Source organism: Thamnophis sirtalis, unplaced genomic scaffold (genome assembly GCF_051295495.1).
Source record: "Thamnophis sirtalis isolate CommonGarterSnake01/CBP01778 unplaced genomic scaffold, rThaSir2_p1.2 scaffold_2, whole genome shotgun sequence".
Taxonomy (NCBI): domain Eukaryota; kingdom Metazoa; phylum Chordata; class Lepidosauria; order Squamata; family Natricidae; genus Thamnophis; species Thamnophis sirtalis.
The window spans coordinates 174,623,243-174,695,331 of NW_028261382.1; the positions used below are offsets into that span (position 1 = coordinate 174,623,243).

At 40.8% G+C, this 72,089-nt stretch overlaps 1 long non-coding RNA gene across 1 annotated transcript; it reads right to left on the bottom strand.

Moving 5' to 3' along the window:
* Nucleotides 1–331: 331 nt before the first annotated feature.
* Nucleotides 332–33,206, bottom strand: LOC148049288 (uncharacterized). The gene is made up of 2 exons (XR_015695403.1): nt 33,074–33,206; nt 332–681 (listed from the first exon to the last, which is right to left on the bottom strand). It is a non-coding gene; the product is annotated as an uncharacterized LOC148049288 (long non-coding RNA).
* Between the last annotated feature and the right edge of the window lie 38,883 nt (nt 33,207–72,089).

Below are 72,089 nucleotides of genomic sequence, written 5' to 3' on the forward strand. Positions count from 1 at the left end.
TTCATTTATTGATTTTCTATGCAGCCCAATCCTGGAGGACTCCGGCGGCTTACAGAAATGAAAAAAAAATTAAAAAGAATTATTAAAAACAATGGGACACAACAAAGTTAAAAAGGGAAACACAACAGACACCCAATCAGAAGGGGCTGGACTTCAATCAAGGGGTCAACAGCCCCAAGCCTGCTGGAAAAGCCAGGTTTTAGACACTACTTGATTCTGATTCTGGGCAACAATTCAGTTGAATTCAATAAATAAATCAGTTTCCATTGATATTGGGATTCTGAACACATAATTAACCCTGAATACCAAGAATAATTTGCGAATAAGTCACCTTATTAAAGTTTCCTTTTAAATTTCCCTTAGTAGCTATTACTTTTGCACATGCAAATATTTCCGTGGCTATTAGTATGTTTCTTCATCCTCGTACATATAAGCGAAAGATTGCAGTCTAAAGCTCTCTATCACTGTGCTTGATATTTAATTAAATTTAAATTTGAATACAAAGTTGCCAAATACTTTCATGGAGTGTCTTCTTTTTTTTTAATTTAGTGATTGATTCCTGCTTCCTTCAAACGTAATTGCTCTTTTCATTGGAAAATATCTTTCCTCTTCCGTGCCTGGAAAACTCAATTGGATGGCAAATGGCTCCTTGTAGAAAAGCACAAATCCTTGTCCAGTTTTCTGGAAAAAAAACAGCTCACTTCAATTATTCCATCCTTTCCCAGATTCAAAATTCGACAATGCCTCGAACCAACCTCACTCAACAAAACAGGTCTTCCTTTTTAAAAAAAAAGATGGTAGGCACCACAGATGCTTTGGAGTGAGAGATCGGGGGCCACACCGTAAAACCTTACCGGTAGCCATGATAATTTAGAACAAGGAACAAAACATAATTTGGTTCAATCTATTGTACGTGCAGGTATTATCACAATTAAATTGATTAAACAGGATTAAGATCTTATCTTTCATATTTGCTCCAAGAGCTCAGAACCACACCCATGCTATTGCAAAGAGCAATCTCCTTTTTTCCCCCTCTTAGCATTCCCTAGTTCAACAGTCAGTATAAGGCCAATTTTCCAGCACTACTATTCCTGAGTAGGACAGAACACATCTGCAAGCAATGCGTCATTCCCAGAGGCCTTCCTGAAGCAAACATTGTCTGTCTTCAAGTTTAGAACGCATGCCTCCCCTTCTTAGAACAAGCAACCTCGTTCCAGACGGTTCAACTACCTTTATGACATCAGAGCATCTAAACCTGTCACCTTTGATTTAGTTCACAGAGCTCTGAGTATCTATTGCAGTGCGCAAACGGATCATTCATTGCAGCAAGATAATACTTAAATGCTATGGGCAGGGAGCCAAAATACCATGATCCGAAACAACACAGACCTATAATGTGTACTTACAATTTAATTAAATATGTCTACCAAACAGAGACTAGAAGATTTTCAGGCTTCAGACATCTTTTGGGGACTGGGGGAAGTTGAGAGGAAGAATGTTAACGATAGCTTATTATTTTGCTAGGTCATTTCAGGCGTTCACCCATCCCATGAACTGTGTTACCAAAAGCCTTTTAATTTTTTTCCAAAGCAGAAATGCTGCTTTTTCACTCTGGGTATTTAGTGGGAAATGGTCAGGAAGATCTGTTGACAAATAACAACACATTGGCCTTTGGAAAGGCTTGGAGTGTGTTGAAAGGAGAATGTAAAAAATCAAAGCGATTCAAACCCTTTGATCACGAATCTAACAGGAATGTTAATGAACTGTACATTTGAGGAGAAATGTCTCGCTGACGTGCTATTTTCAGGATGAAAAAGGGGGGCTTTTTAAATCACTGCCATTCTAAAAAATTTGGATCTCTTCTTTGTTCCTGGAGACCTTTTGTAACTTGACCAATATCTCCTTTAATAATTTGCAAAGGGATCTTGCTTTAATTTGCAAATTACTCCGCCGGAATGTCGGTATTTCCATTCATTTTGACGTTCTGTAATTTTTACTTTTATGGAGGCACTCTTGATGTTAGGTGGCTAAAAAGCCACATCTGGTCTGACGTAGGCTTCTCAAAAGCACAAAGTCGACTCCTCAATAAAACCCTTTTTATTTAGTTTAGAGTGAATTCCTCTCCAGCAAAGTCCCGGCCAACAGTCTTTCAAGAGATTTCACATCTACAGACCTTTATCTGGCTTGGAGAGCGGCCAGGCCAATATCTTCGAAACTCCATGCTGTAGCAGCGACTACTTGGCAAGAAGTCAGGAACAGATCTTCACCCTAATGAACTGAACTAATTGTCTCCTGCAAACTCCACTCCCCTTTCACTCCTCTTTATTCCCTATGGGAGGGGCCATTCACCATCCACCTGTGGCTTTATTCTCGTGTTGACCCTTGTTCCTTAGCTGTTCCCTTCTCCTGGCAGCTCTGCGCATGCACACACTGGGAACAGGCTCCAGCTGTTCTTCTGCCCCACTAATGTCTGACTCCGAAGGCAGCTGATAACTGTCAGATGGCCCCGGTCCCATTTCTGCTTCTGACACAGAGCCCTCATCAGAGCCTTCTCTAGACTCCAGGACTGGCCCATGTTCCTCCCCAACCTCCTCACTGTTCAAATCTGCTGCCAGATCTGCTGGCCTGCTAGTGGGTCACAATAACACCTCTCAACATCCTAGTGATGCATTTTGGAGGAGGGGGGGGGATCTGGATTATTTTCTCTCCTATGCAGCCCTCCATTTATGAAAGGGAAACAGCATCAAGCTAGCATTAAAAAGTCATATAGCAGTTTCTCTACTAGAAAGGCTCTTGGCTCAGTAAATAAATCTCATCAAGTATTTCAGTGGTGAGATTCAAATAATTTACCAACCCATTCTCTGCCCTAATGACCAGCTGGGTAGGCGGGGCTCGGTGGTCATGTGATCATGTGGGCATGGCCAAGTCAATGTCACCCAGTGGTCATTAGGGCAGAGAACTGGTTGGTAAATTATTTGAATGATGGGCACTTCGCCTTAGTTGTTACAATGGTAATAAAGGTAATAAAGATTATGTGGGCGTGGCCAAGTCAATGTCACTCAGGTCGATGGGCGCTTTGCCTTAGCTGTGACAATGTAATAAGGGTTAACTGGAGAGGCAGTTTCTGTAAGCAGGGCAATAAAGATTAGGCTAGAAACAACACCAGAATGTTTCCTTCCTGCCTTCCTTACAGGATTAGCCCTGTAAAGTGAGAAAAAACAAAAGGAGATTTATTCCAACAACCGGTTCTTCGAACTGCTTAGAAAGTTACCAACCGGTTCTCCCGAATAGGTGCGAACCGGCTGAATCCCACCACCGAAGTGTTTGCATTTATTCCTCATTCACCTCCATGCCCGAGAGATCAGGTGCAATGCTTCACTCCGAACCCTTCTTTATTTTTTCAAGTGTTTTTGAGATTGCCCGTGGAGGTCCCTAGCAACTTGCCAATTCTCAGATATTTCACTCGGTGTTAATTTGTTGTTCCTTTCAAGGAAAGCCGAGAAACCACTGGAGGGGAGGGCTTTGCTGTAGCAACACCTGGCCAGCATTGCTGGTGATGGCACAAGATGCGTGACTAGTCCTTCCTTCTGCCTTCCAAAGCCGTTGTCTCTTGGTGGCCCGACAGCAGCTCCCTCATTAATGCAGGATCAGGTTCCCCTGCATTGCTCACCAATTAACTTGTGTTTATACACACAAATTCCCACTCCTGTTTTATGTGGAACCTTACCCCAGATGGTAACAATCAGGAACATGACCCCTCCTTACTGCCTCGGTGCTTCTGTTTCTTTTTCCATCTACTTTTAGCCCTTCTAAAGATTACAAGCTTGGTCCAGCTATTTGTGGACGCCGTACAAAACTTACTCAACCCTCCTGCACGCAACAACAAACGGAGGGTATTTGAATTCATTTGTTCGTCCACCGTTCTTTGCTGAAGAAGAAGGAAGTTTCAGTACCAAAGCAGAGACGTTTAAAATGTACGAAGTCCTAAATGGTCACCAATGTAGATATAGGAATGACATAGCCTACCCAAAATCAAGTGTACACATGTATATACGGCAATAACTTTCAAGTTTCACTTGGGTTGGGTTTTTCCCCCCCCCCCCAAATCCTGTAACTGCGCAAGAGACTAATATGCATTTCAGCCAGCATGTATTTTCAGCGAAGGACCGGCCTAGAGAGACATAAATCAATGAAATCACACAGATGTGTGACTAATACCATTATATGAAATGTTATGTATGTTAACTTTTCATAATAAATATGTAGTGTCAGGATATAAAATTAATTACACGCTATCTCAATAATCAGTCACATTGCAAGGAGATGAATAAGTCTAGGACTTGTAGAACTGCTGACTTAATTGAAGGCATATCAGCTTAATTTAGCAATATAATTAATGTGTAATGCGGAGTACTCCATATTTAAGAAAATAGAACTAGGGCTTGCTTCTGAATATATATATATATATATATATATATATATATATATATATATATATATATATATATATATATATATAAAATAACTTTCAAAATATATATATTTAAATATGACACTAAATATATATATATATATTTAGTGTCACAACCCCTGGTAAGCCCCAATTATGGGAGGAAGCTAACTGCTTCCATCATCTATCAATCGGCTCGTCACAAGAGTCCATCACGACAGAAACCCAATATTTTTACTGTTGCCTTTGTTATATTTGTGTTTTATTTATTTATCAGCACAAATAAAACATACATACATACATACATACATACATACATACATACATACACACACACACATACACACACACACACATACATACATATATATATATATATACACACACACACACACATACCAGAGGTGGGTTCCTACCGGTTCACACTGGTTCGATAGAACCGGTTCGTCAAATCTACCGAACCGATTAGAAGAGGTTCCACCAGTGGACCTGGAAAGCAGGCCACACCTACAGAAGAGGTTCCGAAATTTTTTGAAACCCACCACTCACACACACTCACACACACACACACACACAAATTTGCATGCAAAAGATAAAAAGATAAAAACTCAGCTGAACTTTAAAAAGACAGTTGAAGAAAGATTTACCACCAATCCCTTTTGTGGGTAGTTCAAATCCCATACTGCAAAATGCAAAAGCCTATGGAATTGAAGACATGAACAGTGCAGGGACTTTCCAAAAAAGGATGACCCATTCATTTTTTTTTCCCAACTGAGGAAAAGGTACTAATAAGTTTAAAATTTAAGGAGTTTTTAAAATCTTGTTTTGAGGAAACATTACTAGAATTGACCACTAGAGGTCACAAAAGAACAACCAACCGTTGCAAACCAAGGTATTCCTCAAATTAATTGCTGTCTGCTGGTTCACTTAAATAATCCCATCTTTAGCATGACATCAGTCGTAGGTTCCGAGTGTCTATTTCATTGGGGGGAGTTGTGAGGCTTAATCAAGTGGGATAATTGACTGCTGGGGATATTTATATCTTCGTTTTTATTTATAAGGCTACCCTCCTCAAATCAAAACTGGCCCCTGCACGACGTAGAATCGCAACTGGTGCGACGCCTTTCAAAAGCAATCAAGATAAACAGGAAATGGACATTACGTAACATGGAAAACACTCAGATCGCACAGACTAGGCCTCCTCCGAATTCCATCCGCCGGCCAGTGTTGACCGGCGACTACCCGGAGGAGGGCCTTCTCTGTTGCTGCTCCGACCCTCTGGAACGAACTCCCCGTGGAGATTCGAACCCTCACCACCCTCCAGGCCTTCCGCAAAGCCCTTAAAACCTGGCTGTTATGACAGGCTTGGGACTAAAGAATCGTTGCCCCTATCTCGAATGGTATGATTGTTGCGTTTTTTTAATTATGTATTGTTTTGTGTTGTTGTCAATGGTCTGTATTCCCCCTTCCCTTGTTTGAGTTGTGAGCCGCCCTGAGTCCCCTTAGGGAAAAGGGCGGCATACAAATGAAATAAAACTCTAAACTCTAAACACACAGCACAGCCGAAACAAATCATTCTCCCGCTTGATTAAGACTCACAATTCCCCCTTATGAAATAGATGCTTGGAACTGACAACTGATGCTTCTGCGCATACGCGGAAGTATCCAGGCGAGTGGGCAGAACCTCCCACCGCCACTACTACGAGGTCACCTGATCCGGGCAGAACCAGGAGCAACCCACCTCTGGTCCTATTAGATGACACTCAATGGATGGTATTCAAGGTGTATTGGCTGTATCCAACTGTACAGAATGGGCAGAAACGATCAGAGATAGTCTCTAGATGGGTTCCACCACAAAACCGCGGTAGAATAAAGCGCCCTCGACGAAAGCGTGTACGTGACGTCATCACAGCGCGACGAAAACATCGTGCTGTGAGCAGTAAATTTAAAATTAAAGCGAAAACCTTACCCTAACCCCCCCAAACCTAACCCTAAACCTAACCCTAAACCTAACCCTTAACCTAACCCTAAACCTAACCCTAAACCTAACCCTTAACCTAACGCTAAACCTAACTCTAACCCTTAACCTAACCCTAAACCTAACCCTAACACTTAACGTAACCCTAACCCTTAACCTAACCCTAACCCTAACCCTAAACCTAACCCTTACCTTTATGTGAATCGGCTTGCTTTAATTTTATTTTAATTTTAATTTATTTTTAATTTTTTTCGTCGCGCTGCTGATGACGTCACGTACGCGCTTTAATCGGGCGCGCTTTAGTGGACCGCGGTTTTGACGGGTCACGCTCTAGATGGCCATAAAGGGTTTTACAGGTGGTAACTGAACTGCATCTGAAAGTTCATTGGTAGAGTTTAACATTCATGTAGCAGAAGTATTGCGGCAATATATCAAGGTTCACTCGTAACTGCTTACCCTGCTGCCTTGTGAGCCAGCTGTAGCTTCTGAATAGTCGTTTTTTTATTATAAATTTTTATTTTTACTACACAGACAACACATACATTAAAAAAAAAGCATCATCACATACAGCATGTCGTTTGGTTACAGGTGTTTTAGCATCCGTATTCTCGAATAACATTTACCATCACAGATTTTTCATCTAGTATAACTAAATACCTCCCTTTCATTGTACAGTATATGTTCAGTTACGATTAGTATTATTTTTTCCCCCCAATAAATCATAGTATTTATGTATACCTTTATATAATCCCCATGTGAAAGAAAAGATTTTTTTTTACCAACCATTTATATTTATGTGTAAATGTATAAATGTGTTTTTTATTTTCCATTTTCATTTTCGTACAGTCACATATATACTGTGCATAACCGGGGCCATATAACATTAAACAATAAACACAGCCATTTATATTTATATATCACTATTTTCCATTATGCATAATTCCACCAATCAACTATCAGGTATGCTTACGTTCATTGTTATCCTTGTACCTCATACCTTCAAACAGAAATCTTATTCCTTCATTTTTCAACAAAATATTCTAAATCGTCGCTGCATATATATATACCAATTTTCAATTGTTCCCTTATTAAAATTATTTATCAACAACAAGATATCATTGTAATATGTTCTTAACATTATATCACCAATCCTCTATCAAGTATACATAAAATCGTTGTTATCCTTATCCTTTTTAAAGCAAAAAATTCTAGAGTATTCAATTCATAGATATATCAGTTTTTCATGATATCGTTGTTAATCTGTTTCACAGCATGATTGTGTTATCATTTAACTCCTTCTGAACAGTCTTCAAGGACAGTCCTGTGTACCGCACTCGACACCACACCAACTGCAGTTGAGTTGACCAATGTGTATGGAACTGTGAGGAAGGACCCCTAGTGCTGAAAAGTGTGTAGTTGGGATACTAGAAAAAAATATGTGAAGGTTCTTCTCTGTGGTGGCTCCGGCCCTCTGGAACGAACTCCCCGCAGGGATTCGGACCCTCACCTCTCTCCAGGCCTTCCGAAAAGCCGTCAAAACCTGGCTTTGCCGGCAGGCCTGGGGGTGATGAGTTCCTTCCCCTCTCGACATGTATGGTTGTGCGACTGTTGCCTATTTTTATTATTTGTATTTCGTTTTTATGTTCCCCTTTCCCCCCGTTTGAATTGTTCGCCGCCCTGAGTCCTCCCGGAGAAGGGCGGCATACAAATAATAAAATTCTATTCTATTCTATTCTATTCTATTCTATTCTATTCTATTCTATTCTATTCTATTCTATTCTATTCTATTCTATTCTATTCTATTCTATTCTATTCTGACTAAAGCTGCCATCTGCTCGTTGTGAGTCCGGAAGGCCTCAAGTTGCATCCCAGCTTTGAATAGGGAACTGCAAACATATTCAGAGCCCAAAATGGACCCTCACTAGAATTAGAAGAACTGTGTAGATCAGTGTTTCTCAACCTTGGCCACTTGAAGATGTCCGGACTTCAACTCCCAGAATTCCCCAGCCAGCGAATGCTGGCTGGGGAATTCTGGGAGTTGAAGTCCAGACATCTTCAAGTTGACAAGGTTGAGAAACACTGGTGTAGATGATGTTTAGATCCCCCAGTCTTGTCAAGGTATTTTAATTTTCATGCAACAAAAAGAAAAAAAAATATTTCCACCTTTGCAAAGAACTGCGTTTTTTTTAGAATGCAAATGGGGTGATTCCTGAGAGCACCAATGATTCATGAATTTCAATTGGGTGTTTCTTTATGGGAAATTGCCAGTAAGAGTCTGACTAGTTTTGATAGAACTAGATAGGAGTTGCATCTAAATACAAGAGTTCCTCCTTGTGAATCAGTCAATGCCTTTCCTTGTTTATGTGTTTAAATAAACATGGGGCCTCCGCCATTGGTTTCTTCACCCTAGCAAATCAACGCAATCAGTTCAAGGGATTTTTCCTGATGCGACATCCTAGCTTCGAGTGCTGATTTGAATGTCTGCAGTATGCTCTTAGATTTCAAATCACACTTCTGAGGCAATCCTTCCCTCGGCCCATCTGATTCACCTCCTTTGCTGTTGGAATCACATTGTCACACGAAGAGGGATTTTGCTCTTGAAACGTCGCCGTCTAATCCAACTTGGTTCTGCACCTAATAACGGCAGCAAGACTGTTGGTGGCGCAATACTGGAAGAAGGAAGACTTGCCTACAACTCAAGAATGGACATTGAAAGTTACAAACCTAGCCAAGATGGCTAAAATATCGGCATATCTTAAAAGATCACTCAAATGAGAGATATAAACGAGACTGGAAAAAATGGATTGACTATACACAAAACAAATACGGGAGTAAGAAATTCCAGATAGCCTATGCTTAAGATTAGGAATAATTTAAACTGCTTAAAGTTTGTGCAACAGGAAGAAGCCGAGTTCAAGCAGAGATGTTATTGACTTTCTTTTTTTTTTAATTTCCTTTGTCTTCATATATTTTAAACTGTGTTTGTTAAAAAGTTACACCGTGTACGGGCTCTGGGAAGTCGGGGGGGGGGGAGAGAAGGGAGGTGGGGTCTTAGGGGGGAGGGGGGAGGGGGAATATATAGTATGTGCTAGATTTTAAAGTAACACGATTGCACTTGTATACTGTTGCTCTTTAATTCCAGTGTAAAAATAGGACAAGCTGAATATATTAACAGATAGTAGAAATACACCGAAGGGAGGAGCAGAGGGATAGAAGAAAGAGGGGTAGCAAGGGTGGGAGAGAGGACTGGAGGGAGGGGGAGAAGGAAGGGAGGGAGTGTACCGGGAGAGAGGAGTGGTAGAGGGGGAGGGGAAGTAGGATAGAGGGGAAGGATGGAGGGAAGATGGAAAGTTGGAGGGGGGCGAAAGAAAGGGTGTATGGAGGGTCGAAGAGGTACATTGGGTTTCTATTTTGGGGGGTATTGTTGAGAAGAGGAATGGCTGTGTTTATTGTTTAATGTTATATGGCCCCGGTTCTGTACAGTATATATGTGACTGTACGAAAATGAAAATGGAAAATAAAAAAATAGAAGTCTAAAAAAAAAAAAAAAAAAGAAACATCGCCGTCTTTGGCAGCTAACTTGATTCCATACTGTAAATGTATTAATTGTATTGTAGAATTTTTGGATTCTTCATTAAGGCCAGCAGTGGAAAAGTTATCAGCACAGCACAGAACTATGTGGTGGGTGAAGGACAATGGTGCTTTCAAGATGCTGTCCTAAAATGGCCCTGAAACACGAGAAGACTATGAAATGACCTCAGGAAATAAACAGCTGTGAGACGAGGTAGCCAGAAAGCTTAGCCAAATTTTTAGCCAGATGTTATTCCTGGTCAAATCCACCCTATTTGGCAGCTGCACCTTATGATTATTAAGTTTAACTCCCCATAATAAAGTATTCCTCTGTTTTGTATATTATAAAGTCAGAAGGTGAGATCCGGGCAAGACAAGGATTCTTTTAAAGCAACTTCCCAATTCTTCACTCTGGCCTTTAAAGTGTACTTCAGAGATATCCATGGAAAACGTAAAATGTGCCTAAGATGCAGTGGTGGGTTTCAAAAAAATTTGGAACCTACTCTGTGGGTGTGGCCTCCTTGGTGGGAGTGGCTTGACAGCCATGTGACCTGGTGGGAGTGGCTTGCTGGCCATGTGTTCTCTCTCTATCTATATCTATATCTATATCTATATCTATATCTATATCTATATCTATATCTATATCTATATCTATATCTATATCTATATCTACATCTACATCTACATCTACATCTACATCTACATCTACATCTACATCTACATCTATATCATCTATATCTATATCTATATCTATATCATCTATAGCTATATCTTTATATATCTATATATCTCAATCTCAATCTCAGTCTCAATCTCTATCTATCTGTCTGTCTGTCTGTCTGTCTGTCTCTCTCTCTCTCTCTATCTCTATCATCTCTATCTCTATCTCTATCTCTATCTCTATCTCTATCTCTATCTCTATCTCTATCTCTATCTCTATCTCTATCTCTATCTCTATCTCTATCTCTATCTCTATCTCTATCTCTATCTCTATCTCTATCTCTATCTCTATCTCTCTCATCTCTATCTCTATCTCTATCTCTAATCTCTCTCTCTCTCTCTCTCTCTCTATCTATCTATCTATCTCTATCTCTATCTCTATCTCTATCTCTATCTCTATCTCTATCTCTATCTCTATCTCTATCTCTCTCTCTCTCATCTCTATCTCTATCTCTATCTCTATCTCTATCTCTATCTCTATCTCTATCTCTATCTCTATCTCTATCTCTATCTCTATCTCTATCTCTATCTCTATCTCTATCTATCTCTATCTCTATCTCTATCTCTATCTCTATCTCTAATCTATCTATCTATCTATCTATCTGTCTGTCTATCTATCTATCTATCTATCTATCTAGGGATATGGATATGGATATGGATATGGATATGGAGATAGATAGATAGATAGATAGATAGATAGATAGATAGATGAGAAATGAGAGAGAGGGAGGGAGGGAGGGAGGGAGGGAGAGAGAGAGAGAGAGAGAGAGAGAGAGAATCTGACCAAATGAACCTGACTTACATTAGCAATGAGACAAATTCTGAGTAAAATGTTGCTGTCATACAAATGTTACTCATTATATTGTGGCTTGCACATGGTTCAGAAACACGGCCATTCCAGATCTGGAAGGAATGATTTTAATTTATGATAAATCAGCAAGATGTTCATATATGGTTTCATCAGAGCCAGCATGAAAATGGAACACTTCCATACTGAGGCAGAAATTGATCCAGTGTTTTGGTAAGAATACCGGCTTCTCTCTAATCAGGTCGGAAATTGCATATAATTGTCTATCACATCTCCACCAGTTTTTTGTTACCAGTTTTAAAAAACTTCATAGGGTTGTCCTCAACCACAACTTCCTGGTTAGGGAGCCCTTCTTCCTCCCCTCTTGTTTTTGAAAACTCCAGTCTTCCTTGGGTAGCCTAGAGTACTAATCACAACATTCAAAATCAAGGCAACTTTAATAAAATCAGACGTCGGCTTTAAACAAATTTAAACACAATTACAACAAACCAAATAAAAGCAGCAGATATAATAAACAGAGGCTAATTCCTCACAAATTATTGTGCCTGTGTCTGAAGAGGCTGGGCTAGTGGTCTTGTTTAGGGTTACACCCTCTGGGAAAGGTTGTGGAAGAGGCCCTTGCAAGACTCTTCACAGCTAGAAGCTAACTAGGCAGGGTCTGGTGAGATGATCCAGCCATATCTTGGAAAGTTAGATGGACTTCTTTGGAACATGAAGCAATTGAAGAGTGGATGACATGAATTGGAACCATGCTCCACTTGGTACCTTTGGGCAGTTGAAGAAGATATGTCCAGGAAAGAGAGGAAGAGGGCGTTAGAACCTGAAGAACCACTCCTCAATCCAACCAGTTTGGATATCTTCCTCTCGATCTCCAAAACTTTCTTTTGAGGTAAAGATTTGGAGAAGGGGGAGTATATTTAGCCACAGAGGATCCAAGAAGATCGGCCTCTTTCAATGAAAAGTCAATCCTAGGCATGGTATGGAAAATATATTGGACGTATAACATATGGGCACCTAGATATGGACAGTACCCTCCTCCCGATTGGGCGGGAGCAGAGGTGGGTTCCTACCAGTTCGCACCTGTTCGGTAGAACCGGTTCATCAAATCTGCCGAACCGGTTAGAAGAGGTTCCACCAGTGGACCCGGAAAGCAGGCCACACCTACAGAAGAGCTTCCAAAATTTTTTGAAACCCACCACTGGTCCTTGGAAATGATTATTCTACACTATCATGCTCATATTTATAAAACTCAGTGCCTCTGTGAAAGCTAAAGATGACTACTGCGTTTGTGGTGCAATCAGAACATTGCGTGTGATAACTTCCCACACTATGATGGAAAATCTAGAAAGCAAGGGATCCCTTTCACCGGAGGAAAGCATATTCCAGAGGTTGTAATTGCTTTGTAAGACTCATTTCAATCGCTATTTTTCTAACACATTTTTTGTTTGTTTGGGTGAACAAATATCGGTTTGAATTCTGGCATGGAAATTGTTTGGAGAAGAAATGTTGTAACATTGCAGGACAAAACTCCCTGCGAATTCAAATAATCAAGTAATTAAATGCATTTTCCAGCTGATTTTTTTAAATTTGACACTGCTTGTTTTTATAGAAAGTATTTCCACAATGAGGTGAAATTGATTCAAAATGCTTGATGGGATGTGGAGCAGTTGGTATCTTAGGATATCTTAATCCTAGAATTGCTTATCAAACTAATTTTACTCCGCTCCAAAGTTTTATTTGTGTTATTAGTTCTGCATGAGACTAATTTTATGTATATAAAAATCTCTCATCGACTATACATTTCCTAATCAATTATTATACAGAGAGACAATTTTGGGGGAGGGCAAGAAAGAATATAAGTCTCTTTTTAAGACTTCAAAAAGAAAATCCTGTTAAAATTATTATTATTTCGGAGCTCAAAAATTAAGAAATGGATCCTACTGGCTTGGGAAATTGTGTAGTTTCTTTTTAAGTTGTTTTGCTGAACAGACCAACGGCTTTAAGTTGCCAGACAGCAATTTGGATGGGAAGCAATTAAGCAACGCTTTAGAATTTCTCAGCAAAGTAAACTTCCAGGCAGAATCCAGCTACATGTTAATCCATGGTGGGTACAATATACTTGCATAAGCTAAAGCCAGTTGATTATAATTAGATTTATACATCCAAGCCTTTGCTTTGTTTCTTTAGAATACCAGGATGTCAGAGTACACCGCACAAATTGTAGCAACACAGTTGATTGGCCATAAAGCATAAATCAACAAGAGGTCTCCATTTTCTCTGTAAAAAAAAACAATCCTGTTTGGAAGCTACGTGTTTAATTCATTTGCATCCTAGTCACCCTTCAGCAAGTCATTTTCCCTGAATATAAGGTGCATTGGGGAAAATCCTTTGGAAAGTTTGTTTTTTTAATACCGAGGAGAAGAACTTTTGATATAGATGCGCGTTTTTAATCTCTGCAATAGGCATGGCAGCCTTTTCTCCTAATAATAGAAAGATATGGAGACATGGTGTGTGTGTGTGTGTTTGTGTTTGTGTGTGTGTGTGTGTAAGGGAGGGAGGGAGGGAGAGAGAGAGAGAGAGAGAGAGAAAGAGAGAAAGAGAGAAAGAGAGAAAGAGAAAGAGAGAGAATTGTTTAGTTTAAGCTAAGACCAAATTGCATTTAATCTTCTTTTCTTAGAAGCCATTGTGAAAGCTTAGAACCGTGATGGCAAATCTTTGGTACATGTGTCCAAGGTTGCATGCAGAGCCATGTCTCCTGGCATGTATGACGTCACCTGTTCCTCTTCTGGGTTTCTGGCGCACATATGCACGCAACAATCAGCAGGACTTTGTGCGTGCTGCAGTACCAGAAACTGGAAGAGCTGGTTTTCTGTTTTCCGGCACACATGCGCGTGTTGGAAACCGGAAGTTCATTTTCCGGCAGGTGGATCCCCCCCTGGGAAGCTCCTCTTCCTGGTCGCGTCCCAGATGAGCATGTCCTGCTCCCTTTTTGGCGCTCAGTGCTGAAAAGGTTCGCCATCACCGGCTTTGAATAGCAATAGCAGTTAGACTTATATACCGCTTCATAGGGCTTTCAGCCCTCTCTAAGTGGTTTACAGAGTCAGCATATCGCCCCCACAGTCTGGGTCCTCATTTCACCCACCTCGGAAGGATGGAAGGCTGAGTCAACCCTGAGCCGGTGAGATTTGAACAGCCGAACTGCAAAACTGCAGTCAGCGGAAGTAGCCTGCAGTGCTGCATTTAACCACTGCGCCACCTCGGCTCAGTGAATTGTGATCAGCAAGACCGAATCAGCTTATTTCCTGCATGCTTATTCCAATGTGAGACTAATCCATTTTATTTCACAGCTTTTGTGAAAACTGATTGAAAACAAATGGATAAAATAAGGAATCGGCAACACATTTGTGGCAGTGCTGATGTCGATCCGTATTTATAAGGTCAGTATGAATTTCAATCACTCTCAATCTGTACAGATAGTCCTCAATTTACAACAGTTGATTGAGTGATTGTTCAAAGTTACAACGCCACTGGAAAAAAGTGGCTTAGGATCATTTTTCGCACTTATGACCTTTGCGGCAATCCCATGATCAAAATTCAGATGCTGACTCATATTTATGACGGTTGCAGTGTCCTGGGGTCATGTGATTCTCCTTTCTGACCAACAAAATCAAGAGGGAAGCCAGATTCACTTAACAACCGGGTTGCTAATTTAACAACTGTAGCGATTCACTTAACAACTGTAGCAAAAAGTTCGTAAAATGGGGCAAAACTCACTTAACAAATGTCGCACTTAGCCACAGAAATTTTGGGCTCCGTTGTGGTTGTAAGTTGAGGACTGCCTGTAATTGATTGCTTACTCGTTTTGCTGAATATTGAAGATGGGGAATGGTCAAGAATAATGCAGTGAATCCATACATTGTCATCAATGAAAACCAACAATTTTGTTTCAAGAAATCATAGAAGAGTTATTAACACGTGTGAACCAGCTTCTTCCCTGGAATCCAGATGCCGACGACACTTGGAAATCAAAAGTTTTTATAAAAATTATTTTATATGTAACCCAACTTTTTTTAAAAATTAATAATATATATTTATAACAATTTTTCCCTACTGTTGACAATATACTTGAAGATTGCTTTTTTAACATCCCATAGATCCATCTTATCTTACAACGGTCCTACTTCTTCTTCCCTCCCTCCCTCTTTCCTTCCCTCGTTTCTTCTCTCCTTCTCTCCTTCCTTCCCTCCCTCCTTCCCCTTCCCTCCTTCTCTCCTTCCCTCCTTCCTTCCCTCCTTCCTTCCTTCCCTCCTTTCTTTTCTCCTTCTCTCCTTCCTTTCCCCCTTCCTTTCCTCCTTCCTTCCCCCCTTCCTTCTCTCCTTCCTTCCCCCCTTCCTTCCCTCCTTTCTTCTCTCCTTCCTTCCCTCCTTTCTTCTCTCCTTTCTTCTCTCCTTCTCTCCTTCCTTCCCTCCTTCCTTCCCTCCTTCCCTCCCTCCTTCCTACCCCCTTTCTTCTCTTTCTTCTCTCCTTCCTTCCTTCCTCCTCTCCTTTCCCTTCTCTCCTTCCCCTTCCTCCCCTTCACCCTTCCCCTCTTCTTCCCATTCCTCCCCTCTTTCCTACTCTTACATTCCCTCCCATTCTTCTCCTGCCTTTCCCTTTCTCCTATTCCTCTCCTTTCTCCTCTCCTTCCTATCTTTCCTTCTACTCCTCCCTCCATCCACTCTATCCGTTGTTGTGTTACATGTAACCCAACTTAATGGTTGAATTGGAATGACAATTTTATGACATAGCCTAAGTATCTACATAGAACCTGGATAACTCATGGATTAAAAAACACACATGTTCTCCTAGCGGTTGAATTTCGTACATTTGGAAAATATATTTCAGGTTTTGCCACATTTGGAATGCATTAGGAAGCAGATCAATTGCTTATTTATTTTCTCCTGCAGTGGAGAAGCAGCTCAGGGAGAGAATGTTAAACAACCCCTTCTGTCGTTTGGACACATAATTTTTAACAACCGCACTGGGACACTGCATTGCACATCTGCTGCGGGAACATATTGTTCAGGTCTGCCAAAATTCCCTCGCCTGATCAACTATTAAAGGTAAAACAGCCGGGTATTCCTCAGCAGGAAGGCAATTTCAGACAGCAAACTCTCCAACCTGTTAAAACCACGTTTTCCACGTGAATTGATTAACCCAGCTGACTGCAAAAGGGCAGAACTGACATCACCAGGCCTTGCTCTCTGGAGGGTTTGGAAATGTCAAAAGACAGCAGTGAGAAGTCGTACTTTCTTGGGCAAAGTGTATTAAAGGTATTTTGCTAACCAAAATGGTAACCAATAGAGCCATGAGTGACATAGCATTTAGAATGCAGCATTGCAGGCTGGTTCTGCCGACTGCCAGCAGTTCGATTCTCACGGGCTCAAGGTTGACTCAGCCTTCCATCCTTCCGAGGTGGGTGAAATGAGGACCCAGATTGTTGTGGGGGCGATATGCTGACTCTGTAAACCGCTTAGAGAGGGCTCAAAGCCCTATGAAGCGGTATATAAGTCTAACTGCTATTGCTATTGCTATTGCTATTGCTATGACGGTTGCAGTATCCCGGAATCATGTGATTCCCCTTTTGCAACCGATTGATGGGCAAAGTCCAGGGGGGGGGAAACCAGATTCACTTAACAACCGTGTTACTAATTTAAGAACTGCAGTGATTCACTGAGCAACAGCGGCAAGAAAGGTGGTAAAACGGGGCAAAACTCATTTAACAAATATCGAGCTTAGCAACAATTGGGCTCCATTTGCGGGCGTAAGCCGAGGACTATCTGACTTACTAAAGGGCAGTTTGTTCCAGAACTGTTTCAAATGTGGCAGTCGCATTCAGAAGAAGTCCAATCCCTTCTAAAAACTGCCCCTGTGACATTAGATTGATAAATATATTACATTCAGAACTCACGGCATCATGGAATATGTATGAGTGTTATCGTAAGTGAATGCTTTAAATCCGCCGATAACTGAGCAACTTTCTGTAACTAGGTTCATGCCGCGAGACGTGAATTCTGCCAACATAATAATTAGCGAATTCAGGAGTTCGAGATGCTCCACTGCATTATTTAAATGTAATCGTCATAACAACCGCATCAGTATCAAAATTATTACCTCTGAATATTGCAGTGGATGGGAAACCGAAGCAGGAAGTAGAAAAGGATTAATGGGAGAGAAAGCTTTTCAACTGGCCACATCCTGATTCAGTCACTTATACCCACTGTGCTTAGAATTACTACTGGAGTAATTCTGTTGAACTAGCAACTTGTTCCCCATTTTATCATGTAATTCCCAATGTGATAAACAAATAAAGGGAGTTATAAAGTGCTTTACCTTTAGCTCTTGTTGAAACAGAGAAAATAAAGAATGATAAAGACAATCCTATTTCAGCACTTTGCGGCAGAATTAAATTATGTTTCCCTGCCTGGATGGCTCAGAGCTTTACAACTGAATGTACAAAAGTATAGGAATGCCCTTGTGATATTTAGAGAAAGCCAAGCTTCTTATTAACTGAGAACAAGGTATTTTTTTCCCCTTTAAAAAGGAACTGCTTGGATAATGTGCGTGGAATTTCTTACCCCCTAGTCTCTGTTAATCACATTTTTTTTCCTAACTAGGTCTAACAAGAAGAAGAATTGATTTTCAGTCCTATATCTTTAACTCAATTGTGAGATTGCCAATAAGCAAATATTTAAGTTTAGGAGTGCTAAATTGCTGAGTCAGGGCTGAATCAATGCAGCGTTGATAACTATATTACAGAGAAGTTAACATGTGTGCTCGTAGGCCAATCATATTGTATCTTCGAACATGAGATGCCAGCTTGAGGTCTGTGGGATTTTATTCTTCATAGTGTAGATTGGTTGCTGAAATCAAAATATCTGGCATGGTATTGTATTTATTTTAGCAAACTATCAGATCAAGACAATCTTGCCACATTCTGAAAATGGGCTTTTGAGCTAGATATGCACGTTGAATAGGAGACTCTTGTCTTATATTGATAATTATATATTATAGGATTCGGTGGTGGGATTCAAATAATTTAACAACCGGTTCTCTGCCCTAATGACCATCTGGGTAGGTGGGGCTTGGTGGTCTTGTGACTGAGTGGGCGTGGCCAACTCAATGTCTCTCAGGTCGATGGGCGCTTCGCCTTCGCTGTTGCAATGTAATAAGGGTTAACCGGAGAGGCAGTTTCTGTAAGCAGGGCAATAAAGATGAGGCTAGAAACAACACCAGAATGTTTCCTTCCTGCCTTCCTTACAGGATTAGCCCTGTAAAGTGGGTGAAAAAACAAAAGGAGATTTCTTCCAACAACCGGTTCTCCGAGCTGCTTAGAAAGTTAATAACCGGTTCTCCCGAATAGGTGCGAACTGGCTGAATCCCACCACTGATAGGATTGGTTCCAGGTTCAGTCATGTTTAGACTACAACAGTTGAAGTTAAAGGAATTACATGATTCACGACTAACATTCATTTCAGTGAGTCCGTTCGAGGGATGACAAAATATGGAATCTATCCATTGTTTGTATCAACCCCAATGTTCAATTATTTTAAAATATAGCAATAGCACTTAGACTTATATGCCACTTCACAGTGCTTTGCAGCCCACACTAAGTGGTATCCAAAGTCAGCCTCTTGCCCCCCAAAATCTGAGTCCTCATTTTACCCACCTCGGAAGGCCGGAAGGCTGAGTCAACCTTGAGCCTGGTGAGATTCGAACTGCCAAACTGCTGGTGATCAGCAGAAGTAGCCTTCAGTATTACACTCTAACCACCGTGTCACTGCAGCTCTTTTAGAATATATAATTCTAAATGCTTCTCTAAGTCAGTCTATGCCAGGGCTGGGTTCCTGCCAGTTCTAACTTCTTCTATAGAAGAGGTTCCAAAAATCTACAGTGCCGTTTAGAACCGGTTCCAGCTCCCTCTCCCTGCCCATCCACACATCATCAAGATGAAGAACGAGGAGGAATTCTGGGAGTTGAAGTCCACAAGTCTTAAAGCTATCAAGTTTGAACACCCCTGGGGTTTTTTTTCTAAAGGGTTAGGGGTGCAAGGGTCTTGTAACTTGACAGCTTTAAGACTTGCACACTTCAATGCCAGAGTTTCTGAGCCAACAAGAGCGTTGTTAAGTGAGTTAAGTGGGCAGGAAGCTGCAGGCAGCTATTCTGTCTTTTAAAACATGTTTCTTCCTTTTTTTCACATCCAGAGAAATATTCTGCCTTTTCAATATTTCCTAGGATATTTCATTTTTCTGGGAGAGGGCTGGGTGATAACTTCCTACAGGACCATTAGCTCTAAAATCACCACAAGATGATTGTTGGGTTAAACATTGGTTTTTAGCCCAACCTATGCCACAGGAGTATTGTGGGAGTAAAAATAAAGGATGGATACCACACATGCCATTTTGAGTTTCTGGAGCAGTGTTTCTCAACCTTGGCAACTTGAAGATGTCTGGACTTCAACTCCCAGAATTCCCCAGCCAGCGGTGGCTGGGGAATTCTGGGAGTTGAAGTCCAGACATCTTCAAGTTGCCAAGATTGAGAAACACTGTTCTGGAGGAAGTGGGATTTAAATTTAGCATTTAGCATTTTTAGCATTTTATTAAGATTTATAGGCCGCCCTTTTCCCTGAGGGGACTCAGGGCGGCTTACAATCACAGGGAAGGGGGTGCAGTATCAAAAGACAAAACAAAATGTGAACAAAAGAAAAATAATAAAACACAACTTTCATTCAACAGTCAACACTCGGGCGGGTAAATTGGGAACCTATCCCCAGGCCTGTTGGGAGAGCCAGGTCTTGAGGGCTGCGCGGAAGGTCTGGATGGTGGTGAGGGTACGGATCTCGACGGGGAGATCGTTCCACAGGGTCGGAGCTGCAATAGAAAAGGCTCTCCTCCGTGTAGTTGCCAGTCGACATTGACTGGCGGATGGGATTCGGAGGAGGCCCAGTCTGTGCGATCTAATCGGTCGAAGGGAGGTAATCGGCAGAAGGCGGTCTCTCAAGTACCCAGATCCACTACCATGGAGTGCTTTAAAGGTGGTCATCAGTACCCTGAAGCGCACCCGGAGACCGACAGGTAGCCAGTGCAGCTCGCGGAGGATGGGTGTAACGTGGGCGAACCGCGGTGCGCCCACTATCACTCGCGCGGCTGCATTCTGGACTAACTGCAGTCGCCGGATGCACTTCAAGGGCAACCCCATAAATCTTAGAATAAAATGGGCAACTTTACCCACTTTAGGTATATCTTCATCCCATTCTATTCAAAAAAAATAATCATTTCAATAACAATCAATTCTTGAAAGAATAATTCCAAAAATAACTTCACCCCCTCCTCCAGCTTTAGTTATTTGCTTTAGCAAATAACTTTGAAGTTATTTTTAATAAATATTATCCCGGGACAAGCAATGGCTTGAGTTTCTCCACCACTGTTGTACATTCTGTGAGAAATTGTGTCATCCTGTTAAGGATATATGTTAGGGAAGAGGGCTTCCTGTCTAGCATCGCTATCATCAGGTTTCAGTCCAAATAAAGCTGAAATCGTCGGGGTGGGGGGGGGAGGCAGGACTTTCCTAGTAAGACTCTCTGTACATTTGTTTTGATAGGACTTCAGCTGCCCATCAAAAGCCTGAGCAAGCCACCACTTCATCTGATGTAGACTAAACAGCAAGGGGACTGGTTATGGGAATTCACTTGCAAAGGGATTTCCTGTTCTGTTGAAAAGTCACCCCTAGTAAAAAAAAAATATAAGAGGCAGGGAGAACATTTACCTTGTGCTTCAAATGCGTAAATATCAAAATCCAGTTCTAATATCCAGAGGCAATCGTGAAATTTTTGCATCAAGCCACTCCAAACCCATTCCTATCTGTTTAAGTGTTGTGCCATGACCTAATTATTCATAGCTACCTTTTTCACCTGGAGGTTAAAATCTTCTAAGGCTATAATGCTTTCCTGCCTTCTACAGCTGACCAACAGATATGGTCTTCAGAATTATATAAAGCTAGCCCATAACCTGGCATTGCTTGGGTATTTATTTATAGTGGGGAAATGTCCAGACCAAACATAATTTCTAATGTTGGATTTTCCCCTTTACCAGAGAGAGCCCCTTTGGGGAGTACTGTGAAGCTGTTACCATGGCAACTCCACTGCGCTGTACAGTAGAAGCCACTATGGCAGTATGGCACAACAGGCTGTATCACTGAGGGGTGTTAGGGGTGTGTTACCCCCACAGTATTTTCTCCAGAGAGTAAGTTTGCATGTGTGTGTGTATTTGCATGTGTGTGTGTGTGTGTGTTTGGGTGGTGCTTAATAATTAAGGTCTTTCTTCTGTCACTCCTGAAAAATGACACTAACTGTGCACTCCCCTAAATATCTGCATCTTGACACACAGTGATGTACGTATGCACAAAACTTGATGGGAATTGTTGCGGCAAATGCTTACCTCAGTCTTCTCCTGCGGCTGTTAAACTCTTTTAGTGCTAAAATGCTGAGCTTTCCGTTACTGGTGCTCAGTTCTACTCTAGTCCTGATTTATCACATTCAGAAGCCATTCCATCAAAATGTATTGTCAGTTCTTATTGTCAGCTCTTCCCTTTATCCTGAATGGTTTCCTTTGGTGGAACGAAGATGTAAATTGGTAGCAGCTCAGTCTGCTGCCTGAAGTGGCAGATGAGACTCCGACAGCGAGGGGCCCTCTGAGTCGGCCCTGGAGGATGTGGAGGACCCTGGACAGGGTTCCAACTCCAAGTAGGGCTCAGAGAGGCTGGTTGGCCACCAGGTGGCACCTGAGCCTTGGACCAGTGGGGAGGTGACAAGGGAGAGTGATTCTGACACTAGCAGTGAGTTGTTCCTGGATGCCTGCAATCGAAGAGCTAATAGGCCTCAGGAACAGTTGCTCAAGTACCAGAGGTAATTGTACACTCCCGGTCTATCCTCTGTGTTGTTAGAGGGAGGATTCAATAGCATACATTACAGAGTTCACCGACAAATGCGCGCTAGATATCAAAATTGCGCCCACAAAAGCGTGCCGACAAATGCGCGCCCACAAAAGCACGGCATCAACAAACAACATAGTGGGACGCGAAAACAACGTTATAACCCTAACCCTAACCCTAACCCTAACCCTAACCCTAACCCTTACCCTTACCCTTACCTAACCCTAACCCTAACCCTAACCCTAACCCTTACCCTTACCCTTACCCTTACCCTTACCCTAACCCTAACCCTAACCCTAACCCTAACCCTAACCCTTACCCTTACCCTTACCCTAACCCTAACCCTAATTGTGCTTTTGTCGGCACTCTTTTGTGCGCGCGCTTTTGACATCGCGCTTTTGTCGCCGTGGTTTTGTTGGCGCGCATTTGTCTAGCGCGCAATTGTTGGGTCACGCCATTACAGTTCCTGTATTTGGTCAGAGTCCTTTGCTGGAATACCGATACATTTACTATACTGTCCCTTTACTACTCATGGTATTTAGAGCATTTACCTCCATTTCTAATATGGACCATTAATTGGGTAGAAATGGAAGTTTTCTTTTCCCTTTCTCGAAATCTGCAGAAACATAGAGTAGCCACCCTGTGGACAATCACTAGTGACGTGAGGAATGTTGAATCCTGTCCTTATTCTTGCAGGCGGAGATGATTATTTTTAATGGTTTTGAACCACATGGTAAATTTAAAAAAAAGAGAGAGAACCAGCCCAACCCTTTCATTAGAGTGGGAATAATTTATATGAAACTTACAGTGCTGCAGAAAAATATGTTGGAATGGCACAATCAGATTGCTTAGTTTAGATTCTGCGCTAAAGGAACAGCCTCTAAACTTTTTAGACCTGAAGTCTAGTTAAAGCAAATTGCCTTTTCCCTTCTAGTCACGTAACACACGATTTCGTTTCCAGAAAAAGAAGCTGAAAGCGAAATGACTCTGCAGCCTGATAAAAACCTATGACCGAATGTTTTGTAACATTGTTTTGATATTTAATTTACAGTTTCCAAGGGCTTATCTTTTCAGGTTGGATTTACATACTAGCCCTAAGTAGAACACACCCCATCTTATAAATTCCTTATCTTTGTCAAATACGAGCGAGGAGATAGGGACCCCGTCCACTTGCTCACACCTTGCTAATGGCAAAAAGTGAGATATATATTCAGAATACAGTATTATCGCCACTAGTTTCCACACAGGTGTTTAGAATGATAAACTACCATACGATATAAACAGTTATTTCAGATAAAGCTTTTTTCTTTTTTTAACCCTGAGGATTGAAAAGAAAGAAAGGAAGGAAGGAATACGTTCTACAGGGATCGGTAACAGCAAGAAAGTACAATTTGATGACAAGATAGATAAATGGCTTAAATTACTAAAGTCCCCTTGGGAATATTCCATGCGTTGGTTTTCACAAATCCAGGTGTTTTTCTGCTATTGTGAGTAATATGCTCATTTTTTTAAAAAAAGAAGATTTATCAATGAAATCTCACTTTGCCCTCAATAGGAGTACCTTCCTAATGTTTCTTTCGCAAGTGTGGGTCAGGTTTTGGGTCAACTAAGTCCTTGATAATTGGTTGTAACGGGAGTGGATTGACTCCTGTTTGTCTCCAAACTGTAACATGAAGAGTGTTATCACTAAGACAAGAGTAGAACTTGGAATGTCCTGGTTTCTAGTTTGGTCCCTGGCTTTGTATTTGTTTATACACGTACGTACGTACGTACGTACATACATACGTGTGTGTCTGTGTGTGTGTCTATGTCTGTATGTGTGTGTCGGTGTGTGTCTGTGTGTTGCATTTGTGCTGATAAATAAATAAAGGGAGACTAGTATAGATCTATTTCAAGCTATTTAGCTCTCATCAGCTAGCCATACCCTTACTGGGATTTGAATATCTGGCTCAAATTCCAGTAAGGGTATGGCTAGCTGATGAGAGCTAAATAGCTTGAAATAGATCTATACTAGTCTCCCTTTATTTATTTATCAGCACAAATGCAACACAAATGTAACAAAAGCAACAGTAAAAATATTGGGTTTCTGCCTGGATGGTCTCTTGTGACGAGCCGATAAACAGAGATAGGAAGTAGTAGGCTTCCTCCCATGTTTGGGCATACCAGGGGTTGTGACACTAAATACATACATACATACATACATACATACATACATACATACATACATACATACATACGTGTTATATTTGTATATTTATATATATATATATATATATATATATATATATATATATATATATATATATATATGTGTGTGTGTGTGTGTGTGTGTGTGTGTGTGTGTGTGTGTGTGTGTGTGTGTGTGTGTGTGTTATATTTGTGCTGATAAATAAATAAAGGGAGACTAGTATAGATCTATTTCAAGCTATTTAGCTCTCATCAGATAGCCATACCCTTAATTATGGAAAATCAGGTGCAGCATGCATATAAAAACACATGCTAGTAGGAAATGTAGCATAGGAAAAGAAATGCAGTTTTTCTTACATCTTTTTTTTTTAATTCACAGAAATTTTACCCAATGGAACAATAAATAAATATATATGTCATTGACATACACCAGATTTGGTCTCCGTGTGGTCTCCAGTGGGTTGGAACAAGATATTCAGCAGTGAAAAGCAAAGCAAAAATAATTTTCTTTTTTCCCTCGTGAGGTGCAATGGAGTTCCTTTTCTGCAGAAAAAAAACATTTCTTTAATTGAATGGTTGTTTGATGAGCCTAATGGTAACAATAAAACAATAAAACATTGAAAGTCACAAACTTAGCCGAGATGGCTAAAATATCGGCATATCTTAAAGATCACTCAAATGAGAGATATAAACGAGACTGGAAAAAATGGATTGACTATATACAAAATAAATATGGGACCAAGAAATTCCAGTTAGCCTATGCTTCAGATCAGAAATGACTTAAATTGTTTAAAGTTAGCTTAGCAAGAAGAAGCTAAGGTCAATGTAGAATGTCATTAATTTCTTTATTTCTTTTTTTCTCAATAGATTTTAGACTGTGTTTGTTAAAAATCCATACCGTGTACGGGTTCTGGGAAGTCGGCGGGGGGAGGAGGAGGGGGGTTGGGGGGGAGGGTGGATGGAGGGAACATTAGGCTAGAAACTAGAACTATTTTGACACACAAAACAATAAAACCAATAAGAGTATTTTCGGTCCTAGAATTTCACTAGACTATGACTGGAACACTAAAATATTTATTTTTATATTTTTCTATATTATTTTTATTTCTTTCTTTGTTTTTATATTTTAGTAGGAAAGAGCAATTCTGATTAATACATGATTGTGTGTTCCTGGATATATTACTTTTTTAAAAATAAACAATATGAAGGAAGGAAGAACAAGATCAGAAGAAGTGGATTCCAGAGAAGCGATACAAATGCTGTTCTGCCCCCCTCCTCCCTCCAGTAACGAAAGCCGAGACACGCTTAATGAGAATGCCCTTTAATAGCAAGACCAGACTCTCGGTGGCTGAAAGCCAAGGAAACAAACAGATGAGGACCTTGGCAGCAAGTCCGACAAACCTTGGCAGCAATTCAGACAAACTCTGGCAGCAATCCAGCTTGCCAAGTTAGTTTCTCTTTAGTCAAAGCGTTGACTTCTGCAAAAAGGGTGTGGCACAAGCAGTTTTTTTATAGTCTGGAGAGGAGCCTAATGACCACCAGCTGAGCGTAATTACCTCCTGTAATTACGTAATTGTTGTTGACGCCGAGTAGCTCTTTGACGGCGTGCATCCCGGAACAACTCACTGTTGGTTTCTGGATCACTCTCCCTTGTTTCCTCCCCACTGGTCCAAGGCTCAGGCGCCTCCTGGTGGCCAACCAGCCTCTCTGCGCCCTACTCGGAGTTGGAACCCTGACCCCTGACCAGGGTCCTCCACATCCTCCAGAGCCGACTCATAGGGCCCCTCGCAGTCGGAGTCTGGTGGCAGCTCCAACGGCTCCTGCTGGGCCACAACAAAATGCTATTCCCGATGTCAAAAGATCTGAAAATGTGTATTTCTGAATCAGCAGCCTTACCGTAGTAATGTCTTTGGAGGCAAAAGAGGGGGTTTTGTATTTTATTTATTTATTATTTATAAAGAAGTGTATATAGCCACCCAAATCACACACAGTGATCTTATGCCAAGACAATCATGACATAATGGATTTGAACATCTCCGCACAGATCCTGCTGGGGTAGAATTACCAAAATGTAACCCAAGGATAAAGGAGGGATACCATCTCCAGAAAATGTAAATTGGGGTCCAATTTTTTGGGGACCACCCATTTCTTCTCTTATTTTCCTCCATGGAGCAGAAATGGAGCTGTTTCTGTGAGAAGCAAGCCCGGGAATAGAAGAGGGCCCGCCATATTTAAACAGCTTAGCTGTTGTGATGAGGACACAAGATTGGACTTGATGTACTTGTCACCGCTTTCATTTTTTTCATATATCTACAGTTTTAATTTTGTTGCTCCTGTGAAATTCTCCTTTATTTCAGGCGAATAGGTAAGTCTGATTGTGTCCAGAGAAAGGAAAGATGGATTTGATCATTATACAGACTGTTCTAGTACTAGGTAACTTCATCCATCCATCCATCCATCTCAGCAGTTGAAGTGTTAAACAGCGGAAATTAAAATCCACAGAACTTCAAACTATAGTTTTAAGGTACAGAGACACTCTTAGCAAGGGAAAGGAAGCACATAAGTACCTGTTTAAATACAGATACACTTCCTCAAGCTATGATCTGCCTTTGTGTAAATCCATCATACAAGAGCCATTTAAGTTTAGAGTGAGAATATATACAATAGTCCCATATATGTTTATTTCATCAACTGATGAAAGACTTTTTGGGAGGGAAAAAAAAGTATTTTAAGATACGTTTTAAGACTTTATTTGCTTAATGGGCTTGACATATTCATCTCTCTCTATGTTGGTACAGACATAAGCATGAACTTTGAATTTGGAGAAATATTTAAGTTGGTAAATAAAGAATGAAACTCCAAGGCAGAGCCTCTCGAAGGAGATGCTTTCAGATAACTTATGCCCCTTACGCTTTGAATGTAGAATTAGTCTAATTTCTAATTTCCTGAAAAAGTTGAGGTATTTTGTATAAAAAAATATTTCTTCAAATCAACCCGTTTTAGCGTACGATTGCAGTGTCACGATGGGTTTGTTTATTTATTTATCTATCTATCTATCTATCTATCTATCTATCTATCTATCTATCTATCTATCTATCTATCTATCATCTATCTATTTATTTATTTATTTATTTATTTATTTGTCTTGTATGCCGCCCACTCCCGGAGGACTCCGGGCAGCTCACAAAAGACAAGGGAAAAGGGGGGAAACGAGACAAAGACAACATATTAAAAAGTTCTTATTTATGATGGTTGCAGTGTTCTGAACTCACGTCATCACCTTTTGCAACCCTCTGACAAGCAATGGGGAATCCAGATTCACTTAGCAACCATGGGAGTAACTTAACAACTGCAGTGATTTACTTAACAACTGAGGGAAGAAAGGTCTTAAAATGGGGCAAAATTCACTTAGCAAACGTCTCCCTTAGCAACAGAAATTTTGGGCTAAATTGTGATTTTTAAATCGAGGACTACCTGTATATTGATGGCCTTTAAAAAAAAATCATACAGATTTACTGGGTTTTCTGGGAGGAGGGAAATGCTATAGCCAACAGATGGGATTAACTCTTTTTTTAAAATCATTATTGATAGTTTTCATTATTTTTATTTTAAATGAACTTTTATCTGTTCTTTGTGAGTGGACCTTTTCAACATTCCAGCGCTTGAACTGATTTTTGGAGTCCAGTTTTTCACTGGCCATCAAAGTGTTGTTGAATGCCACCATCTGTTGGGAAGAACGAAGGGAATATCGCCGGAGACTGATTCTCATGAGAAAGGACTTAATGACAACAGGAAATGGCCCACTAGGAAGCCATTCTTGGGTCATACCACGTGGAAGAGAAAGAGAGAGAAACCAAACAAAACACAATTCTTCCTGCAAGAACTTCACTTTCTACTCTTTGATATTTTTTTCCTTACTTTCCTTTCCCTTGTTGGGTGGGAAGCAAGAGTTTGTGAAATGTCTCCATGGTAACTTCACATCCAGAAGGGTCAACGTGCTTCTGTAACATTTACAATGTTCAGAAATTGAAGCAGCCTTCTCCCATTTCCTTCTCCTCCTACAAAAGGATGGAAAATCATACATAGCCATAAGGACAATATATCCCGATACTTCTATCTCGACCAGTACACTTGCATTAATACTTTGCTTTAAACTTTCAAAATAAGCTCTTCTATTGTTATCTTTTCAGGTGGCCTCTTTTCTAATGTTCAGTCTAAATGCTCGCTTTTGTGATTGAAGCTGTATGTAGAAGGCATAATCTGAAGCAATAGTCAATTGTTTTTTTTCTCAATAATAAGTGTAGGGGGAGTGTTGTGGCCCAGCAGGAGCCGTTGGAGCTGCCACCAGACTCCAACAGCGAGGGGCCGTCGAAGAGCTACTCGGTGCCAAGAACAACTCTGTAATTACAGGAGGTAATTACGCTCAGCTGATGGTCATTAGGCTCCTCTCCAGAGTATAAAACAGACTGCTTGTGCCACGCCCTTCTTGCAGAAGTCAACGCTTTGACTAAAGAGAAACTAACTTGGCAGGCTGGATTGCTGCCAAGGTTTGTCTGAATTGCTGCCAAGGTTTGTCGGCCTTGCTGCCAAGGTCCTTATCTGTTTGTTTATTTGGCTTTCAGCCACCAAGAGTCTGGTCTTGTTATTAAAGGACATTCTCATTAAGCGTGTCTCGGCTTTCATTACTGGATGTAGGTTGGGGTCAGAACAGGGGAGCATCTCCTCCCTATGGCTTGACTATAAGCTGGGTAGCTTTCTTTAGAGCTTAAGAAGATGAGCCATTGTGTCCCTTTTTTCTTTTTTTATTCATCTCTCTCTCTCTCTTTTTCTTTCTTTTTTCTTTCTTTCTTTATTTATTTCTTCCTTTCTTTCTCTTGTGTGTGTGTGTGTGTGGCAGTGGTGGGTTTCAAAAATTTTTGGCACCTCTTCTGTAGGTGTGGCCTGCTTTCTGGGTCCACTGGTGGAACCGCTTCTAACCGGTTCGGTAGATTTGACGAACCGGTTCTACCGAATAGGTGCGAACTGGTAGGAACCCACCTCTGATTTCAGTGCACAAATACACAAACAGAAAAACAGGGTTCCTGGACAGACTCTCAACTTCCCCACAATTTCAAAACAAGCCAAGATGCATCTAACCTACCAATATTTCCCCTCAAAAATAACTTGTTTTGTGGAGTTTGGTGGGGCAAATGGGTACAAGGTTGTTGCAGGAAATGACAGGCGTTAGACTTCTCAGGATACAGGAAAAGTTTATTTGGCAGCCAGGTTCAGAAAGCTAGCGAAATGGCTAACATTGCAAGTTCTGATCAACCTTCATTATCGAAGCACCCGTTCTTATACATTCTCAAAGGCAGCGTAACACGGAAACACTTAACTCATTTCTTAGTGGTTCCCTTGAGGAGAAAGCCTTATAAGGAGATGGGGTCTTACTTCTCCTTTTGTTATGGAGTACGTGTCATTATCGAACTTTAATTGAACCTTGGACTTTTGACATAGGCTTTTGACATAGGGACGTTGGCTAGAACATCTTGTGGTTAGGAACTTGCTTCCTGTTCTTTTGCAAGCTCCAACTCTGCCTATGTGGCTTTTTAATATAGAAGTAAAGGGGCCCCGAGAGGCTCTCCAGCCTGACCCAGTAGGTTTCACACTTAATAGCAATAGCAATAGTTAGACTTATATACCGCTTCATAGGGCTTTCAGCCCTCTCTAAGCGGTTTACAGAGTCAGCATATTGCCCCCAACAACAATCCGGGTCCTCATTTTACCCACCTCGGAAGGATGGAAGGCTGAGTCAACCCTGAGCCGGTGAGATTTGAACAGCCGAACTGCAGAACTGCAGTCAGCTGAAGTAGCCTGCAGTGCTGCACTCTAACCACTGCGCCACCTCGGCTCTAATGTCCAAATTTCACTTTACGTCCTACTTTATGGTAGCATCTTAAATATTTTTTTTATCTCCTTACATCTCTTTGCATTCTGGTTTCCCTTATAGCCTCAACTGCAGACCCATTTTAATATAGGATTAATGATAATGCAAGACTGTGGTGAATCAAAGACTTGTTCCAGTCACTTATCCACAGTAAAGTTTGTACACTTAGATCAACAGTTTCAGCCAATAAAATAAAATAAAATACTGTTTGCTACTGTTAATAGCCAAGCCTATAACTCTAATCAAGGATTTGTGCTGTGGGAATATTAGTAACGTTTGTATTGTATCTTTTATCCATCTCATGATATCAGTCATATAGCAGGAATTTGACAGGAAAAGGCCTTATTTAGCAGCAAGAGAGGATTTCCCATGCTTTCAATAATGCCTCACCAAGAAAGAGATCTTAAACAGAGGTCAAATGTTGAAGTTAAAAGGGATTGTGATGGGTCAGTGTTTCCTCTTCTGTTGTTAAAAATGTGCACGTGCTTATTGCATTATTATTACTAAAACTCGTCAATTTATTTAAAAGTTATGTTTAATTAAAATTCAATGTAAATTAAAAAGTGTTAGGATTAGATAATGACATGTGGTTTTATTGTACATAAAAGAAACTAATGTATACTGTAAACAAAGTGCAACGTGAGTTCCTATTACACTATCAATGAACAGTATATTAGTATATTTTGGAATAAAATAGTCTTTTCTTTAGCGTTCTATCACTTTAGCTAATAAACTCCTCCTCCTCTACTTCTCTTCCCTCGCTTCTGATATTCTTCACAGCAATTTTAAATAAACTTGTTGTACGTTTACAAAAAAAAAAACGTACAACATATAATGTACAACTTAGATAGTAGTTAGACTTATATACCGCTTCATAGAGCTTTCAGCCCTCTCTAAGCGGTTTACAGAGTCAGCATATCGCCCCCAACAACAATCCGGGTCCTCATTTTACCCATCTCGGAAGGATGGAAGGCTGAGTCAACCTTGAGCCGGTGAGATTTGAACAGCCGAACAGTACATTCAAGAACATTATGTAAAATGGTTTTGTATTAAAATCCACACCCAGGTTTCATAAAACATGACCAATTCCTAATGACCTATGCAAAAAAAGAAGAAGTAGAAAATCAGAAAGGAACTGGAGGAATTATTTTTAAAAAATGTCTTGGGCCCTATGGCTTACATTTGACACTACAATAATTAAGAAGAATGGTATTATCGGAATCTGAGTCAGTTTTAAAGTTAACATTAACCCACTATTACATACTGACCAATTTGCTTTGCTAGGAACCATAGAAAAGGTGAGATTGTGGCCTTAAAACATGACTCAGCAAATGCGAGTTCCTGAAACTGAACACATGAGTATGAGATATTGTGATATATCATTGTTACACCAGGTATTGCGCAAGCTCAGAGAACGTTCAAGTAGTCACGAATGTTTTAAGGCCACAATACAAAGCTTTGGTGCTTTTTAGGATTCCCGGATTTAGGATTCTTGAGTAAGTAAAAACAGTAAAAGATTATTTCCTAATTTAGCCAATGTCCCATTCTTGAACATTTTATTATAAGCCAGAAGGATATGACAGTAGGTAAAACAGTGGACAATGCAACTTTCATGTGACTGCAAGAAACAGTCACAATAGATGTGAAATTCACAAATAATTACCTGCATTTTACTAATAAAATTGAACTTGTGATACGCTACAAGATGGAATTACCATGATTATGTCAAGTATCACCAAAGTTGTCTATATAGCATTTTCTTATCTCGTGCCCTGATATCTTTGGTTTAACGAAGAATGAAGAAGAATGTTTTACACAATGCTTAAAGTCAGGGGAACGAAGCAATATATGTGTATGTATGTATGTATGTATGTATGTATGTATGTATATGTGTGTGTGTGTGTGTGTGTGTGTGTGTGTGTGTGTATTAAAGTCACAACCCCTGGTATGCCCAAATATGGGAGGAAGGTCACAATTCCATTCTCTGTCCTTCGGCTCGTCACAAGAGACCATCCAGACAGAAACCCAATATTTTTACTGTTGCCTTTGTTACATTTGTGTTGTATTTGTGCTGATAAATAAATAAAGGGAGACTAGTATAGATCTATTTCAAGCTATTTAGCTCTCATCAGCTAGCCATACCCTTACTGGGATTAGAACCTGTGCTGTATTGCATCTTAGGCAGATGTGTTAACCACTAAGCCACAAGATCCTTCTCCATTATCAGCTGAGCCAGGGAGATAGGTATGTATTTAGTGTTACAACCCCTGCTATGCCCAAATATGGGAGGAAGCCCACTGCTTCCACTCTCTGTCCATCGCAAGAGACCATCCAGACAGAAACCCAATATTTTTACTGTTGCCCTTGTTACATTTGTGTTGTATTTGTGCTGATAAATAAATAAAGGGAGACTAGTATAGATCTATTTCAAGCTATTTAGCTCTCATCAGCTAGCCATACCCTTACAGGTTCTAATTCCAGCATTCGCTGGCTGGGGAATTCTGGGAGTTGAAGTCCGGACATCTTCAAGTTGCCAAGGTTGAGAAACACTGTGGTAGATCATGCAGTCTTGAATGTGAATAGCATACAAATTCAAAATTTCTGAAATGAGTAAATAAATTCCAGCTAGAGACTGGACAGAGCCATCTATTAAATAAAATAGTATCTAAAAATCCCATATTGGGGTTCGTTGTATTAAGTCGGTGATGTTACAACTATATCATTGGCTCAGAATCAAGAGGTTCATTCATAACATAAGCATTTATTTCTCTCGCTTTCAAAAGGGCTGATAATTATTTGCTGGTGTCTGGAAACTGAACTTATGCATTTCCCATTTGTGATATAGCTTTGAAAAGCCGTGTGTTGGTGCTGCAGTATAAGGAAGGTGGTAACTGTTTGATCCCAGAAAGGCTGAAGGAAGAGGAGGAAGCTGAAACTTTCAACCACTGGGAACTGGGAGTTCTGCTTTTGAGAATAGCTTTAATCCCAGGACAAAGGAAGGGAAGTCCCATGCTGGTTTTAGGAATAGAGAAAGCAGGAAATATTGCACTAAATACTCCAGCGAAAATAACTGAACAGAAAATGATACCCCTCTGCTTGCTGTACTCAAATGCAATTTCAAGCAGTGGCAACTTTAAGATGCTGGATTGGGTAGGTGGCTGGGGAGGAGTGGAGACTTCAGTTCCAAGGCTAAGGAATTCTGGGAGTTGAAGTCTCTCTGTCTTTTTTTAAAAAAAACTCCCTCTCCCCCGCCCCCTCCCTCTCCCCCTCCCTCTCCCTGCTCTCCTTCTTCCTCCCTCTTCCTCTCCCTATCTACTGTATCTATCTATCTATCTATCTATCTATCTATCTATCTATCTATCTATCTATCTATCTATCTATCTATCTATCTACCTACCTACCTACCTACCTACCTACCTACCTACCTATCATCTATCTATCTATCTATCTATCTATCTATCTATCTATCTATCTATCTATCTATCTATCTATCTATCTATCATCATCATCTATCATGTATCTATCTATCTATCTATCTATCTATCTATCTATCTATCTATCTATCTATCTATCTATCTATCTATCTACCTACCTACCTACCTACCTACCTACCTACCTACCTACCTATCATCTATCTATCTATCTATCTATCTATCTATCTATCTATCTATCTATCTATCTATCTATCTATCATCATCATCTATCATGTATCTATCTATCTATCTATCTATCTATCTATCTATCTATCTATCTATCTATCTATCTATCTATCTATCTACCTACCTACCTACCTACCTACCTACCTACCTACCAACCTATCATCTACCTACCTACCTACCTACCTACCTACCTACCTACCTACCTACCTACCTACCTATCTATCTATCTATCTATCTATCTATCTATCTATCTATCTATCATCTATCTATCTATCTATCATCTCCCTACTACCTATCATCTACCTACCTACCTACCTACCTACCTACCTACCTACCTACCTACCTACTGTATCTATCTATCTATCTATCTATCTATCTATCTATCTATCTATCTATCTATCTATCTATCTATCTATCTATCTATCTATCTATCATCTATCTATCTATCTATCATCTCCCTACTACCTATCATCTACCTACCTACCTACCTACCTACCTACCTACCTACCTACCTACCTACCTACCTACCTATCATCTATCTATCTATCTATCTATCTATCTATCTATCTATCTATCTATCATCATCATCATCATCATCATCATCTATCATGTATCTATCTACTCTATCTATCTATCTATCTATCTATCTATCTATCTATCTATCTACCTACCTACCTACCTACCTACCTACCAACCTATCATCTACCTACCTACCTACCTACCTACCTACCTACCTACCTATCTATCTATCTATCTATCTATCTATCTATCTATCTATCTATCATCTATCTATCTATCATCTCCCTACTACCTATCATCTACCTACCTACCTACCTACCTACCAACCTACCTACCTATCTATCTATCTATCTATCTATCTATCTATCTATCTATCTATCTATCATCTATCTATCTATCATCTCCCTACTACCTATCATCTACCTACCTACCTACCTACCTATCTATCATCTACCTACCTACCTACCTACCTACCTACCTACCAACCTACCTACCTATCTATCTATCTATCTATCTATCTATCTATCTATCTATCTATCTATCTATCTATCTATCTATCATCTATCTATCTATCATCTCCCTACTACCTATCATCTACCTACCTACCTACCTACCTACCTACCTACCTACCTATCTATCTATCTATCTATCTATCTATCTATCTATCTATCTATCATCTATCTATCTATCATCTCCCTACTACCTATCATCTACCTACCTACCTACCTACCTATCTATCTACCTACCTACCTACCTATCTATCATCTACCTACCTACCTACCTACCTACCTACCTACCTACCTATCTATCTATCTATCTATCTATCTATCTATCTATCTATCTATCTATCTATCTGATACCTACCTACCTACCTACCTATCTATCTATTTATCTATCTATCTGATACCTACCTACCTACCTACCTATCTATCATCCATCCACCCACCCACCCACCTACCTATCTTTCCTTTGGGGAATAAATGTGTTTGCCCTGAAAAATGTGTCGCTACTCTAAAAAATGCTTCTGGTTAATAGACTTTCTCTGGGATTGTCAAGACCAATCAATCTACACCATCTAGAAAAGAAGATCTCCGTGCCTGGGCTGTTATGCTTTTGAAATTTTGATGCTTTTTCCTACATTGGCTTTTCATTTCATTTTCCACCCGCTTTTGAATCAGCCCTAACAACATAATTACTTGTCCTTCAACAATTTTATAATGCACAGTATATATTAAGCCATGAAGAGCCCACAAATTCACCACTGTTGTTAGGCATATGTAGTATGCTATTCTCCATACTCTTTTCACCTTATTATCCTTATGTATGCTATTCAGCCCACTAATTCTATAATGTTCCAACCAATACTACTAGATGATGGGCTTATGTATTTTGCTTTAAAAAAAACCTACTAAATCTACATTAACCAAATTATAATGTTCAATCCTTCCTTGCATCTTTTTTATTCTTTCTTCTCCCCCATTAACCCCTATTTAAAAATTGTATGACTCTAATAAAAGATATTTCCTTGACATAAAAAAAAAATCTAGAATGCAGGGGCAACTCTCTGGGCTGTGTTTTGAATCCAGATATGGATGAGTTCTCAGATACCATGTGGTCAGTTGAGTAAAGGGCCAATATTACCGTGCCTTTACTCCCATTCCCCCCTGGGGCTGCAGTGGAAAAGTCTTTATTATGTAAAGTGGACTAGCTTGGCCTTCTTAATGGCCCCTTTGACAAAGTGGGGATGGGCAGGAAGCTACAGGCAGCTATTCTGTCTTTTAAAACTTGTTTCTTCCTTTTTCACATCCAGAGGAATATTCTGCCTTTTCAATATTTCCTAGGATATTTCGTTTTTCTGGGAGAGGCCCCGGGTGATAACTTCCTACAGTTTAAAATGTAGAGAATGTTCAAATTTTTAAAGAACGTTAGAAAATACATACAATATTATCCAGTGTTTATTTAAATGTATTGGCCACTCAGTGGGCAGCAGAGACTCAGACAGACAGTGCAGACTAAAATAATCTGATAAAAAAAATAAAATCGACCAAACAAAACAGGGACCTTAAGCAAATCGTAAACATCAGCCTCCAGACCTGGGACTTAAGCCAGGATTGTGTAGATATATATATTTTTTAAATTGAAATGGGACAGAATCGGTTTATGAAAAAAGACACTACCCTTCCACATAAATCTACACAGTTCTGAAAGTTACGGAGAGCAAACTTTCTGCAAGAGAAAAGAAAATGTGGAGCTTTTACCTTTACAAAAGATCCATTTGTTTTTACAAATTCCGATTTCACCTTTGCTGAATCGTTACGTGATTTTATATCAAGGCAATTCGAGGCAGCACGCACTCATATTTTAAAGTCAAAATTAACTGATTTTGACTTTAAAATATGAGTGCGCGCTGCCTCAAATTGCCTTGATATAAAATCACGTAAAATCACAAAAGAATATATTGATATGGTTTAACTATAAGGCGGGCATCCTCTTTCATTAACCCAAGGGAATTTATTTGATTTGCCAAGGAAAGGCAACTGCTTTGCAGTTAAAATGGAGTGTTCGTAGGAATGATTTCGATTTCTTTTGCTTGTTGTCTGAAAATACCGGCAATCTATAGCCTTTTTCTTTAAAGGCTCTTCTTTTAAGCCACAAGAGGACAGCAGTAGCATAAGACATCCTACTTTTAATGAGTTTGTATTATGTATACGCATCTTGCTCGCAAAAGGAAGCAAAGGAACATCAGCCATAAAAACTGGGTGAAAGAAATGTAACACCCAAGAGTCACCTTAACATTTATTGAAATGCCTCAGCTTTTGAATTGTAGGTGGCTGTTTACATATCCATGATACCCTAATAGGGATGTGGCTACATGGAACATCCATGAGAAGCAGAAGTGTGGTTTGTGTATGTATTAAATGTAGGTGCTGAGACAAGAGAATATTTGTAGCTCAGCGATGAACTGTGTGGTTCTTGGTACGCTATAAGCTTAGCTGTTGTCTTGCAGACTTTTCATTACCAGAGTACGTAACATCATCAGTGGTAGTATGGAGTGGACGCTCATTATTTCAAACCACTTGAGTTCCCTGGAAAAGATAATATGAGCATGATGTTCTTTTAAGTACAACACAATTGAACACAATTGTGTTGTACTTTTAAGTACAACACAATTGAACACAATTGTGTTGTACTTTTAAGTACAACACAATTGAAACAACCAACATTTGGATGTAGGTTCATTTTATTTTTTGTGAAGGCTGGCTGCATACAGAAAAACTAAACTTTGTGCCAAAACTTGAGGGAATTCTCTCTCTGTTCAAATAAGATTATTAGTCAATTATGAATCAGATTGTATTACATAAATTGCCTATCAGGTTTGACATTTCGCGGAATGAAGCTGATTCCGCTTTCTGCCAATGTGTAGCATTGTATTTTCTGTTCCACGGAGGTATTTTACTTTCATGTTCTTGAAAAGCTGTGGCATCCACTTAACACACAGCTGTGGGAAAAAAAGATTTAAGAACTGGATAATTAAATTGTAGAATACCAATGACTGTATCACACACCCCTTTTTGGTAAAGCTAGTTGTAAAATATCAGTGCATAGACTAAGGTACACACTGAATGTGTTTGGAGAATGAAAGTGATACAGAGTTTTAATCATAGTTTGCATGAGAAATTGCACGGTTTTATCTATAGGTGAAAGGCCTCAGGCACACCTGCAATTACAAATTAACAGTGATAAAGCAAGGCTTGCAAATGAACCTGGGGTGTTTTAAGGCAAGGTGCTTTCTGGGGAAAGTGGAGAGAACAGGCACTCCTTTCTCTCAAAAAAATTATTAAAGCCATTCCCTCCCTTCCTCCCAGACCAGTGATGGGATTCAGCCGGTTCACACCTATTCAGGAGAACCGGTTGGTAACTTTCTAAGCAGTTCGGAGAACCGGTTGTTGGAAGAAATCTCCTTTTGTTTTTTCCCCACTTTGCAGGGCTAATCCTATAAGGAAGGCAGGAAGGAAACATCCTGGTGTTGTTTCTAGCCTCATCTTTATTGCCCTGCTTACAGAAACTGCCTCTCTGGTTAACCCTTATTACCATTGTAACAACTAAGGCGAAGCGCCCATCGATCTGAGCGACATTGACTTGGCCACGCCCACATGATCACATGACCACCGAGCCCCGCCTACCCAGCTGGTCATTAGGGCAGAGAACTGGTTGGTAAATTATTTGAATCCCACCACTCTCCCAGACCAATGTAGGATCTCAGTCGATCAGTCAGTGGGTCCTCTAATTCAACTTATGGTGAGGTAGGGTAGCCAGTTCAATGCATTCACAAAGATCTCATATATGGACTAATAAATGATAATGCTTTTCCATTATTGCTCCCTAAAGTTTCAACTTCAGATTTATTTATTAATTAGACTTATATACCGCTTCATAGGGCTTTCATCCCTCTCTAAGCCGTTTACAGATTTTTAGCAAATTGAGTCAGCATATCGCCCCCATAGTCTGGGTCCTCATTTCACCCACCTCGGAAGGATGGAAGGCAGAGTCGACCTTGAGCCGGTGAGATTTGAACCGCTGAACTGCAGATAACAGTCAGCTGAAGTGGCCTGCAGTACTGCACCCTAACCACTGCGCCACCTTGGCTCCTTAAGATGCAACATACAGTATCTACAGAGGGTATACAGCCATCAAGACTGATGGACAGGGCTACCACTATGAATTTGTTTGGTCCTCCCTTAAAACTTTCTCAATTGGTAGCCATTTCCATATCTGATGGAAGCAAATGCCATAGTTTAACTATGCATTAGGCAAAAGGTGTTTCTTTTTTTATCAAGCCTCACTTTATGTTTTAATTAATGACCAGGAAATCTGACATTTGTGAGAGTAGAAAAGCTTACATTACATATTTTATACACTTTATCCCTAATAATTAAGAAATGATTGTCCCCGCATCTTAATTCTCCAACATTTATATTTTGGTTACCATAGTAAAAGCATGCTGGCAATAAAAGAGCTGGCTTGATCAGCTTGGAAGGCCACTGGGAAAAGTTAGATGTGAAGAAGTTCCCCATGGTTGCCATTTCTAGCAATTGCCTTTGGTTCTCTGGCCAAAATAATATATTGCAACTTTCCAATTATATTCAGTTTAAGGGTTCATCCAGACAGTCAGGGTTATCCTCTAGCTCAGGGGTCTCCAACTTTGGCAACTTTAAGACTTGTGGACTTCAACTCCCAGAGTTCCTCAACCAACTTTATTGGCTGAGGAACTCTGGGAGTTGAAGTCCACAAGACTTAAAGTTGCCAAGGTTGGAGATCCCCTGCTCTAGCTCATTTGGTGTGCCATTAGTAGTACAACATTACAGAAGTTGTAAATTGTAACTGTAATTGTAATTTAATAAATTTATATGCCGCCCAATCCCGTAGGACTCCGGGCGGCTTACAACATACAAGATTAAAAAGATAAAAAGATAAAAAATAGGGAAGGAGAAAACAGATTTAAAAGCAACACACCATACACTCAATCTGGGTGGGGCTGGACCTCGTTCATGAGGAATAGCCAGGTTTTAGTGGCTTTTCAGAAGACCGAGAGAGTGGCATATTCTATTCTATTCTATTCTATTCTATTCTATTCTATTCTGTTCCATTCCATTCCATTCTATTATTTTTCTCTTCTCTCTTATTCTATTCTATTCTACATTCCAATATTCTATTCTATTCTATTCTATTCCATTCCATTCTATTCTATTATTCTTCTCTTCTCTCTTATTCTATTCTATTCTACATTCCAATATTCTATTCTATTCTACTCCATTCCATTCCATTCCATTCTATTATTCTTCTCTTCTCTCTTATTCTATTCTATTCTACATTCCAATATTCTATTCTATTCTATTGTATTCCATTCCATTCCATTCCATTCCATTCTATTATTCTTATCTTCTCTCTTATTCTATTCTATTCTACATTCCAATATTCTATTCTATTCTATTCTATTCCATTCCATTCCATTCTATTATTTTTCTCTTCTCTCTTATTCTATTCTATTCTACATTCCAATATTCTATTCTATTCTATTCTATTCTATTCTATTCTATTCTATTCTATTCTATTCCATTCCATTCCATTCCATTCTATTCCATTCCATCCACAACATTTGCTCTGTCCCAACACCTGATCAACCTGCCACTTCAGAAATGACATTGGTGATCAGGGTACAATTATTAGAACACGTATTTGTTGTTTTATTCATCACAATAATATTAATAATAACAACTGTTCAAATAACTGTACCCAGATCACACACTGTTTGATGGAAATAGAAAGTATATAAATGAAACAAATAAAAGAAGAAATGGCATTGGTGCTCCCACGGGGTTTAATGGAGAACAAATTAATTGTAGTGATTGGTGACGCCTTTCGCTTCCAATCAGCAGGGTTCCTATTCCCACCCATTGTGTGGGGAAAAAATGACTTCCAATCACACTCTTTTGCCTTGTGAAGGGCTGGGTGATAAAAAGCCTGGGAAATCAGAGATCTGGTACTCTTCACCAGAAGGTATGATTCATATTCTGATAGTTTTATCAATCGTATTGGAAACCAAACAAATACTCTGGATTACCCTTCAAGTTGCCCAAGTTAAGAGGCTGTCCATGCAGTGGTGCTCTCTGACAGCCAGCTGCCCCTGAGCTACGGTCATTCTAAATATGGGTCCGGCATTATTCTGGGAGAGGAATAGATTCGTATGACAATCAGGGTCCACCATTGTATGCAATAGCAATAGCAATAGCAGTTAGACCTATATACCGCTTCATAGGGCTTTCAGCCCTCTCAGCCATCCCTTCTTCAGTTTCCTTTTTCAATACCCAAACAAGATCGCTAGGAAAGTTCTACGAAGACCATTCTCCACTGCTGTACTGCAGGCTACTTCAGCTGACTGTTAGTTCGGCAGTTCGGCTGTTCAAATCTCACCGGCTCAGGGTTGACTCAGCCTTCCATCCTTCCGAGGTGGGTGAAATGAGGACCCGGATTGTTGTTGGGGGCGATATGCTGACTCTGTAAACCGCTTAGAGAGGGCTGAAAGCCCTATGAAGCGGTATATAAGTCTAACTGCTATTGCTATTGCTAAAATGGTAACGGAGGAGAGCATTCGGCAACTGGAGAGGAAAAGGGCCATTTTGTACACCCGAGCAGCTGAGAACATCCTGACTGCAACAACATCACTGAAGCTCCAGACATGGTGACGCACAGCAAGAAGACCAGAAACGTTTTGATATCAGATCAAATAAGCATGGAATTAGGAGGAATCTGAGGATTAGATCAATGCAGCGAGGTGAGGGCTTATCGTTAAGAGAACTAAAAAGCAAGCAAGGCATTTCCCATCCCACCATTTGGGGAAAACGCCAAGGAAATCCTAGACAGCTTCTGGGTTTGTTTTCTTTACCTTCCCACATTAGCCACAGCCACACATATAGAAGCCACTTTATCTCACCCCACACAATTCTCTGCTTGCTCCTACTCTTTTACAGGTAGCATTTGGGCTATATAGATCTGGCAGTGGTGGGTTTCAAAATTTTTTCGAACCTACTCTGTGGGTGTGGCCTCCTTTGTGGGAGTGGCTTGCCGGCCATGTGACCTGGTGGGAGTGGCTTGCCGGCCATGTGTTCTCTCTCTCTCTCTCTCTCTCTCTCTCTCTCTCTCTCTCTCTCTCTCTCTCTCTCTCTCTCTCCTTCCTTTTGTGTCTCTGTCCCTTTTTCTTTTTTTCTTTCATCTCTCTCTTACTTTTTCTTTCTTTTTTCTTTTTTTCTTTATTTCTTTCTTCCTTTCTTTCTCTTTCTCTTTCTCTCTCTGTGTGAGTCTCTCTCTCTCTCTCTCTCTCTCTCTCTCTCTCTCTCTCTCTCTCTCTCTCTCTCTCCTCTCTCTCTGTGTGTCTCTGTATGTGTGTGTGTGTCAGTGGTGGGTTTCAAAAACTTTTGGAACCTCTTCTGTAGGTGTGGCCTGCTTTCCGGGTCCACTGGTGGAACCTCTTCTAACCGGTTCGGTAGATTTGACGAACCGGTTCTACCGAATAGGTGCGAACTGGTAGGAACCCACCTCTGAGATCTGGGCTGCCAACTGGGTGGAGAGATTTCTAGATCTTATTGTTGCCAACTCAGAATTCAGCCCAGACTGAGTTAGCCTTAGCTTCCAGAACACACCCTGGGCAAAACACGAGGAGAGAGGTTTTCCTTAATCAGGATTTCAACACAATCCACCAGACGCAGCGTGTGAGCCCTCTGCTTATTTAGCAACAGCTGCCAAAACTGAGAGCAATTGCTACCACTACGTTGTCATTGGCTGTTCCTTAACCTCCTCCTTTGTCATGGGATGGTGGGCTTACAGGAGGTGGGAGAATGCCTAGTTGACAGTTCTAACAAGGATAGAGCAGGTACATTTTGGCTGCACAGCCAGACAGTGGAGCATTGTTGAAGCGGACTGAGTACCAGTTATGGGGAGAGTCCCTGCTTAGTCCCCCCTTTCTGAAGTCAAATGCCCCAGTATAGATAAGTAGCAATCCCCCCTCCCCATTCCCAATAGCCTTGATATCCTATCTAACAAATATTGCTACTTATCTCACTGGCATTTAAACCGGCGGTACCTCTTAATAAAAATAACACAAATATGAAAAAGCAGCGTAAATGCGGACATAGTCACAGATCATTGGATTTTTACGATGTAGAATTATTGGTTTATTATGCATGTTCTTAGCAAACAGTAAATGGAGTGATCTGGCTGAAATATTACACAAATGTTGACTGTAATCATGACAGCTGATTGTTCTCCAAGGGAAAATATTTTATAGCACACATGTTTGCTCAGGATTTTTACACCCAGACATTTTTTGAGGGGGGGGGGGTCTAGTGTAGATTTACGTCTCTAGCATACTGTTTTTCTGGAGTTCAGCTTTTGCGGTGAGTTGGCCAGGTCTGACTCATTATTCTTGGTGTGCGTGACCCGTCAAAACCGCGGTAGACAAAATCGCGCTCGACGAAAGCGCGTACGTGACGTCATCAGTAGCGTGACGGAAAAAAAATTAAATTGAAATTAAAATAAAATTAAAGCAAGCCGATTCACATAAAGGTAAGGGTTAGGGTTAGGGTTAGGGTTAGGTTTAGGGTTACATTAAGCGTTAGGGTTAGGGTTAGCATTAGGTTAAGGGTTAGGTTTAGGGTTAGGTTTAGGGTTAGGTTTGGGGGGGTTAGGGTAAGGTTTTCGCTTTATTTTTAAATTTACCGCTCACAGCGCGATGTTTTCGTCGCGCTGTGATGACGTCACGTACGCGCTTTCGTCGAGCGCGCTTTTGTCTACCGCGGTTTTGTGGTGGAAATCCTTGGTGTGTGTATATGTACATTGTCTGAGCTACTATCAATATCAATGCAGATAGATCCAAAGCTGCATTATCCCCATCATTATCCTGGTCTTAGCAGGGGGAGCTCTGCTTTGATCTGCTCCGGCCTTGTGGAATGATCTACCCGCAGAGATCCGGACCCTTCCCACTCTCCCGGCCTTCCGGAAAGCCATTAAAACCTGGCTGTTCCGGCAGGCCTGGGGCTGTTGACCCCTAAATAGCAATATAGCAATAGCAGTAGACTTATATACCGCTTCATAGGCCTTTCAGGCCTCTCTAAGCGGTTTACAGAGAGTCAGCATATTGCCCCCAACAATCTGGGTCCTCATTTTACCCACCTCGGAAGGATGGAAGGCTGAGTCAACCCTGAGCCGGTGAGATTTGAACCGCTGACCTGCTGATCTAGCAGTAGCCTGCAGTGCTGCATTTAATCACTGCGCCACCTTGGCTCTAAATACGGTCCAGCCCCATTTAGAACAGAGTGCATGGTGTGCTGTTTTCTTGTATTTTATTTTTTTGATTTATTTCTGTACTGTAATCCTACAGGATTGGGCGGCATATAAATGTTATTAAACTTGCAAACTTGCAAACTTCCCAGATTAGTAGCTGCTTCTGTGCTTCGTCTGAAAGCCTTAACAGCCACTTCTCTCCTATACCATCAGCGGTGGATGGCAGATGGACTATTGCAATGCCTTTCAACCCCAGCGACTTTAAGATAGGCGGGCTTCAGCTTCCAGAATTCCACGGCCACCATACTTTCTGGGGAATTTGGGGAGTTGGTCCACACACACAAACACACATCTTAAAGTCGTTGAGGTTGAGAAACACTGGTCTATTGGATAGGTTATGGACTGAAACATGTATTACAAACATCTGCAGTGTCTACTACAGTGGTGGGTTTCAAAAAAATTTCGAACCTACTCTGTGGGTGTGGCTTCCATTGTGGGAGTGGCTTGCCAGCCATGTAACCTGGTAGGAGTGGCTTGCCGGTCATGTGTTCTCTCTCTCTCTCTCTCTCTCTCTCTCTCTCTCTCTCCTTCCTTTTGTCTCTCTGTCCCTTTTTCCTTTTTTCTTTCATCTCTCTCTCACTTTTTCTTCCTTTTTTTCTTTCTTTCTTCCTTCCTTCCTTCCTTCCTTCCTTCCTTCCTTCCTTCCTTCCTTCCTTCCTTCCTTCCTTCCTTCTCTTCTCTTTCTCTTTCTCTTTCTCTTTCTCTTTCTCTTTCTCTTTCTCTTTCTCTCTCTGTGTGAGTCTCTCTTTCTCTGTCTGTCTGTCTCTCTGTGTGTCAGTGGTAGGTTTCAAAAAATTTTGGAACCTCTTCTGTAGGTGTGGCCTGCTTTCCGGGTCCACTGGTGGAACCTCTTCTAACCAGTTCGGTAGATTTGACGAACCGGTTCTACCAAACAGGTGCGAACTGGTAGGAACCCACCTCTGGTCTACTAGTTCTTTTTGGGGTGGGCATATTGTGTTTATTTCCCCCGTCCTATGTAGCTTGATGTATTGGGCTCATTCCTGATTACTCTTGAAGTTGGACAAAGGGCTTCTTGGAAATCTCATCCATTTTTAGGGGGCACCAGGTTAACAAAAGCTGTCCTGAAATGAATGTTCTGTTGGCAGGCTTCTAAATCCAGCTTCTATCTTACAGGAAAGTTATCTTCTATGAAATACGGTATATGGATTTTTCAATTGTAGCTCTAACACAATCAAAATTCCTTCTATAGGGAGATCTGACTGCATATTTCTCTTTGCCTTTTTATGCTCTAAAACGACCACAATTTTTTTTTAACTCAAGCAGAATTGACTTCTTTATACATTTTGATGGGCTTTATGTTGTCTTGCCCTTTTAAAAAAAGTTTCACTTTAAGATATAAACCTCTGGGCATATGTCCACAAATACTTTGTAAATAATTATCACTTATTGCGTATGAGATATTTAGCCACATATTTAGAACAGTTTACAAGTTAACATTATTTTAAACAGGTTTTAAATGTGTAACTTTTTAAAAAAAAGGTAAATATTTTCCTCCCACTTTACAATTCTCATACTGATTTTTCAGATATGAAAATACTTGGACGGGCATTCTTACCACTTCGATATGGAGAACTTAGCAAATAGAGAAGGGTGTTTCGCCACTTCTTGTTCTCTGCTTCTGCAATGAACTCTAGATGCCAGATGTCAAAACCATTCTACAGCTTATCACCGATGAAATTAATAAGTTTCTAAGTACTAATATTAGGAATACATTTTTAAAAAAACTATACTTGTAAGAATTAATTGTTCTGATAATCACAACTAGGCTTATATCAACCATTTAGTTCCATGTTAATATCACCAGCCAACTAACTAATATGTCTGTGTGGAAAGTAAATCTACTAGAACCAGAATCAGGACCATCATAAGAAGAGGAGAAAGAAAGAAAGAAAGAAAGAAAGAAAGAAAGAAAGAAAGGAAGGAAGGAAGGAAGGAAGGAAGGAAGAAAGAAAGAAAGATCTTAGAAAGATCTTTGCAAAATAAGTGTCTCATTTCTCTCTCTGAATGCAAGTTTTTATTGTTACACTATAAAAGATACTTGGGATCAGTGGTGGGTTTCAAAAATTGTTCTAACCTACTCTGTGGGTGTGGCCTCCTTTGTGGGAGTGGCTTGCCGCCCATGTGACCGGATGGGAGTGGCTTGCCACCCATGTGACCGGATATGAAGATGCCGACGACACTTGTCAGAACCACCTTAAATTACCTTTCTCACTGCACTGGCATGCATAAGAATAGGATGGTAAACTTGTTTTTTTAAAAGGCATCTTTGGTTTGCGTTAAAACAACTTCAACACATGCGCGGACCTTGACATCTTAACAGGTTGTGGACTGCCACAATGTGTCTGCAGGTGGCTGGTGGTGGGATTCTTTTTTTTTTTTACTACCAGTTATTTGGGCGTGGCTTGGTGGGCGTGGCATGGCTTGGTGGGTGTGGCTTGGTGGACAGGGCTGGGGAAGGATACTGGAAAAATCTCCATTCCCACCTCACTCCAACAGGTTGCTAAATCCCCATTTCCTCCCGATCAGCTGGGGCTCGGGAGGCAGAGAGTAGATGGGGGCACGACCAGTCAGAGGCGATATTTACCAGTTCTCCGAACTACTGAAAATTTCCGCTACCGGTTCTCCAGAATTGGTCGGAACCTGCTGAATGCCACCTCTGCTCTATGGGCCCGAAATGTTCTGCCACGTGTCGGGTAGACATGTGTGAGCACTATTGTTGCAGCATTTGCAGCTCTGGTTTTGCGGAGTGCTTGCTTCTCTTGATTGTTCTTCTGTCCTCAGATGTCAGGCGGCCTTGATGGATCATCATGCGCCATGTCGATCGATCTTGTGCCAGGGTTTCCCATGAGGTGGGGTTCAATATCCAGGGACTTGAAGGGGGCTTTCAACACGGTCAGATGTATGCATTCCATGTACATCAGTGGTTCCCAAACTTGGCAACTTTAAGACTTGTGGACTTCAACTCCCAGAATTCTCCAGCCAGCTCTGAGAATTCTGGGAGTTGAAGTCCACAAGTCTTAAAGTTGCCAAGTTTGGGAACCACTGATGTACACCAATGCACATACACTCCATGGCATCACTTTCCAAAGTTCAGACTAGTGAAGCAGAAAACCACACACGCATTTAGAATATTTCTTGCAACATTTCAATTAAGCAGAATAACTCCATCGCTAAAGCGCCATGTAATCTTATCTAGCATATTTTATAACAAGTCTCACCTATTAGTTCTACAAGAGTTGAATCAATTTGGACAAGGGTGGGGCTTCGGGTTGTGAAATGTCTCTGTCGGTGAGGTTTCGAGTTTAATAAAAATTTGTATGCCGCCCACTCCCATGGGGACTCTGGGCGGCTCACAACAAGACAAAAGAAACATTTAAAATTTAAGAATAAAAAATACAATTAAAAGTCCACATCATCCATTCCATCTAGGCGGGGCTGGATATCAATCAACAGCCCCAGGCCTGCTGAAACAGCCAGGTCTTGACGGCTTTACGGAAGGCCGGAAGAGTGGTAAGGGTCTGGATCTCTATGGGTAGATCGTTCCGTGACCCGTCAAAAGCGTGGAGGACAAAATCGCGCTCGACGAAAGCGCGCATGTGACGTCATCACAGCGCGACGAAAAAAATTAAAAATTGAAATAAAATTAAAATTAAAGCAAGCCGATTCACATAAAGGTAAGGGTTAGGTTTAGGGTTAGGGTTAGGGTTAGGTTAAGGGTTAGGGTTAGGTTTAGAGCGTTAGCGTTAGGTTTAGCGTTAGGTTAAGGGTTAGCATTAGGTTTAGCGTTACGTTAACGGTTAGGTTTAGGGTTAGATTTAGGGTTAGGTTAAGGGTTAGGTTTAGGGTTAGGTTTAGGATTAGGTTTGGGGGGGTTAGGGTAAGGTTTTAGCTTTATTTTTACATTTTTCGATCACAGCGCGATGTTTTCGTCGCGCTGTGATGACGTCAAATGTGCGCTTTCGTCGAGCGCGATTTTGTCCTCCGCGGTTTTGTGGTGGAACCGATCGTTCCACAGGGCTAGCGCAGCAACAGAGAAAGCCCTCCCCTGTGGGGCCGCCAGCCGGCATTGTGCGATCTTGTTGGTCGTGGGAGGTAAGTGGCAGGAGGTGGTCTCTCAGGTAGCCAGGTCCTAAACCATGTAGGGCTTTAAGGAACATGCTTCTGAATGTCAGGACAGTCTCTTTTTTTAAAAAAAAGTATCATTCTTTAATGAAACACTACTGGAAATCCCTACTGACATATAAACAAACCATGTTAGGTAAAAGTCTAACACTGCCAATCGTCTGAAATCTGCTTTTAATTTTAAAAGAGAAAAGCCATCCGCAGAAGGCTTTCCCACATAACATGTACGTAATTGCAAATTAAACAGAGGCAACCATCATTCCACCGGCCAAAATGCTGGGAAATACATCAGGGATTTTCTTAAGTTACACAATAGCCTGAGACTTTTAAAGTTCCTCCAAACTCGTTATCTGATTTTTAAAAGTTCAGGCAGTATAATTCTTGTGACGTGCTTTATCGTCCATTGGGGTATTTTCATAATCGAGGGTGCTACCGGGACAGGATTCTGAAACAAAATTTGCGTGGCATAATGAACAAGATATATTCCCGGTTGTGTTTAAAATGAGTAATGCAAACTGACCAGGGGTGGGTTTCTCGCCCCGTTCCAACTGGTTCGGTTGGAACGGGGCCGGCGGCGTCCTCGTGTACGCGCGCAGCGCACGCATGCGTACTAGCGTCTGTGCGATGCTCCAGCTGCTCCTGGAGGATCACGCAGGCGCTGTATGCATCCTGCGCATGCGTGGAAGCGCAGAACTCGTCAAAAACAGGTAAGCAACACGGGCGGGCGGGTGGGCCCTTCGCCGTTCCTGGAAGTTACTTACTTCAGGGTTTGCCGACCAATCGGTTCGCGGGGACTGCCGCGAACCGGTTGAAACCCACCCCTGAAACTGACCATATAAAAAGCTCCTCTCTCAAAATCATTTGATGCTTGCTAGTAATGTCAGTTCACCATCTAACGCAATCTAAAGATGGAGAATTCTGGGACTTGAAGTCCATGCATCTTACAGTTGCCAAGGTTGAGAAACACTGATCTAAAGATACCGCTCATTAACATTCTTACATTAACAATCAGGTTCAGAGTCCAAAATTAGCTTCTTGAATTACTGTTCACGGTGCACTAAGATGATTATGACAATTGCTTCCCCATCTTCTGGGAAGTGGAGCCTACTTAACCAAACCTTATTCTCAGGATGACTCTCCAGGTGTCTTAAGGTTCACCCCGGACATGTGTGCTAGTAATTTCTGCCTCTAGGGGGCGGTGCTTATCTCTGCTTCTAAGCCGAAGAGCCAGTGCCGTCTGAAGATGTCTCAGTGGTCATGTGGCTGGCATGACTAAACGCTGAAGGCACATGGAGCGCTGTTACCTTCCGCCCAAGGGGGGTCCCTATTTTTCTACTTGCATTTTTTATGTGCTTTCGAACTGCTAGGTTGGCAGAAGCTGGGACAAGTAACGGGAGCTTACTCCATTATGCAGCGCTAGAGATTCGAACTGCTGAACTGCCGACCTTCTGATCGACAAGCTTAGCATCTCAGCCACTGATCCGTTGCGTCCCTTTTTCGAGGTGTCTAGCTTACTATATTTTTTTGATACTAGCTAAACATTTAAAAAGACCAGACTTTTAAATCAGGCTATTAACTTTGTAAGTTTTTGTTTCAAACTTTATAAGTAGCCCTATGAATATTAATTGATTTTGAATAAGAAAGTAAAGGGTCTTAAGCCTGTTCAGACATTTTTAAATTCCTTCCATGAAATGAGCCAACCTTATATCCATTGTATCTCAGCTAGTTGAGCAATAAACTGGATGATCCCAAATGCATTCAGGTGGAGATTCTTACAGTCGTTACAGTAAGTGATAAGCTTATGGGTAAATTGATAGTAACCCTGGGAAGAACATCATTTGCAATCCCCTTTCAGATTGTTCTGCTTTGTGACCAGGAAATCAGGCGGCAGAAGACCAAATCTGCGGTTCATGTTCTCACACCTTACGCATGAATACAATTTAACAAAGGCCAGACTCTTAGAAATACAAGAACCTACATCGAAGCTGGCCAGATCAAACTGTCAAAGCCCAATTGTGTTGCTGCCACAACAGTCAGGGATTTCTGGAAAACCCACCCAAAACATAAAAAGGAAACATTCCCCTTTATTCCAGCAATTAGAATTCAGGAAATTGCTGCATTGAATATGGGTATATTGAAGATAATCTTGCTGCCTTCCTTCTCTAAAAAGTGCAAACAGGGACGCCTCCTTATGTAGAAAAAACAGATCAAATTGTATATAAACTTTTAAAATGCATATACCAGTTATCTTTTAGGTGTGACAGGTTTCTAGCTATCAAGTTATGCACGTGTAATGGCTTGTTCAAAAACGGCAAAAACTCCCACCCGTGTTTGCATTCCAGCTAGAAGATATCTCTTGAATCAGTTTGTTTAGTATAGAAAACATTCACAATGTTCCCTTAAAGTTACATAATGCTGAAAGAAACACTACAGAGGTGAACAGACGCTGAGATATAAAGAGCAGAAAACATTATTCAGGTGTTCAACCAAGATGCCCGAAGGAACAGATTCTATTAAATTTGTCCCTTGCACAACACAAGATACTTTGCTTTAAAATCCAGTGTGATAAACAAAAAAAGACACATACCTAGAGCCACATTCACAGGTATAGTTCAAGATACTTGTTGAAAAGGATAAAGTTAAAGGTAAAGGTTCCCCTTACACATGCGTACTCATTGTTCCCGACTCTAGGGGGTGATGCTCATCTCCATTTCAAAGCCGAAGTAGCCAGCGCTGTCCGAAGATGTTTCTGTGGTCATAAACATATGACTAAACGTTGAAGGTGCACGGAAAGCTGTTGCTTTCCCACCAAAGGTGGTCCCTATTTTTCTACTTGCATTTTTACATGCTTTCGAACTGCTAGGTTGGCAGAAGCTGGGACAAGTAACGGGAGCTCACTCCATTATGCATTAACAGATTAACAGAGTTGGATGGGACATTGCAGATAATGCAATGCATTGCCCGAGCAGGAGATCCTACTTCTGCCTCTACCTAGGATCGAACTCACTACCTCCTGATTGTCAGGTGAGAGCCCCATCTCTAGGCCACAGCAGCAGGCGGTGCTGCTTTCCAGGTCCACTGGTGGAGCCTTTTCTAACTGGTTCGGTAGATTTGACGAACCGGTTCTACCCAATAGGTGCGAACTGGTAGGAACCCACCTCTGGAATCCACCTCTGACTACATATAGTCTCTTCTATTAATGCTTATATGTGCTGCCAATGAAATTGGAAGCTCCTTTTTAAATATTTTTTTCTTTTCTCTGGTCCTTCGCGTTCCTATTTTCTTTCTTTTCTGTTTTGTATTGGTTTGTGTTTTTTATGCTCTTTGTAAAACTTTCAATTAAAAATCAACTTTAAAAAAAGAGAAAAAAAGTGAGCTAGGCAGTTAGATCTCCTCATCAAATCTACCGAACTGGTTAGAAGAGGTTCCACCAGTGGACCCGGAAAGCAGGCCACACCTACAGAAGAGGTTCCAAAATTGTTTGAAACCCACCCCTGGTCCTTGGATATGATTATTCTACCCTATCATGCTCCTATTTATAAACCTCAGTGCCTCTGTGAAAGGTAAGGATGACTACTGCGTTTGTGGTGCAATCAGAACATTGCGTGTGTTGAAGTTGTTTCAACGCAAACCAAAGATGCCTTTTAAAAAACAAGTTGACATCCTATTCTTATGCATGCCAGTGCTGTGTGTGAGGCAATTTAAGGTGGTTCTGACAAGTATCATCGGCATCTTCATATCCGGTCACATGGGCGGCAAGCCACGCCCATCCGGTCACATGGGTGGGAAGCCACTCCCATCCAGTCACATGGGCAGCAAGCCACTCCCACAAAGGAGGCCACACCCACAGAGTAGGTTCGAACAATTTTTGAAACCCACCACTGGTGCGTTCCTACCGGTTCACACCAGTTCGGCAGAACCGGTTCGTCAAATCTACCGAACCGGTTAGAAGAGGTTCCACCAGTAGACCCGGAAAGCAGGCCACACCTACAGAAGAGGTTCCAAAATTTTTTGAAACCCACCACTGTATGTAGTGTAGGGTCCTTGGTGCTGTCTGAGTTGGCTGTTTTCGTGCAGACATTTCATTGCCTGGCTAGGCAATACCTTCAGTGCTTGAGGGGAATGGGGTTTGCTCTCTGTTTGTGTAAAGTATCTGGCCCTATTGGAGGAAGTGATGTTTTCTCCTTGGTAGTTCCTTGTCTGGGCTGTTGTTTATTGCTTGATTATTTTTCTGGTACTGATCCTGATTATTTGGATATTAAGTGCTGGTGAGGAAGCGTTCTGGTCTTTTTGTTTCCTTTCTAGCTAGCTTTATCAACACCAGACAAACTATCAAGCCGTAAACAATATCTTAATCAAGGGATTACCAACTCAGACAACAACACCACAATCAAGGAACTACCAAGGAGAAAATATCGTCTCCACCAAAACTAACAGGAAAAATCAACCACGGTCAGAGAGCCCAAAGGAAACATAAATATAATTATTACAAAGTTATTTCTTACTCATATGGTTATAAAAGAAAGCTTCTTCTTTCCTAGGATCCAGCTTTTTTTCTAATCATTGAGGCCATAAATCATGTATTTCCCCCCCCCCCCTGTTTTATGCAAAAATTTGATAAAGGTTTCCAATCAACCATAAATGGAGATATTACCTTTTTTTTCTCTAATCAAAGAAGTTAATTTAGCCAGGTCGGCAAATTCCATCATTTTTAGCAATCATTCCTCCATTGTTACCCAGAGCCGAGGTGGCGCAGTGGTTAAATGCAGCACTGCAGGCTACTTCAGCTGACTGCAGTTCTGCAGTTCGGCTGTTCAAATCTCACCAGCTCAGGGTTGACTCAGCCTTCCATCCTTCCGAGGTGAGTAAAATGAGGACCCGGTTTGTTGTTGGGGGCGATATGCTGACTCTGTAAACCGCTTAGAGAGGGCTGAAAGCCCTAGGAAGCGGTATATAAGTCTAACTGCTATTGCTATTGTGCGTAGTATCAAACCTTTCCATTTTTGACCATGCGGTAATCTCACTTCAGTTATCATAACCAGGGTAGGTTCTACTGCCGGTTCACTCAGGAACGTGCCCCCCCGGCGCATGTGTGCTTGATGTGCACTGCACATGCATGCACAGTGCAAGAAAAAATTCTCTGCATATGCGCAGAAGGCAAAAACAAGATGGCGGCGCCTATGGCACCATCAAGAAAACCAGTTCAGGGGCATGGCAGGACTGGGTCGCTGCCGGTTCCAGCGATCCAGGCACCTAGTTACTACTGGTTCGGCCGAACTGAGCCAAACCAGTAGGAAGCCACCTCTGATCATAACCAGCATTCTATGATATTTTTTTTCCTAATTGCTTGCCCATTAGTCCAAATCTAAATCAATTTTTACTCCCATAGATAATATCACCATACAATCAACACACGAAAAACTTTGTAAATCAGTGGTTATCATAGATTTGTGTCTCAAAGAATTGGTAATCTACCAAACATTTCAACAGATATCAATATATATGATGACATATACAGGGCGGGGCATAACCTTTTCCTAGGGGGTCACAGCAACACTTGTAATAACAACACAAATAATTCATACACCATTCGAAAGCCCATCAAAAACTGAGTTTATTGACACGATTTAATAGTCAGTATGACCACCATTAGCCCTTCGAACAGCATTCAAACGAGGTGGATAAGAACACAACAAATCTTCAAACAGTTCCGTTCGATTTTCCAGATTTTTCAACACAGTTTCCAAATTCATTCTCAAAGTTTCAACCAAAACAAATTTAACATTTAATAGCTCATTCAATTCAGTTTTTTATGGGCTTTAAAATGAGGTGTCGCGGAAGTTGTAAACTGCTGTCGATCTTGCTGTGACCCCCTAGAAAAAGGTTATGCCCCGCCCTGAAAATCGAACGGAACTGTTTGAAGATTTGTTGTGTTCTTATCCACCTCGTTTGAATGCTGTTCGAAGGGCTAATGGTGGTCATACTGACTATTAAATCGTGTCAATAAACTCAGTTTTTGATGGGCTTTCGAATGGTGTATGAATTATTTGTGTTGTTATTACAAGTGTTGCTGTGACCCCCTAGGAAAAGGTTATGCCCCGCCCTGTATATAGCTACCTTGCAATTCCCAGGATTTTCCTTTCCCCCTCTTTTGAGGATGGATGCATTTTCTCTTTAGCCATTTGTCACAGAAGGATAACATATTAATGTATGAACTGACCATTGGCATGTTTTTTAATAGCTAGCATTCAATTCATCAATTCCCAAAGGTTTGATTTAATTGACCAACGATTGACTTTCAAGGATGTTTCCTTTATATATCTTTTCTCCATGTAGAAGATACTAGTAGTAACTATTTTTACATCAGTACAAGCCATGATACAGTCTTTCCTATATCTTCTCTGAGTTAAATATCTGACTCCCACTAATTTAATTTAACGTAATTTAATAAACTTATATGCCACCCAATCCCGTAGGACTCCGGGCGGCTTACAAATACAAAGATAAAAGAAAAATAAAAAAAATAGGGGAAAGACGAGAACAAATTTAAAAGGAACACACCATACACTTAATCAACACTGGTATTTCTGATACAAATAATGAGAGACTTTCATAGCATTCTTGGCTTCGGTATTTCTGAACAGAGAATATAGATATCAGGGATCACCGTCGTATTCATCTTTACTATTTTAATTTCCCTATAGTTGTACATATTCTCCCCAGAGTGTCTTTAAACATCGAAGGCCTACAGTTTCCTCAATAAAAGTCCCATTAACACTTCATGATTTCTCTGACAAGGTTGACTTTTATCATCAGCAATTCAGCACCCAAGCTGAAAGCAAAGCCGTCGGAACTGGGGTTGAGGCAATAAGTGCCCCTTATTCCCAGGACTCTCCTTCCTCTATTTAACACTGAACACACCTGAGTGCTAAATTAATAGAATAAAATCTATTCTCCGTGCCAAGGACCACCGCATGGAATGGAAATTCATTGAATGTACTCATTAAAGAGGCCAAGGTCCAGGTTCTATTTTCTAGCTGGCTGTTATTAAATGAATACCAAATCAAGAGGGGGAAAAAATGGCTCTGTCTGAAGCGCTTTCAAAATATGTTGTTATTGAAGACAGAAAAGGTACTTTCCTGTATGTTGTAGGTCTGAAAGTCACTGGCTACCTTGAATATTAAAAGGCATAAAATGCACTCGGTGTCACGAAACAAGCTGCTTACCTGTGGTTTGATGATTTTGGATTTGCTGGCCGTCGAAAGCCCTTGCAGCACGCACACCTCCCTATTTAATTTAAGCTAGGATGTTTTCCTATGCAGACAGGGAGCCCTGCAGAACAACAATAAACCAATTCCTTACCGATGTCTTTCAAGGGCAAACATTTAATCAAGGTAATTGTAACTTCAAGGTTGTTCCTACAGTCTCCGATTTCCTCTACACTCTTTTCTCCATTCACGGAGCAATAATTGCTTTTCTCGTCCATCGTTACAGCCCTGTTGGTTCTGCACTGCAAGCAGGCTTTACACAGAGTGAAGAGGGAGGCCCACACTTTCGTGTCACAATTGTTCCCAAATAGAAATGGGCCAATGATTCTCCGTAATCGGTGCGTTCTGCCCGTGTTGATTAAATGCCTTAACTCCTCAAATTTCTTTATAAGCCACTTTCCCAAGAACTTTCATCGACACACATTTGTTTTTCTCTGTATTCGGGGTATACTTCCTTCTAGTCATATGGAGAGCCGAGATGGCGCAGTGGGTAGAGTGCAGTATTGCAGGCCACTTCAGCTGACTGTTATCTGCAGTTCGGAGGTTCAAATCTCACTGGCTCAAGGTTGACTCAGCCTTCCATCCTTCCGAGGTGGGTGAAATGAGGACCCAGACTGTTGGGGGGCGATATGCTGACTCTGTAAACCGCTTAGAGAGGGCTGAAAGCCCTATGAAGCGGTATATAAGTCTAACTGCTATTGCTGTTGCTATTAACAACATTCTAGGAAAATAATTAGTTGGAAGGAGAGGAAAAAAGGTTTTAGATCATGAGAAGGGAGATTCAAATGCTCCAGTCTAGTGTCCAGTGTGCCTGGCAATGACCTTTTTCACCGTATCCACAGTGAAGTACCCAGAAGACTTTGGGGAATGCCTCTTTCTGGTTGGGGTTCACTACGCTGGAGCCAGGGGTCCTTGTTATGGTGCGATAAACAAGCCTGGGAGAAGATTATGCTCATTTTTCTGTTAGGATATCCTGGTTTTTTTTTGGCTCCTCAGGAGCTGCTGGTCTGCTTCGTCTACTGAAATGCTTTCAAGAAGTGAACTAGAGGCAGAAGATTGGAGGCCATCCTTTTTTTGAAGGAATTATTTCCCCCCCCCCCAAACTCTGATTCTGTACTGAAGCCGCAAATGGAGGATAAAGGCTAGCTGCTCTGTTTCTGTAGCCCTGACTACTACTGATTAATCCACCCTTTCTGCTTAACCAGCGTGATGATGGACTACTTACAATTTTGGGAGGCAGAAATGGATCGTGTTATCCACAATCTGTCCCTTGCCAACTGGAAGGCAATTTCTGGTCCATGTTTCTGGTGCAGTTTTTTCCTTCTCTGCCGGTTCAAGCAGAATAGTCTAGTGTGCCTGTTACAACTTGTAGAGTGGAACAAGAAACACAAATGCTAATTTACCTTTCTTAGTTTCAACAACTGAACAATGAAATGATGGCTGGTTCTTTCTTCCCCGTTCCCTTTTAGGGAATTCTACCGATTTTCTCCTTTTGCCCAGGTGATGGGAACAATGGTAAAACCACGTGTATAGCGTGTCAGCGTTCTAAATACCATGTAGAATCAAATCAGAATCGAAGGCAAAACTATGCTTAAAGTTCCAATTTAATAAAGCAGGCTTGTTGGCATAGTGCTGTGGGATCCCAACTCTGGAAGTTACATCAGAATCCCACCCAGTTGAAAGTTCATGATCTTGTCCCCCATACCCACAATCCATCACATGGTCCAATCTCCTTCTTCCACGCTGGCGTCCATGCCCAGCTTCTTAGTACTGGTGTGGAGAACAAAGGATGACCTTGGCTTCTAGCAAAGAATGAAAAACAATACATTCCACAATCCTACTCCTGTCTACTCCCCCTCCCATCGACTATACTTAAAGAAACAGCACAGTGAAATAAGAGAAAGTGTGGCAGGCCCAAATTCTAAAAGGAATATAAATGCAGGCCTGACATAGGGAGTATGACGGAGAACACTCACAGCAGGAGAACAAGAACACTCACTAACTATTTATTTGGGAGAAAGAAGGCGGTTTGTTTTGAACACACTGGACCGTTCTTGTTCTCTAGGTCAAGAACTGTTGCAAGCAGCAAGCACAACCAGAAAAGTTGCCAAGGGATTAAGAGATCAGGAGAGAGAGAGAGAGAGAAAAAAAAGTGACTTTACTGGTAAACTGAGTGGTATGATTAATTGCCACCCACGCACGTAAGTGTTGCTGCTGTTTATATTATTTCTCTGCCCGCAACCGAAGTTCGAGATTCCTATCTGTTGCACCATCACACCAGCCTCTTTGGAATCTTGCCCTGATTTTATCTCCCATGTCACCACCACTTTAGAAAGAAAGAAAGAAAGAAAAGACAAGTTTAGCGGGAGAGAGAAAAAAACTATCCTAAGCAATTTTATTGCAAGCTGGAGCTTTTCTTTGCCCTGTGGGAAAATAGGTTTTGTGACTGAGGTCTCGTGGCTGAGCTGGGAGCTCAGCACCTCTTAGCAAAAATGCAACGCCGGCTGTAAGCTTTCTCTGTTCTTCACTGCGATCGGAAAAGATTTATAGGTGAAATACAGTAGTTTTTTTTTTAAAAGCACATACCATGTTTCCCCAAAAACTCTTTCGACCTCTGAAATAAATGCTTGGCCTTATTTTCGGGGAGGTCTTATTATTATTGAAGTGCAGGAGGCAGTGAGCGTGATCATCTCATGGCTGCTGTTATGTTGCAATATTTTCAGGGAGGGCTTATTTTAGCACATGCGCTCAAAAGTCCAATTGGTCTCTTATTATCCAGGGAATGTCTTATTTTCAGGGAAACAGGTTAGGCATAGAAATCTTTTGAGACTGTTTTGCATGGATTGTGAATGTTTTGCGTGAACAGGGGAGCGGGAGGGGGGGGGGAATATTTTCAAGATTTTTCTGCCGGACGAGCCAAAATAATGATGAAAGAAATGTCCTTCTGGGTTCGGCTCCAAGTGGGGAAAAAGACACTGGAGACATGGAGGCTGCTTGGAAAGATGGTTTTAATGGTGGACAGGACCACATGGCTTCAGCCCTGAACAGAAAAGGTGATCGCATGCTTCAATGTTGGTGGAGAAGAAGAGAAGGGCTGAGGGAGGGGCTTGCTAGGCTTTTTATAACCTGTTCAGTCCCACCTCTCTGTTTCCTGTTCCTGTGTAAGAAATGTATTCTGATTGGTTGTCAGACTCCCATGGGGCCATGCAGGGGCAACTCTCTGGGCTGTGTTTTGAAGCCAGGTTTGGTTGAGTTCTCAGATGCCATGTGGTCCGTTGGGGCCAATATTATCATGCTTTCCTGTAACTGAAGTGGAGAAGTCTTTATTATGTAAAGTGGACTGGCTTGGCCTTCTTAATGGCCCATTGACAAAGTGGGGATGGGCAGGAAGGTACAGGCAGCTATTCTGTCTTTTAAAACACATTTCTTCCTTTTCACATCCAGAGAAATATTCTGCCTTTTCAATATTTCCTAGGATATTTCATTTTTCCGGGAGAGGGCCCCGGGTGATAACTTCCTACAATAACTTGACCTGCTTTGAACTCTGTTACCTTTATTGGTGATAGTAGTGATGGTGGAGGGGGTTGTCATACCCATTGCTAGTTCAGCTGAAGCAGCAAGGAAACTACTTTGGATTGGCCTTGTTTTTAAATTGCACTGAAAAGAACCAAGATTTTTTGCCGACCGTACAGGATAGGCCATCCTGCTGGTTGCCAGAATATAACAGAGATGATGAATTGAACCAGAGCGGCTCCTGTCTCCCCTTAGCAAACTCCTTGACCTCAGGGACAAGGCTTTGAAAGGAAGTATTGCCTCCATCCTACCTTCTCCCCTCAAAAGAGCAGAAGTATGAAAGAAGAAATCCTGTCTTGCTCATTATGTTGTCTCTTCTTTCCCACCTCTGCGCTACTGAAGGGGGAAAAAACAACTTCTTGCTGAAGGAATGGGCTGTCAGTGGAGGCCTTGAGAGACCGCCTGCTGCCAATTACCTCCCACAGACCCATTAGATCTCACAGGGTTGGCCTCCTCCGGCTGCCATCTACCAGCCAATGCCACCTGGGTATTACCCGGGGGAGGGCCTTCTCTGTGGCAGCTCCGGCCCTCTGGAACGAACTCCCCGCAGGGATTCGGACCCTCACCACTCTCCAGGCCTTCCAAAAAGCCATCAAAACCTGGCTTTGCCGGCAGGCCTGGGGGTGATGAGTTCCCTCCCCTCTCGACATGTATGGTTGTGCGACTGTTGACTACTTTTATTATTTGTATTTTGTCTTTTTACGTTCCCCTTTTTCCCCCTTGAATTGTTCGCCGCCCTGAGTCCTCCCGGAGAAGGGCGGCATACAAATAATAAAATACAATACAAATACAATACAAATACAATACAAATACAATACAAATACAATACAAATACAATACAAATACAATACAAATACAATACAAATACAGTACAAATACAGTACAAATACAGTACAAATACAGTACAAATACAGTACAAATACAGTACAAATACAATACAAATACAGTACAAATACAGTACAAATACAATACAAATACAGTACAAATACAGTACAAATACAGTACAAATACAGTACAAATACAGTACAAATACAGTACAAATACAATACAAATACAATACAAATACAATACAAATACAATACAAATACAGTACAAATACAGTACAAATACAGTACAAATACAGTACAAATACAGTACAAATACAGTACAAATACAGTACAAATACAGTACAAATACAATACAAATACAATACAAATACAATACAAATACAATACAAATACAATACAAATACAATACAAATACAATACAAATACAATACAAATACAATACAAATACAATACAAATACAATACAAATACAATACAAATACAATACAAATACAATACAAATACAATACAAATACAATACAATTGTAGGTCAGATAGATTGGCCTGATGGGTGAGAGAGCTCCTATTTCCAAGGAGTAGAGATGGGTGATTGTCTCCTCCCAAACAGCTCTCTGTCTTCCGCCTACCAAAATAGCAGTTTGACTTTTACAAAAGAACGAAAACATTCGTTGCATCCTGTTCTGCTGCCAGCTTTCAAAGGCAATTAAATGTCCTTATTTTTCAAGAGGCAAGAATTCTCCTCCAAACGCAACCGAGACAAACAAATGGATGGTTCCCTTCCAAACTTCCAATGACCTCTCCAAAGATTAAATAACGGGATGGGAAGCTTTTCAATGAAGGTGCAAGTGACTTCATTTTGGCTTCCCCATAAGGCTGAATTGCCGAGATTTCAGAAAGCAGCAAACTCGTCCCAATGAGATCAGAGCAGGAGTAGAAACATTGTCAAGCTGGGAAATATGGTTCCACCACAAAACCGCGAAGGACAAAATCGCGCTCGACGAAAGCGCGCATTTGACGTCATCACAGCGCGACGAAAACATCGCGCTGTGATCGAAAAATGTAAAAATAAAGCGAAAACCTTACCCTAACCCCCCCCAAACCTAACCCTAAACCTAACCCTAAACCTAACCCTTAACCTAACCCTAAATCTAACCCTAAACCTAACCATTAACATAACGCTAAACCTAACGCTAACCCTTAACCTAACGCTAAACGTAACCCTAATGCTCTAAACCTAACCCTAACCCTTAACCTAAATCTAACCCTAACCCTAAACCTAACCCTTACCTTTATGTGAATCGGCTTGCTTTAATTTTAATTTTATTTCAATTTTTAATTTTTTTCATCGCGCTGTGATGACGTCACATGCGCGCTTTCGTCGAGCGCGATTTTGTCCTCCGCGGTTTTGACGGGTCACGGGGAAATATACTTAGTCTTTTGACCTGGCAAATAATTCTAGTTTTAGCACACTTTAAAAAGTTTGACTTTATTCTCAGCTGCAGGTTTTTTTTCTGCTGTGAATATTGCTGTAAGCTTCTAATGGGTAGTTTTTTTTAAAAAAAAAAATCTTAACTGTTAAATAAAGGAAATCTTGAAAACAAATTGGATGGGAGAGGAAGGAGAGACGGACAGAAAATATGCAAACTCATTGGATTCTTAGTGCTTCTGGGTAGCCAACATTGAGTGCCACTTTAACTCATTTAGCTCCTGAAAATAGATTTTACTATACACTGCTTCTTATATTTGTCATTCATTTTGATGGGCCAATTGAAGGAACAGCCTTTCAGGCAGAGATACAGGAAGTGAGAGCAACTTTTAACCTTTGCTTGCAGGAGGCTACTTAAATTTTGGGAGTGGCCCTCAGGAGCTTCCAGAATTTACTGCTGTACCATTGAAAGACGAAATGTGGCCTTCAGCCCAGAATTATTTTTTTTTTTCACCCAAGCCTCTTTTATTCCCTGTGACTCACTTAAATCATAGAATGTAGAAGAACTCCACAATGAGGTCAGCCTAGGATCATGATCAAACTCAAAACACGATTATCAAAACAGAAAAAGGATATTTAAATTATAATGTTCTTTCGTGACTTCGTTTTAATTTAAAGGGATTGTTTTAATGTGGATAATTTTTTTTTTTGTAATAAGGAATTGACAAAAATTATCAACTACAGCCGATTCAAAACAAAGCTTCGTTGCCAGTTGCCCATTTTTTTTTGACAATCATAATCCATCTTTAGGATGCTGAGATCTGGAAAAGGTTTCTTTTTTTTTTTTGGCAAGGATTGTGGGATGGAGGAGCAAGAATTAAGATGAAGTTGCATTCTTCCTTGAGTTAGGTTGCAGCAGATGCTAAGCATCGGAGAACTTAGAAGTTAAAAGAATAAAATACGAGCAAACAATGAATGCACTTGGATACTGTTGCTTTTTTCCCCCTTTCTTTCTTTTTTCTCCTTTCCCTAAATTTTTTTTTAAATAATTTTAGTGTAAATTATAAAACGAATAGACCAATGAATAGTAAAAATACACCGAAGTGAGGAGTAGAGGGAAAGAAGAGGGAGGAATGAAGAGGGAGTGAGAAGGGAATGTAAGGAGGGTGAGATGGTGGGAAGGAGAGAAAGGAATGGTTGAGGGGGAGGGGAAGTAGAAGAGGGGATTGTTGGAGGGGAGAAATGAAAGTTGGAGGGGTAGAAGAAAGGGTGTATGAAGGATAGAAGTGTTATGAGTTGTGTTTATTGCTTTTTTTTTAACTGCACAGTATTTAAGTGATTGTATAAAGGAAAAGGAAAAGGAAATAAAAGATGTTAACATAAAAAAAAAAGAATAAAATACGAGCAAAGTCAGTTGAAAAATAAGCCACTCGGAAGCCCTAGCATTACAAACACTGATCCAGCTTTGTTCTGGATTCAAATAAACCACTACTGAGACAGAAAAACACCAACTCAGCCCTTAAAACAGGGTAATAGCACAAGTGCACAGCAGATCCGGGAGTGGCACACGAGGGAGGGAGATACAAGGAAGGAGAGAGAGAAAACAGTAGTGATGATCCTTGCAGGAGACTACTGATTTAATTTAGTTGTTTGTTTACACAGAAGCTTAATTGCATTAGAATATGAAAACCAAAGGTTAAGCTGGAAGCTCTTTACTGTGGCTCGGTGTCAGTCTGCAGCTCTATGCAAACAGCATTCTCACTTAACCAACACAAACTGGGTGTTCCCACTGGCCATTTAGATAATATGAGCTTGTTTCCAAGAAGCCAATTGCAATTGTCAGTTCAAATAGCTGGATGACAAGCTGAATGCAACAATTATGCACGAAGGCTTAGAAATAGTTTGCTGTGGTGTCTGTCCAAGTCAGTGGAGCTGTGCCAATTTGACACACACACACAAACCCCCCAACAAAACAACAACAACAACACCTTGGCCCAGGAACTAGTCTAGTGGGTGGGAGTGGGTGCTGTACATGGCATAGAGACAGTGGTGGGTTTCAAAATTTTTTAGAACCTCTTCTGTAGGTGTGGCCTGCTTTGTGGGAGTGGCTTGCCAGCCATGTCACCAGGTGAGAGTGACTTGCCGGCCATGTGACTGGGTGGGTGTGGCCAACTTGTAAAATGTGGTGAAACTCACTTAACAACGCTCTTAGCAACCAAAATGTTGGCTCAGGAACTCTGGCATTTGAAGCACGCAAGTCTTAAAGCTGTCAAGTTAGAAGACCCCTGCACCCCTAACCCTTGAGAAAAAAAAACCCAGGGGTGTTCAAACTTGACAGCTTTAAGACTTGTGGATTTCAACACCCAGAATTCCTCCTCCAGTCATGTTGGCTCGGAAACTCTGGCATTGAAGTGTGGAAGTCTTAAAGCTGCGAAGTTACAAGATCCTTGCACCCCTAACACTTTAGGGAAAAAACCTCAGGGATGTTCAAAATTGACAGCTTTAAGACTTGTGGACTTCAACTCCCAGAATTCCTCCTCTCGCTCTTCATTGTGATGATGTGCGGACGGGCAAGGGGTAGGAGCTGGAACCGGTTCTAAACGGCACTGTAGATTTATGGAACCTCTTCTATTGAAGAGGTTAGAACTGGCAGGATACCCACCCCTGCCTAACGAGGAGGTAATTTGCAAGGGCTCTGTTTAAACTATTTAAAGTATTCCTCTGAATCCACTTTTTAGAAATTGTGCCTTTTAAAGATCAGCTTTGGCCCCCTGGTAGGATCTTTCCCTACCTGCCGAGCTCTACAAATTAATCACTTGACACAGAAATTTAGCACCGCAGAAGAAATGGATTTGTGGTTAAGATCTATCCAAGCATCCCTGGCTATGAAACCATTGAAAAGATCCATAAACCACAATTCTCTACCTTGCAATGATAGCAGAATTAAACCGATTCCCTTGTTTTCTGCCCCACCCCAGGTTTTCCAGTACACGCTGCGTGCCTCTTTCGGGAACAATCCGAGCTGTCGGTGTGAAGACACAAAGCCACCCTCAACTCTTATCACATGAGCTGTAATAGCACATTCACAGTATGTCAGCACCTTTTGCGAGGAGGCAATGTTCCTTGTAGGAGGCAACCATAATTGAGTTTATTGGATACGGGTGGAGGTTGCGGTAGAATTGTTTATAAACAGCAGGTATCATGAGTGGAGCTCACTAACTTTCTAGGTGTGGAAGGAAAGATTAATTTAGTCCAGGAGCTAGGAGGTAGGGTGAGGCAAACATTCCCACTAATTGGAAAACATGATGCCAACAAGCAGAAAAAAACCCACCTGTTTTGATTCGGTTTTAGATAAACCAGCATGAGCCAGAAAGACAAATACACGCCCCTCAACTTTCAGAGCCAAAGGAGAGAAGAGATCCAGACGTTGAGTGGCAGTGATTGAACTAGAATGGAGCGTTTGCTAGTGAAGTCCCTCCCTTCAACACAGTTCTGAATGACAAATTCCTTCACTAACATTGATAATAATCATTGTTTTCATACTACACAGAGAGATGATTTTTAACTTTTTCTAGCAATTCTATCCCCGGGTCTCACCCACTGAGGTGAAATGAACTCTGTCCTCCTCAAGTGAGCTTTGTGAGGGCATCAAAACATCAGAACAACAAGTTTCTGGAGCAGAAAACACATACAAGACTGAAACTAAGTCCTGAATTGGGATTGATATCATTTTAATCAAAGAAAACTCTCCAAACTCTTCCTATATCTGATTTTTATTCTGCAGGTCCCATCAGGCCTTTTAATCTAGTCTCCACGGCTAATATAATTGACTATTAATAGGATATCTAACATTTCCTCTCCCTAACACATCTTTGTTATTATTATAGTTAACTAGAGGTTATTTGCTATTTTTCTCACCTCTCCTCTCCACAGGCGCAAAAGAGGAACAATATCTAAACAACAATCTATTAATATGTGTTAACAAAACGACCATTTAAAATCTAAAACAATCTAAAAAATGTTGACATTTCTAGTTGATAATCACCAAAAGTATACATTAGCATTCCCTTTTGTTATTGTAGTTAAAAGAAGACCAAAAAAAAAAATTCTTTGCTATTTATGTCACGTCACCTCTCATTCTAATCCAAGTTATTTATACCTTCATCACAGGATTTAAACACAAATTTGTAAGATTTATAAGTCTTTTCACCAAATCTCAATTACAATTTGCGGCCCGGTTTATCAACATCCTTTTGATGTTGAAACAGAAGAAAGTCAAGGATAAAATCCTAACATGTACTTATTATCATTCATATATAAACAAAATCACTCCAAAACCCCTCAACCAACCAGGCATTCCCTGTGATACAGCTTATTCAGAGAAGTCCCCTTGATAACTCAATCCTGGAAGCAAATGTAATATTTGCAAATCAGTGTTTTCAACCCAGAGAAACCAAAATAGGAGGGAGAAAATGGGATTTTTTGAGTTTGGATTCTTCTACAATAGATTGCCCACTGCTTCAGCCCCTTTGACTCTTTTCTATTAGGGTGCATTTTCTACTAACAGGTAAGGGCAAATGAAAGAGGAATTTTGTTTGCGAAGGCCTTGTGTAAACTTCCTGTAGAAGCTAGGAAGTTTACACTTATCGGAGAGTGCATGAAAACACCTGCCCATCAAGACAGCCATCACCTGCACAAAGCCTTCTTATTATTGATTATCAGCCACACCTGAATGAACCAACATAGATCTGGTCAATTAAAGTTGACTTCATTGCCTTCAATGAATAGCCGTTGCCACAACATTCCTCCCCATTCTGCCTGCACAAAGGAACACAAGTGGAATAGTCTTCCCATTCAGAATATCCTTCCCCACAATATGGTGGATTATGCAAAATGTTCTTAAAAAAAAGGATAAAGTTTACCCCTCAGTTATTTTTGTTCGGTATAATTACTGATTGTACAGTTGTAGAGACTAACCTGATTTTGCATTTAATAACCGCAGCTAGACTCTTGGTGGCACAATACTGGAAGAAGGAAGACTTGCCTACTATTCAAGAATGGACATTGAAAGTAACAAACCTAGCAGAGATGGCTAAAATATCAGCATATCTCAAGGACCATTCAAACGAGAGATATAAACTGGAGTGGAGAAGATGGATTGACTATACTCAAAATAAATATGGGATTAAGAAATTCCAGATAGTTTATGACTGAAGAAACAAGGAATGATATAATTTGTTTAGAGCTAGCCTAGCAAGGAGGAGTTAAAGCTCAAATGAAAGATGATATTAACTTTTTTTTAAGTTTATTTTAGAATGTTTTTGTTAAAGATTTATACCCTGTATTGGTTCTGGGAAGTCGGGGGTGGGGGTGAGGAAGGTTGGGGGGGGTTGGGGGAGGAGGGTGGGGGGAGGGAAGTAGATATTTGTAAAAGTTTTTTTTTCAAAATTCTCATTAAAAAAAAAAAAGAATATCCTTCCCCCAATCCCATTTCCTCTCTAGCCACATTTTAAATAATGTTTCTTCTCCTAACCATATATTTATTTGCTACTTGGATAAATCTGTCAGAAGTAAAACAGGGTAACCACTTTCTGTTGACCAAACAGGCAATGAATGAGACTGATTACATCGTGTGTTCTGCCACAGATTGCTACTAGGGCTTGAAATGGTTATAATATTCATTCCAAAGCCGAGACTGTTTTTCAAGTCCTCTTAAATATGGTCAATTATTGGAGAGAAACACAGTATTTTGCTACCACTTTGCTACCATCAATTGAAATTGAAAAATTGAAATTTAATGAATTTATATGCCGCCCAATCCCGAAGGACTCCCAAATCAGGTTTTGTGGTGGAACCAAAAAAAAAAAGAGCAGAAGCTTCTCTGGGAACATGACAAACACTTTAATCCATGGAACCTGGGTCCCATGTATTGTAACCAGCTCCTTAATAAAAATATTATCAGCGCTGATATATTACGTGGCTAAAACAGTTGGGTATATTAATGTGAGCAAACCGAAATGGGATGGAAAAGGGTGAGGTTTTGAAAGACAGAATTCTTTGGGTTTTGTTAAAAAACAATTAATTTAGGTGTGACTGAGCATTGATAAAAAATGCCCTTAAGTTCACAATTCCACTGTTGATTAAGAAATGACTCTTCTAGAAGGTCAGCTAAGGAACAGGTGTCAAGCTACAGTCAATAATTCACACTATAATTAAACTAACTTTTAGATTTAACATTCTTAACCTTCCCCTTTACTATTCTTTTGTTCTTCGAGTTGTGGGTTCCTTTTCACCAAGCTCTATCATGGAATGTCAATACGGTTTACTTTCTTAATGCTGCAATCTGCAGATTTGAATCAGAACTTGTACAATAACTTACCTGTCAGGTTTACCAGAATCTTTACAATGAGTAATACGAAGGGGATGGAGAATGTTATAAACTGATCTGAGAAAACATTATTACAAAAGAGCAGCTTTTCAACAGACTCTGAAGCAGTCAGGTTACAAATGTTTGGGGGGGAAAAAATAAGTGAATCAATAAATAAGAACTACATTTCAAGGGAACAGCTATTTTAAACCCAGGAGTAGTAAAGAAGTAAAACCAAGGAAAAATAAATGACATATTTACACCAACGCGTGGTGTATCAGGAAACGAACTACAATCGTTCCATGTTTATGGGAATGCTTAACTTTTAAACGAATGTGCTCACAATTGTTTGAGGGAAGAAATTAATGCCAGAATATATCCATAGATCGTGGCACGACAAAACCGCGGTCCACTAAAGCGCGCCCGATTAAAGCGCGTCGCTGACGTCATCAGCGGCGCGACAACAACGACCGCGGAGAAAAAAGGGCGCTTCAAAAAGCACTTTTAAAGCAAGCCAATTCACGTAAAGGTAAGGGTTAGGTTTAGGGTTAGGGTTAGGGTTAGGTTAAGGGTTAGAGTTAGGTTTAGGGTTACGTTAAGCGTTAGGGTTAGGATTAAGGTTAGGTTAAGGGTTAGCCTTAGGTTTAGGGTTAGGTTTAGGGTTAGGTTTAGGGTTAGGTTTAGGGTTAGGTTTAGGGTTAGGTTTACGCGTTAATTTTAGCTTTACCGCTCACAGCGTGCTTTTTTCGTCGCGCTGTGATGACGTCAGGTACGCGGTTTCGTCGAGCGTGCTTTAGTCGACCGCGGTTTTGTGGTGGAACCCCATAGATAGGAGCAACTTCCCATTATTCTCACTCACAAAGAATTCCTGAATATTTATTCAGTAGCAGTCAAAATGCCCCAGTGAGGAAAACCATGTCATGTGGTGAGGTAAACATTTGGCATGAATCAAGAGAGAGCAAAGAAGTTTCTGTACATGAATCTTTTCCTGAGAAATTCTAAATTAGTGGGTATGGGAACTGGGAGAGGTCAGCAGATAAGGGGGGAAAAAAATCACATGGCAGTTTAGCAATTATACAAATATCTAGCTAAACACCCAATGTAAATGTGGATGAGGATAATATTATTTATCCAATTACTAATATTATTTATCCAAGATCGGAAACGTACCTTTCTTTGGTCTAGTTTTCTTTTAGAACTTCTAATCATTTATCTGATAGTTCAATCAATTAACATTTAAATCAAATAATAGGGACACTTTGGCCAATGAAACTGCTTTTCAAACAACACATATCTAGGAAGGACTTTGATACCAGCCCCCTTCCCCAGAAAAAATAAAACCAGCAAAAAAGAAATATTAATGAATGTTCTTGTAGTTTTGTCAATTTTGTACACTGCTTAAACAGAGGGATTAGAATCAAGATCACGGGAAGTATTAATACCACTTTATAATACCTTGATAAGACTTGGAATATTGCATCCCGTTTTGGTAGCCATAATTTTAAAAAGATGTTAAGATTTTAGAAAGAGTACAGAGAAGAGCAACTAAAATAATTAGTGGACTGGAGGCTAAAACATACGAAGAGCAGTTGCAGGAATTGGGTATGTCTAGTTTAATGAAAAGAAGGACTAGGGGAGACATGATAGCAGTGTTCCGATATCTCAGGGGATGCCACAAAGAAGAGGCAGTCAAACTATTCTCCAAGACACCTGAGGGTAGAACAAGAAGCAATGGGTGGAAACTAATCAAGGAGAGAAGCAACTTAGAACTGAGGAGAAATTTCCTGACAATTAGAACAATTAATCAGTGGAACAATTAGCTTCCAGAAGTTGTAAATGCTCCAATACTGGAGGTTTTTAAGAAGAGATTGGACAATCATTTGTCTGAAATGGTATAGAGTTCTCTTTCTTTTTCTTTCTTTCTTTCTTTCTTTCTTTCTTTCTTTCTTTCTTTCTCTCTCTCTCTCTCTCTCTCACACACACACACACACTTTCTTTCCTTCCTTCCTTCCTTTTGTCTCTCTCCACCTCTTTCTTTCTTCTCTCTCTCCCACTTGCTTTTTCTTTCTTTTTTCTTTCTCTTTCTATCTTTGTCTCTCTTTTTTCATATATTGGATTTATACTATATGGTCTTCTTAATCTCCCACATCTGTGCCAATGTTTTTATAAAAAAGGAAATATACCGTAATTCCTTAGAATTGTGCAAGATTACAGATTTCTGAGTTTTGTAACAATTACGAATAACTTACCCATTACCTCTTATGTTGAACCTCTTGGGTCACGTTCAGAAGGCACACATTTCCACTAAATTAGATTTTTGAGGAGCTTACCATTTGATCTGAATGGAGGAGAGCCACAAATGTGTAACAGGTTTTGCTAATTGGCATGGCAAATTTGAATGTAATAAGATTTGGCTGTTTGAACAGGGACGGGTGTCATGCAGGGAAGCCTGCATGATTCGACATTATTCCATGGGTTTTTCTTGTCGGTTTCACTTTTAGGGCTTGTATGTTGTGTGGTCTTTGCAATTTATTTATATTGTTGCTTTCCAGGGGTGGGTTTCTCCCGGTTCGCACCGGTACGCCAGAACCGGTTCGTGAAATTTAGCATACCTTTTGGAACCTGTTCCAAAAGGAAGGAAGGAAGGAAGGAAGGAAGGAAGGAAGGAAGGAAGGAAGGAAGGAAGGAAGGAAGGAAGGAAGGAAAAAAGGAAGGAAGGAAGGAAGGAAGGAAGGGGGAGAGATGCACACAAGGAAGGAAGGAAGGAAAGAATGGAGGGAGAGTGAGAGAAAAAAGAGAGACAAAGATAGAAAGAGAAAGAAAAAAGAAAGAAAAAGGAAGTGGGGGAGGGAGAAGAAAGAAAGCGGTGGAGAGAGACAAAAGGAAGGAAGGAAGGAAGGGAAGAAGGGGGAGAGATGCACACAAGAAAGGAAAGAAGGAAGGAAGGAATGGAGGGAGAGTGAGAGAAAAAAGAGAGACAAAGATAGAAAGAGAAAGAAAAAAGAAAGAAAAAGGAAGTGGGGGAGGGAGAAGAAAGAAAGAGGTGGAGAGAGACAAAAGGAAGGAAGGAAGGAAAGAAAGTGTGTGTGTGTGTGCGTGTGTGTGTGTGTGTGTGAGAGAGAGAGAGAGAGAGAGAGAGAGAGAGAGAGAGAGAACTGAGCCCAAAATTTTGGTTGCTAAGCAAGAGCATTGTTAAGTGAGTTTCACCACATTTTCCAAGTTGGCCACGGCCACCCGGTCACACGCCCACCAAGCCACGCCCACCCAGTCACATGACCACCGAACCACTCCCACAAAACAGGCCACACCTACAGATTAGGTTCTAAAAAGTTTGAAACCCACCCCTGTTGCTTTCATATTTAAACTTTGTTTGCTGTCCAGAGTTATTTTGGCAAGAAGGACGGCCATATAAATCTAAATAAAGAAACTCGGATTCTGTTATTCCACCCTTCCAAAATCAGAAGCATTCCTGCAATTTGCTGCTGCTTCTATTTCTTAATCTACCTTGAAGGGCTGAGATAAGATGACCAAAATGTGAGTAGCCAGTGTGCCTTCTCTTCCAGGAAAGACCAAAACTGGTGCACCAACCAGAGTTGAACTAAGGGCTTCCTAGCCACGGTTTCCAGCTGCTCTTAAAACAGAAGCCATGAATCCAGAACAAAACACCTTTGTTCTTTCAGTGAAAACACAGCCGCATCTAGAGTAAAAGTTGGAATCATCTTGGAATTGGTATCTTGCTTGTGAAATTCTTCATAGAGAATACTGAAAAATCATCGAGATACCAGGAGGTAGTTTAGCACTGAT